This window comes from Solea solea, chromosome 2 (genome assembly GCF_958295425.1).
Source record: "Solea solea chromosome 2, fSolSol10.1, whole genome shotgun sequence".
Lineage (NCBI taxonomy): Eukaryota > Metazoa > Chordata > Actinopteri > Pleuronectiformes > Soleidae > Solea > Solea solea.
The window spans coordinates 32,293,211-32,365,299 of NC_081135.1; the positions used below are offsets into that span (position 1 = coordinate 32,293,211).

A 72,089-nucleotide genomic window follows, 5' to 3' on the forward strand; every position below is an offset into this window, starting at 1 on the left:
CCCTCGCCTTATGCACATATACATTTTAAAGCGATTATACGGTTGTACAAATACACTTATGTGTAAATAAACCCTCCTAAATGTGACACGCTAGACCTTTAAAATGTCTGTACCTCCCACACAGCTTTTTTTTAACCATCACTGACGATGTTGAGCTAGATTTAATAACCTAATTATACACGGACAGTGAGCTATAATGACAGCTCTAACAGCAGCTGCACTGTCCCGCACACTGTATATTTATGCATTAGCATTTCCCAAACCTGCTGATAAGTGAAACCAGAATGAATTACATTGACATTATAGGGGGGAGAAATAAACAAAAAAAAACATCGGGGAACAAAGATTGGAGATCTTTTACAGAGTTTATTTTCTTCTCACAGTGGAGAGAATGCACAAACAGGCAAACAGCATGGATGTCACATTTTACAGTTTATATCCAGATCACTAAACAAATGAACATACAACAAAAGCAAATATGCAAACAACCACAGACTTTCATTTTTTATTTTTTTTTACGGACAGCTTGTTTCCCATTAAACTGTGAAGACACTTTGTTTTTTTTTTGGGGGGGGCATAGAATCTCGCTGGGTGTCAATCCTTCGTGACAGTTTAGTAACAAAGTAATCATGAACAATGTGAATTGTCTTAATGATTCACATGTGAATTCACAGAGTGAATTTACATTCAGGCCCGGTTTAAAAAAAGAAAAAAGGTTTTGTAGTAAAAACGACAAAATTAGGTCAACGTCTGTCAATGATAAAGAAGAGTCTGGTGATGATATGTGATATACGGTGCTTACCAATGAGCTTGTGTTTTTCATAGCTGTATGTTTGACATACAGTTTACCTTCTGAACATGCCAAAAATAACAGAATTTCAAATATGCCTCTGTACGTACATAACTAAATGCCGGGACTGTTCGGAAGCTGCTCCGTCTGGTTGGTCCTGCAAGTATGAACGGATTTAGGGGAACTGAAAAGCTAGAGTCTGAAACGTGTACAGGATGTGTTGCGTTTGTCAAAAAACATCAACAATGTCTGTTTTGCCATTTCCAAATGGACTATTTTTCCTCCGCCTGTACTCTGTACTTGGCACGTTCAGAACTTCCCACGTGATAAACACGAGTTCAAGAGTCCCATTTTCGAGGCACCGATATTCTGCCACCTTCACATTTACTATTTTTTTCCCAAAGAAAGTTTCCCAACGTGATTGACACACGCTATGGCCCAAAGAACACACCGCAATCTTCACACACAGACTTCATTTAAAAGTAACAAAGGTTGTCAATAAAGGAAGAAAAGAAAAAAACTCGAGACAATAATGTCTGTACCCTTCCACTCATGCTTCATGCATGATTCAGTCAGATCCATGAAACCTCAGAATCACTGACAATGATTTACAGCCAGTTAAAGACATAAGACGACGGATGTCACACAGTGACAGCATAAATGAAGACACGCGTTTCCCAGCTTAGGCTAGGCTGGCTAGCTTAGCATGTGAGCCGCACCACAGCCAATGGAATGTCAGGGATGTGGGGAGGAGAAGGGGAGGGGCTTAGTGTCAAGCGCTGACACGGTTTACACGAGGAATACTCGGGGAAAAAAACAAAACAAAAAAAAAATTTAAAATTAAATGTGGTTTGACATTTCAAGTGCGGGGACATGCTGAGGCGAAAGCACACAGTGTATTTTTCTGATCCGCTGTCGGGAAGTTTGACGATTGTTTGACAGAAGAACTTCCAGAGCCGCTAAGCTACTGACACGATAAAGATCTCACGTATTTACAGTACTTCCTGATACCTGTATCGGGTGTGACAACTCCGCCTTCTACGGTTACCGTACTACACGTACTGCTGTACTATTCGGACCGTCCAAATGCAGAGCACCTTTCAGGAAGAGGCGATCCTGAATAATAATCTAGTAAACTACAACACTTCCTGATGAACATAAGAAATACATCTAGTCCTTCACATTTTTTTTGAAGCTGCTGTGATTCTCAAAACAAGAGAGAAAGTAATAACGGATGTGTCGTACTTGGCTACAGATTGTCAACCATTAAATTTTTTTTTTTTTTTACAGACATTTGATGTCTGGGAAGAAAAAAAAAAGGTCATGTAAAGGCTAGTAAATGCTTTGGCAGCTGTTAGTTATGACTATGAACTAGGTTTTAATATAATAAGTCTATTTAGACAAACAACTGAAAAGTAATACATTGGGGGAAAGTTGCAGCATTAAAGAAATAACACTGAGCCATGTGGGAAATTCAGAGGAACACTCTCCCGGTTTAGCTAAAGTTTGTATTCCAGATGTGTTGGCAAGCAGACGCTAGGTCTGCGTCTCTTTGTCGACACTGCGATGGCATGCAGTGCAGCTGTGGCACACGCACACACACACACACACACACACGCGCCACATGTCTGGGACGCAGCGCGGTGACGTCAAACAAGACAGAGACAAGTGACGTACACAGATGTGTGAAGACGTGGACGACAGCACGGCACGGATAAGATGGACGGCTACGACGACGACATGCGACAGGTGGTGACGATGATGATGATGGACAGGTGGTGAGACGCCGGGTCCAGCACCACCTGACTGTCCAGAGCTCTTTATTTATTTTTTTTTTTTCCAAAGTTTGCATTTTTAAGAGCAGAGGTGGCTGCTTTTGTGTGGTTGGGGGTGGAGCCTCGCTCCTAAAAGCAACACAGAGACTGGAAGTGACGGAGGAGACAAGATGGCGAGTGTAAACATCACTAAGCAGAGTCATGGGATATGCATAAACCACCGTTTGAAATGGGAGGCACGGTTCATGATCAAGACTCACATCGCATGCATGACTGGGCCCCGTTACATTGCAAACAAAGCGTGTTAGTTAAGGCGAAAGAGGAGCGGCGGCAAAACATCCGGCCAGTTTTCCGCCCTCGCTCCCCTCTGTTAAAAGCCAAAGTCGAAAACGATTTGGTCCTCGAAGATGGCGATGAGCAGCATGATGCTGAACCCGGTCAGCATGCCCAGGTTCTGCAGGACAAAGTGTCCCAGCTGACAGCGCTTGTGGTCCTCGCTGTCCCCGTGGAGCATTTCTGGCAGCTACGGGGGAGACAAAACGTTTAGCAGCTGACAGACTTTGTGGAATTAGCATAAAAAATCAGGACGCAGAGAAGAGGACTGAGTGCCTGTGTGTGAGGAAGGTTAAAGGTACATTATGTAAGAAATGTGCTGCATCAGATCAGAGACTGAGGAAACGTACAAATCTTAATTCTGGCTTGGTGCAGTCACAATTTATATTTTAATTCTCAGCCTGCTCATGTATTGAGTTGTACCGCCCACCCAATATCGTGGCTTGCAAGAATTCGACACCCAGGTTGCCAGAGGAGTACGTCAAACAATGTGGGTTGTAGCAATGGGTGAGAAAAGCCGAGAAATGGCGCTTTACCATTGTACAGTTCGACTACACTCGGTTTGGTATCAGGCACGTAGTTTTGATGGTACCTCCTCAACCCAACACAAAGTCATTAGAATCAGATTAGTTCCTGCATGACTGGAGCTCAGACTCAGACTATAGTCCTGAGAAACTGACCTAAAATACGGCTGAACGGGTTGCGATTTGGCTCACGATTGGCGGCTTTCGGCAGTGCTGTCGCTAAATACACCAGACAGCAATTTTGTTGGCAGATCATGTACTTAAAAAAAAGCACCAGATACCAGGTACTATCGCTAATGGAAAAGCCAAAAAAAAAAAATATTAGAGTTGAGTGTAGTCGTGCTATAACTGTATAAAGTTTCAGCTGCAATTTCAGCCAAGGTTAGCTAATCCACTCTGTTGTACTATATAGTTGCCACATCATGTGATAATTCTCCCTTTCTGTGACTCGGAGCAGACACACTGTCACTTAGTGTCAGTTATGGTATGTGAATGTGAACAAACTCAGCGCTAACACTCACCTTTCTGAAACTCTGGCAACCCACAGAAGCCACAAGTGTTGGGAGGGTGACACTCTAAGATATTTATGAATTTAGATCGTAATGTAGAATCCAATTTGATTGCTACAGGCCACAGTTTCACACATTTTACATGTTGCCCCCTTTTAAACCGACGTTGTCGGGGGGGGGGGGGAATCGCCCCCACCGCGCCAACTTACCATGTCCACCAGAGCCACATACAGAAACATGCCGGCTGTGATGGCGAAGATCCAGTTGGTGACATTGTGTGTGTACTGTCCCACAGCTGTGCCAATCAGCATTCCAACATAGGCCATGAGGGCGGACAGCAGATTGTAGACGATTGCCTGCTTCACCGACATCCCGGCTTTCAGCAGCACCGCAAAGTCACCTGTCGCACACGAGACACAAACACACACTTATTCAAACACCATTAGAGCAATTTCAGTGTATCCATCTATTATTTTGACACCGTCTGGAAACTGGATCCCAACATACTATGCTCACGTCTGCAGCTTCTCTCTCTCTCTCTCTCTTTTTTATATTTTTACTAAAGGTAAAAGTCACAGAGTGCATTGCTGCAGCGCTGACAGCTCTGTGTCCAATTTCTGTTTACAGTTTGCAAAGTGACATGCACTTTGCTGCACATCATAAAGTCCTTGGTGAGAGGCTTTGGCACATGTCACACTGTGTGTGTTTTAGTCACTTCTGACTCTTCTGCCTTTCGTGATGAGGAGAACCTGTACAAAACAAACTCTGCTCCACACGTCTGCCGCCACTATCTATCTTCAAGAAGGTGGAGACAAAAAAAAAAGGGAAAAGTTCTTTCTAAGAAATATGCCTGAAAGTCGCCCCTGATACACTAATGATTACATATGCACGCCATCGCCTCTATACCCTCTTCAATCATTGCCAGGCCAAATGCGGGAAGAGGCCCAAGTCTCAGCGGAAACGCCCTCGATTTGGAAAACAGAGATGAATAGAGAGAAGGGGTGGCCTACATTTCCTGCACCTTGTAACAAGTGGCCTCTTTTCCTTGCTAATTACCTCGATGAATATTTTAACCGCTTCACTCTCATCCATCAATCAAAGCAACGGGAAAAAAAAGGGAGGGGGGGTGAAGTTAAAGACAGACAGTCTGCACACAACTCACGTCAACGGTTTTTTTTAAATTCCTCAACACACTGTGACGTTTCCCTGCCTCCCCACTTCCAGCCCGTCAGATATGCCTGCCACCGCCTCATCTACCGCAATTAACACACACATCACTGCCAATTAACTTCACTCCGGGTGGTTAAAGAAGCCTCATAATCATCATCTTTGGCATCCAGCTGCCAGTCGGGTGAAGGCTTTTGTGTTCAGGAGGAGCCGAGAGGTGCACTTGTCAAACTGCTGGGCTCGTCTGACGAGTGGCCCGACAGGGATGAAGGCACAGTAGCGAGTGCTACTCGAGGGGGGGGGGAGAAAGGGCCGCCGAATCAGCAGGATGTGTGAAATTACACACAGCGTCTTGAAAATCAGTTTACCATCTGGAAACTCCAACAGCACAAGAAAGTGAAGATAAGGATTAAGAACAAAAATGTTCAAATCAAAGCCCAAAGCAAATATCATTTTTATATGATCACGGACAGGGCCGACCCAAGCCTTTTTCGGGCCCTAAGCAGAATTTGATTTTCCCACCACTTTTGCATAAATTATAGTTGTGTTTTTTAACCTTAGAAGGCAGTAAAATCACAAACGTGCCCTAGTATTCATTTGCACTCATTGTGGTGATACTGCATTTGATTTAAACAAGTAAACACTGCATTGTGCAAATTCACTTAATGTTAATGGTTTGAATGTTGATATTTAAAAGTTACGTACTGCAGTTTAAAAGCCAAGGGAGGCAGAATAATTAAGGCCTTACTGAATATAATACCCTTTTTTTAGCATAACATAAATCAAGTAATCTGAGAGAGAACTGAACTTCAACAAGGCTCATTTTCCAGGTTTGGAGAAATCTGGCTGGTTCTACTACACTGATAACTGTCTACGCTGCAGGGCAAGAGTCTAAAAGAGAGTTGGCAGATTAATGAAATAAAACTCATCAGCATCAGTGAAGTGTGTTACAGAGATGGAGAGATTGCCTCGAGTCATCCATTACATATGGACTGGGTGTGTCTGTCCATGTTCATCTGGTGGGAGGAGCCCAGGACAGAGAGCCTTGATCCACAAAATTACTATTTTATTGTCCCGAGGATAAGACTCAGCAATCTAACACTGAACATCGCTTTCGCCCCCCTTTCCTCGCATATTTCACCTCAACCAGTAACAGCAGAATGTGATGCTGCCACTTAACACAGGGGGGGACAGACGTACTCCAGACAAGCAACACTATTCTATGGATAGGGAACGTCTTCAGCACGCACACACACCCACCACTCATTCCTCACACTAAAAAAAGAAAAGACACACACAGAGCAGAGGACTGCAGAGTTGTTGTTCAGAACAAAACTATTCACAGTTGTCGCTGAATCAAACTGAATCGAAATGATCCACAGAGAGAGAGAGAGAGCGAGCGCATGTTGGAATGCAAATGAACGCAGCAGCAGCTGTAGCACTCTTTGACTCTGACTGTGTAGAACAAAGCGTGCCAGGTGTGGTGCATCATCTTCACTGACAGACACGATGACAGGCCATTTCACTGCCGTCACACAAAAGCCAATAATTCTGGCATAAAAATGGGAGGCACACTTTTCAGGAGTGAAGAGAAGAATGACGATTATTGACACCACTCCGTCTCTTAACGGCTTTCAGGGGACAGATGATGGTGTGACGCTGACTGATTAAAGCTCCGTCTCAAGAGAGTAAAGTGGGGCAGTTATGCAGAACCAGTTGTTTAGACTCTGACTGTCAACATTATTAGGAGACTGACAACCTTAAAGGGCTTTGTTCGTGTCGAAATAAATGCAGACGTTTATTCAAAAACAAACAAAGCTGCAGTGTGTCAGTAAGTAAATGACTTGCATTGTTTGGTTTATTTTCTCTTGGTGCACTTCACTTACCAAGTTCATGAGGTAATTCGTGACAGAAAACAGCCACTGATGTGCTGATGCCTCCTGTCATGTTTGCACTGAACGCTGCACCTAAAGAGGAAAAGAAACGGTTTAACAACTGTTTTTTTCAACCAGTCATCATGAAGTAAACCTGTGCAGAAATTTACCTATAGCCAGGCCATCACTGAAGTTATGCATGCCATCACCCATGATGACCATCCAGGCAATGCTCGCTATACCAGCGTCCTTCATCTCCTGGTCCGAGTGGCAGTTCCCGCCATGAGAGTGGCCGTGCGAGTGTCTATGACTGTGTTTCTTGGCCTTATGTTGGTTGTCCTTGCTGGGCGACTGTTGGTCGTGCTGAGGCTGCGCAGGCGTCAGTGGCGTCTTGTTGGTGGGAGAGTCGGGTGGCTGGAGATCCGAGAGCTGTGTGTCGTTGTAGCCGTTGTCACAGGAGACGGCACTGCTGTCGGGGTCTGGAAGAGAGGGGAGATGTTCCAGTCAGACACACGTGGACCTTATATAAAAAAGTGGACATCTTGAGTCTAACCAGGAAGTAATCATTTACTGAACAGCCACCAGAGGGCGATTCTGCTGGATCAGTCAGCATTTTTCTGAGGAGATAATGGTTTCAAACACTTTCAGATCTTTGTCAGCGGAACATGATATTTATTGTGTTTCCATGTAGAGGAACATAGAAGATAAAGCATGTCACATCTGTGTGATTGACAGCTTGTACCGTCCCACAGCTGCCTGTTTGCAGGTGCCATCTGTGAACTTCAAGAATTCAAAATGGGAATTTCTTTTGCAACCGGACGACTACTTCCACTCGAGGGCATGACTGAACACTTCTCACCTTCATTGAGCGGCTTCAGGTGCAGCCACTCTGCGTCTGAGCGACGATTTAACTTGTGATCCGACAGCTTCCTGCCAATCGCTCCCTCCTCGCTCGCCTTCTTCGCGCTCTGCGAGCACACGCGGAAAACAGTATCAACTGTGAGTATCAACGGTTCTCAGCTACGAGGTGCAGCGTCATCAAATGTCGACAGCAAGGTCACGTTTCTCTCTTACCCTTTGGTCTTTGTAGTGCTTAAACATGCCGATACAGTGTTCGATGATGAAGAGGAGGTAGATGCCGGCCAACGCTGTAAGTCCCTTCCAAACGCCGTCAAATTCTGTTAGCAGATCAGTGTCCTGGTTTGTGTGAGGATTGCTGTGGTTGTGCTGCCCTTGAGACTGAAACCACAGAGGGGGGGGGGACAAGTTTATCATTTTATTTTAGTTTGAAAGTTTTGTCACATGCCGTTAAACATAACTGCATGGGCGTTAACTACTCGCTGTGCCGGTAAAGACGAGAAAACAAGAAACAGAACTAAACAACACACACGAGGCGGTCGTTGGTGCCGACGCGACTTTAGTCCAAGCTTCAGGCTGGGTTTAGATACCATCTTGTACTTTTAGGATTTGTTTTTATAGCGAGTACACAGCCTGCAATGAAGTTATGCCTGTAATTAAAAAAAGGAAGGCAGATGGCAAAAGATTGTGTGCGTACGAAAAACCTTTGGTTAAAAAACAGAAAACGAGTGTCAGATGCACTTATAATAGACTATTACTGTTATATTCTGAGATATTTAACATTAATATGAATGTTGGACTTATCAATTGATTAACAAGAGACTCATTAACTCATGATTGGCTGCTGTAAGTCTGGTTGTTCTTTACATCTTGTTTTGGTCATAATCAGTGTTTCAGGAGACATTGTGATGTGAACATTTGAACATAGCCGGGTCCTAAAATAGACCCCTACTGATCACTGATCAATTAAATTTAGGAGGAGTTTGAAGCATTGAAACCCTTCTTCATATCTTGAAACTTGGCTCAGATGAAACAGTAAATAATGAACTCACTCATAATTATTTTTAATGAAGCAGTGAAATGTAGTAATCCCAGTTAAGTTTTGGAGAAAGTGTTTTTGTTTTAAGAAACATGCGCTTTAAACTTTATATAGGACATTTAAGAGGACATTAGCAGAGGAGTATCATATAGAAATGGTGATGTCTTTCTTGATTTATTCTTATGCTTTATATAAAGCATGCTGCGTACTGATATACTAACGTACTGATACTGACCATAACTGTCAGGGTAGGAAAAAAAGAAGATGAGGATCATTTTTGGATCAAATGTATGATGCGTTGTCTTAATGATGACAAGTTGTTGTGATGTGGTATCATCTCCAATATTGGCTGATTCAGAGTAGCATTATTTTTTTTTTAATTAAGGAATAATTTGATCATTTAGAATCTGTAAGGCCACAAGTTTCATCAAATGAAAAGACAACAACTGCTCTAATAAGTATTTTTACACACTAGTCATGTGCTGGTGTACTCACATGAGGCAGCAGGTGAAGGAGGGCGTCGCCGCTGAGCGTGCCCACTGCCAGCGCCACCAGGAAGGTGAGCAGGAACTTGAAACAGCCCTGGTTGAGAATGGGCACGAGGACCACGCCCAGCAGGGAAAGCAGGCTGATGACCGTGATGGACACAAAGCCCGCGACCCAAATCCACACTGAAGAAGACAGAGAAAGGGTTGAAAGATAAGTATTTATTTTACTTTACTTTACAACCAAATAGAATTGGCAAGAATCTGAAATCGTGTTCTGAAGCCTCCGGAATCACAATTTGGCCAACGCCATGTTCAAGTTAACCCTAACCCTGTAATTGACATCTTGCCCCATTAAAGATCTGGAACGTTATACATTATAACCTTATCATGGAAATGTTTACTGACAGTGTGAATCAAGTAAGAAATAGGACCATTTCTCCATGGACTTCCATTCAAAGTCACCTCTTTTTGCAACCAGTGGCGTCGCCCCATGTAGACTCCATCCATTTTTATTCCACATAGTTCAAGTTTGCAACAAACATCATTGCTTTTGTCACCATCTTGTTCCCCTATCGTTATTTACTATCATTATTTTATTTTTCCGATCTTGGTCACATGTGAAGGAAGCTACGCTCCAAATGTTTTCAATCTGTGTGTGTCCTTGTGATGACACGACGCCTACAGCAAGAGGTGTGATGTGACATTTCAGCAGAATCCCGCTCGCCTCATTTTTCATTCAAGGCTGCGGGCATGAGACGTGAAGCAGAAAAGAGAAGAAATCAGAAAAGTACACTATCATTTAAACTGTCAGTTTGGCTGTCAGGTCCGGGACGTGTTTCAAAACAACACAAGAGAGAGAGAGAGAAAGTTTGGGATTCTTCACAGAGAACAAAATGTTTAATGTAGTATGAAATTCAGTGTAACTACAAAGCTACTGGTGTGCTTGCTAAAGTGATACTGGCTCCTTTGCTGCTGACATTCAGCTACACTATCGGACACCCATCGAGTAAAACACAGCGTGCATGCAATTCACATCTTACAGACAATTGACTTCTATTTCGGAGGCATATCACAACACACTCAGCTGCTCCTCTGTAAATGTAGCACTCGACACAATGTCAAATACACAGGTTTAGCAGTTTCCTGGGTTTGATATCTGTGGACTTTAGTTGCTCTGTTTGGAAATGGTTGTCTTGCAGCAAAAAGCATGGAGTTTGCATGTTCTCCTCGTGTGTGCATTGGTTTTCTCCACGTTCTCCAGTTTCCACCCACAGTCCAAAAACATGCAGAGGTTAATTTGGCACTCTAAATTGCCCGTAGGTGTGAATGCGTGAGTGAGAGAGTGGTTGTTTGTCTCTGTGTGTTGGCCCTGCGATGGACTGCCTTTCTTCCCTGTGCAATATTATATTTTTCTGCCATTGAGTTGAGATGTATGTTGTGATATGCAGGGACTTTCTGCAGATTAACTTGACTAGCTCCATTCTGAACGAATGAATCACTCTAGAATGATTGATGTGATTTTGATGGGGAGTATGTCTGTATGGAAAATAATTGTTAACAAAAAAAACTTGGATAATGATTGTAAACTATCTTTTTTTTTTTTACGTAGAGGGGGTGGCAGAGCATTAAATTAAACAGGCTTCATTATCACATTAGGGAATTAACATAAGTGCCAGAAATGTTTTACATTGCCATTAAACTTTTTTTTCCATGGATGTATTATATCCATTTTTTTCTGTTTCTCACACAATTTCAAGTTTCCTTTCTAAAGAGTTAAGAATGTTAAAGTAGAAATAATTAGGTAGGGATGTGACTGAATGTGATTACAAATGAAACAATATATCGTGCCGCCATACTTACCGAGTTTAGTTCACATAAACAAAAATGACAAAAGCCAGCATTTAGCCAAAGAGAAAAACAAACTGACAGACACACTTTCTCTCTCTCCTCATCTGAATGACTCCAGGTGCTCGTGAAGAGATAATATGAAACATGTCTAATGCCCAAATGAGCAGCCTTTAAACAGACGGAATCAAGCTGTTGCTGTCCCATCATCCAGCTGTTACAGTCACTAATGCCTGCCCCACAATCGAGGATTTTCAAACCTGACTCAATTTCTAAAAAAACATGGGAGACCACCGCTACAACGAAACTTTGAAGCCGATTTGTTTGATGTTTTAATCATGAGATTAAAACATCAAACTAGAAGACTAGACGATCCAGTTAAGATGCAGGGCGACACACTTGGCTTTTACCTGAACCATTTCAGGGAGGAGTTTCCAGGGATTTCCCCAGGGATCTTTGCTGAAACTCGTGATTTAACGTGACTTCAGAATACAGACGAACAGGGAGGCGGGCCGTCGGCATTGTTAGTTAATAGCTGGTTTGCATGCAATGTTTTGTGATGAGAAACGCAAAAAAACTGAGGATGAAAGAAGATGGAATCAACTCGGCATGTACAAGTTACACTTCCTTCAAAAGGACACAACATCCATTTCCCGGTCAACTCGCTCTCGTTTTTTTGGGGGGGGGGAATGAATCTGTTCATTCCAGCCTCATACTCCCCCATGATTGTTGGACGGGCCATATTGGGGAACCACAGGGAAACGTATGCAGAACACTTGTAGTTATGTAATTGGTCAGTTTATATTTTCCAAAGGCTGAAAACAGAGTGTAGATGAGGTGTAAGAATCCAGCTTCATCTCAGATTACTTGATTTACATTTTACAGGAATTTTATAATAGAATATTAGATCAATAATGCCGAACAATATCCTGCCTAATGAGCCTTTAAATACCTTATTTTAAGGCACTACAGACCATAATAGAACCTAATGAGCTGATTGACGTTCTCTAATTGCACTTATTAAGGCCATCAAACCTGGTTTTGTATTTGCAAAACTATGTGACATTTGTTATATGTAAATTTTGTTTTAACTTTGAAGCTCTGTTGGTTTATTGTTTAATGTTAATATTTCATAAACGCCAGTGCTTTGTTTTTGGTCTCAAATTGTTGTCACATCATCATTGGCCCATACAGTACAGTGTAAGTGTTCTATGAGAGCAGAAATATGCTCTCAGCTTTATATGCCCTCACCATCTCCTTTTACAGCTACAGCCATTTTCACTGTGCCACTCAAAAGTAAAGATGCTACAGTTGACTGCTTTCTTATTTGCTGCATCATGTGGAACACAGTGCAACCCTGAGAGGCAACTGTATCACTCAGACAGTGCATCAGGTCCTTCACACTCACGTAAGCTCATCTACTTCTCTGTCTCATTACCTTTATGCAGTTGAGGTTCCGCAAGTGTGTAGATGTGAAGGTGGGCATCGCGTTACGGTGGCGAGATAGAGGGCAGTTATAAGGCAACAGAATAAAGGGGAAGGGAACCCACTGGTCTGTGTCGTCCCTCCAATTACCCATCTCCTTTGAGCTGTGGCTCTCGGAGAAAAAAAGGGGGCCCTGGGTGTCGCTTAGGCTCTTCTAATTGGCGGAGCACATAAAAGAGGAAGTGTGAGGACCAGAAAGAAAACAACTCCAAATATTCTGAACTCCCTCATCGATGCCGGCAGGATTCAAATTAGAGGCAGCTCCGCCACATGTGGTGATGCCTGTGGATGAGTCTTGGTGTAACAACGCGGAGAATCTAGAGCCTCTGGTTTTCCACTAATGAGGAGTCGTTCCTGCCCTCTTGACTTGTTCCTGATGTCTTCCTCGTGGTCATTACCATTTTTATGACTGTTTCAGTGGCTGCACGCTGCTGCCCGAGGCTCATTGATACAGGTGCCTCCAGAGAGTCATGAGTGTTCAATGATTAAAGATTTAAGAGAGTGTACATTTAGGGAAATCCTCCAATATTACAGTTGAACTACTGCCTTCTGTTTCGACAGTCCTATTCCATTCAAACTAGAGTGCAACGCTGCAGTCGAGACATATTTTCGTCATAGGAAAAACACAATCTACTTCTAATTAAAATAAAATCAGTTTGTGCGGAACATCTAATGACCCCACACTTGCCATGTTGTTCATTGTTTACACCGACAGCTCCACAGATTCTTACCCACTTTGCATAACTTAAATGGAAACTAAAATCCAATTACACTACAGGCGTAATAACAATTTAACAACGTAGCAAATGCCGCATGGTCAGATGGATTATTTTACAGGCTCGCCATGAATTTGGGCTCCAGGTGTGGGCTGGCTCCCACACATACTCTAAGGCGCAAAGATTTGCAGCTTTTTCCATGGTTGTGTGGGTACAAGGTGTGATAACTGGTTGTGGTTTGATTTGTGGCGAGCTCTTTATGGCTTCACAAGCTCTATTTCATGACCTGTAACTCATTAACTGCAAAACACTGTGATTGTATAATTTGCATGTCATAAACCTAAAAACACAGTGGGGTCCCAGAGCAGCATTTAACACCAACCTTGATTCTTTATAGCTCATATCTAGCTGCCTTTTTTTTTTTTTTCATTTCTGGCTTTTCTTTTTGGACTCTAATGGTGATTCAGAGACTTGGAAAATTAAACGAAAAAGAGATCATTGGCAAAGAAAAGAAAAATCTCTTTTCACCTTTTCTCCCCTCTTTTCAAGTGAGTTGCTTCCATAAAAGTGACACAAAAATTTAATTTTCCAATATGAAAATGGTCATTATGGGACTATTATGGGACTGCTGGAGCTAATGAAATTATTTGATACAAAGGACACACAGTCCTGAATGATTCATAGAAGGAGTCATTCTTATTCACCGTGTCTTTCACATGACATACTGTAATACCATCCAGCTGGTTGTGACATGCAAATTTGCCTGCTATTCATTCACATATCACCTTTCTCTTTTGGTGAACATGGCAAAGAAAAAAAAACCTCTCTCTCTGTGTGTCATGTGTCTCTTGTGCCGAGTGACACATGACACATTCACATCAGTTGTGTAGTAACACCCGGAAACATACAAGTGTAAAGCAAAAGATTCAGATGTGTCTTTTTAAGAGACTGTTGAAGACCTTGTTCGATATCAAGATCAAAGAGCACGGTTCATGACAGCAGTAAAAAGTGAACACGTGTTCACACTTTTGTGTGACTCAAACTCCAGAGGTAATCCTGGTTTGAAGCGTCCCTGCTCTGGTTCACCTCCCCGTGTTTACCCTTTGTCCCCACTTTGTGTTTTAACTGCATCATTTACAAGCGGGACTTAAATCTTCACTTCTCTCTCTTTGTGGAAGCTCTAGCTTCACTGCTGTTTGCTGTCTCTCAGTGTTTTCACCTCACCGGGCAGAGTCCACACCTATGATTAAATGTAAAACCTGTTGCAGCCTCAGAAAACTATCTTTACTGCAGCACTGTGTCACTTTTGTTGGATGTGCTGTTGCTGTAGCAAACATGCTACAAATAAAGCAGTTGTTCAGTTCTTCACTTCTTAAACTAAACTCAATTCAGCATTAGTATTACTCATACTCTATTCTGGCAGTGTTTTTTTTTTACAAATAGCATGCACAACCACAAAATAATAATAATAATCACAGTTCTTGTTTCACCTTGGTTATTATCATCACTACAAAAAAATATGGCTTGATTAGTTCAAATAAACGGGCTATTATGCATGTCTGCCACTCATCTTAATAGCATCTTTTTGTGAACCCAGTGATGAATGTTAATATCCCTGTGGTTTCCTGCTTATCACGACAGCTGTGCCCTCTGGTCGATGGTGTCAGATAAAGACAATGACTTATAGTTTAGTTTTTTTTTTTTTACGACAAACTTCACAGTTACTTATTCAAGCATATCAGTGGCAAGACATTTCACAGGTGTTCTTTTCTGACTAGGTTGTGTCTACTGAACCTCTACAACTACAGACACTGATATGAATGAACATGTGAAATTTTTCAGCAGTGCTCGTAATATGGCGTGGTGTACTTCACGTCAGAAACTACAACCTCCCTCTGTACATCATCTTCTCATACACACACAAAACAACAACCTAACAGACACTTTTTGTTTTTTTCTGTCTGCAGGCTACAGCCTGATCTGGGACAGGACCCTGCATGAGGTCTCAGGTGCTAAAGACTGGGCTCTAAACAAATATGGTTTGACACTAGCTTAAATGAATTGTTCATTATGGTTCTTCATTGCGTTTCAGTCAAGGGTCAACACGATACTCAGCTCTTACCAGTATCGATAGACTCCAAGGCTTCCTGCTCGACCACCTTGTGGTAATGGCGGATGCAAACACGACTATCTATCTGGTAGAGCAGGGCCGGACACAGGTAGGTGAACTGGCTGGGAGAGATGAGCGAGTGAGGACTCAGGCCGTAGTAGTCGAGGAGCTGAGTCAGGTTCAAACACTGGAGAAGGAAATGAGAGGAAAGTATGAAGGGAACACACCAATAACTGTAGGAAAGTGGGATTATAGTGCATCAAAATCTTTGAATATTGAGCAAGAAAATCTGTTGTAAGATTTTTATCACTTTAAAGATGCAATACATGTACATACATATGTGCATATAGTCAACCAGTCTTTCTCAAATGGTGGTTCATGACCCTGGCAAAACTGTTTTACCAGTTTAGTCTGATGTTACATTCAACAGCTCTGCTCTGATCTCCAGAGACAGTATACTGCAGGACACACTCCAGTCAACAAGGGTTTTGACTGCGAGGTGCCACCTTTATAATATTTCATGCCACCTCTGGCTTTTTACAAAATTCCAGTAAAATAAACTCTGAGGATTTTACATTTGTTACTCATTGTGACTATAGCTGAATGGACTGAGTAACAGAGAGGGTTTAAAATACCTATATTATATAACACATTGAACAGAGAGAGTGAGTGCAGATAGTGAACAAAGAGCAGTGAATCAAAGACACTAAGTTTGAATACTGAACATTTAGCACAATTTGCATAAAATACCAATATAATTTGTATATTGCCACTCAGCCTATAACTGAATTTTGGGCCATGTTGCCCAGCCCGAGGATGAAAGACTTGTGTACTGCTGCATTTTTTTGGGGTTAATGGCGTGGGATAAAAGTGGGTCCCGAGGCTGGATCATTTGAGAACCACGGCAGTAAACACAGCTGGTGCTTTGACCAAGGCCGCAGATCTAACGGTGTTTTAGAGCTGATGCCCACATGAATTGGTCAAAATGAGTCAAGTGATAACAAAAAATGAAAACACTAATTCCTTGCAAACCTAAAGCAAGAGTAGGACACTAAACTAAAATATATTTACTATCAATATTCCTATTGATTTGCTCTTAGACACAGTGTCCTGATGTCAGACAACAACCAATGGGAAGTGTAAACAAATCCTACCTCCTCATGCTGGTGTAAATATCCACTTGGATGTCCTGGAACGATGGGGACTGGCAACGTGGGGGTGTCAAGCTCTCCTGGAGCTTCTCTCTTATCTTTATGAGAATGACTGTGACCGTGACCGTGTCCGTGTCCATGTCCATGTCCATGTCCATGTTCATGTTCGTGGTTATGATTGTCAGATGGAGGTATGAGAGTAGAAGTGGTTTTGTTTCGTCCTCGCTGTCCTCTGACCCGTGATGGATTTCTGGGCTTCTTGGTTCGACTCTCTGTCGGAGTAGAAGACTCCTGAGGGTCTTGGGACGGCCACGAGGTTAGAGGTGGCAGCTGTTCTTGGGTTATGGGAGGAATGTCTGTGCTGGTCTGTACTTGATTAACGTGATTGTGTTCCTGGTCATGGTCCTGATGACCATGGTCATGATCACTGTGGTCATGATCATCATGAGGTTGAGAAGTTAGGTCCTTATGGACAGACTGTACCTGCTCATGCTTGTGCTCTTTGTCATGTGCATTCTTCACATGTCCGTCTGAATGTTTATGGTGTCTACCTTTTACCTTGGTGTGATCATGGTCATGATGCGTTGCGTCATGTTTATGGCCATCCCCTATGGGTGCACCAGCAGTGGGACCAGCAGCAGTCGTCTGCTGACTGCTCGTTGTGGGTTCCTGTTCTGTGGGCAGATGGCGGGAGCCAGGCTTGTGGTGTGGATGATGATGACCGTGTGTGTGACCATGATCATGGCCTCCGTTGGTAGATGTGTGTGAGTGAAGCCCTTCCTGCAAATCTAGCACGTCGAGATGGGCTACATGGTCATGACCCAGATCCTCATGATCCATATCGACCACCTTCAACTCACCCAGACCCAAGCTAAAGAGCAGACTCTGAAATCCCTGGAAATCTAGCCGGTCCTTCTGACCGTAGCGCCTGAAGAGCTGCTGGATGTAGTAGCGTTGCTCCTCCTCTAGAGTGTCTCCTTTGGGAGTCTTGGACTGTGGCGATGTAGTGGGTCCCTTCGTGTATGGAGCCTCAGAAATCTGCAGGTCGCTGTGGGCATGGTTGTGGTCGTTATGGTGATGCCCACTGTGCTGATGGCTGTGATCTTCTGCGTGGCAGTGGTTGCACTGGTGGAAGAGGAAGGTGAGCACACAGAGGAAACAGAACTTGGTGTGCACGTGGACTCGCATTGTCTCCTCGCTTTTGGCCCCCTGTCAGAGAAAAGTAAAGTGGCAACAATCACTTGATGATGATGAAGACATATGGCCTTGTGAGAATGAATGGAGAGAATCCAACGTCACAATATACGACAGCTTAAACAACCAATTACACAACATTTTACTGCGAAGTTCAAGTTTCCGACTGGTATGCCAAAAGAAGACCTCATAAGGCACTGTTAAATGTATTTTAAAACAGAACCAGAAGCTCCACACCAGGGGAGATAAATGTGACTTTTAAAACTACAAAAGCCAAGTCTTTTTTACTCAAATAGTGTACAATCACTGGATTATATGAACGGTTGTTTCTCATAGCCCCAAATTAGCCTTTTACAGTACATGTATATAAGGAGCCAGCTAAATGAAGGCTACATAGATTCTCCTACAACACACTTGGAAGGAAAGAGTGAGGTGAGAGTTATCTAGCTACAACATGCAACTTTACCAATAAATGCTATAAAATTTAACACACTGTACTTTCAAGGTAAATTATGTGTGAAATAGCTCTCATGTCTGACCACTTTCACTGACCTTGAGTGTTTGCTCAGCGACACTGTTCTTACAGTATCATGGTCTGACAGTAAATCTAGGAGAAACCTTTCCACTGCCCTACAACATTTTATCTAATCAGAAGCCAGAATTCAGCAAAGTAGCAGCACAACACTTTCACTGCTTTCTTTTTTGTAAATCCTTTTCAATATGAACTGATAAGTACCAAATGTATTCTCTTTATAGCCTCCGTTGGGAGTCATTTACAGCTTTAAAGATAAATTACTACATTTATTATGGCCTATTTTATTATACAATTACTTAAATATACAAATTAAATGAAAGAAAGGCTGAAGAACTATGACAAATCAATTTGTAGCTTGTAGCTTTTACTCAGACTCAGTGTGTGAGCACTGAACTACTGGTATCAGATTAATCAATCTTGATGTCATTAGTCAATGATCAATGCTAAAATACTTAATCAGAGTTTATCATTGACTCCTTAGAGCGTGAAAGCATCGGCATGGGTTTACTTATAGTTATAAAGAAACATAGTGTGAAGTAGGATGAAAAAGCTGCACATTCAAACACAACATTTGAACCCCCTAAGCAAAAGTGAGTGAGAATTGTAAAACAAATTGCCCCCACACACACAACTCTAAAAAGCCTGAAGCTGCAATACCATTCCAGTCAAATGATCCTCATGAGGTCTCTTGTGAAGCCTGTGGGTGGTTAATGCTTGATGGGAGGGGGTGGACAGGGAGAGGAGTAACAGAGGTTAGATGAGGAATACTACCAAATAACGGATATGGAGCGTGTCAGAAACCACGCACACAAACTTGTTTTTATATCTTCCTGAGGACACATCATTGACATAATGCATTCCCTCAACCTAACCCGAACCTTAACCTTTCTGTCAACCTTTCAAGAGTTGACAGAATACGAGGACCAGCCGAAATGCCCCCAAAATGTCCTCACTCCCTATGGTTTATAAGCTTTTTGGTCCCCACAAAGGAAGATCCTCCCTCTGCGGTGTCATGGCTGAACAACAGATTGCACACTGTAAGCTTGTGACAGCAACGACGACAAAAACAAAAAGAAGAGCAATACAAGTACATTGATTTTTGTCTAGATATCAACAAGAGACATAAATCTAAAAAATATATTGTATTTGATAAAGCATGAAAAGCGACATTCTATAAATCTACAATGATCTCTCAAACAAAACTAAAGCATTTAATCTCATTATTTACCATCAACTGAAAGCGCTGATCAATGACTCTACGATAGCACTAGCAAAAAGAAGTCCTGCACAAGCTTGTGTAGAGGCTGATCATCAGTACTTAAAGGCAGTTTTTTGTCAAACAAAAAGTACAGGCAGTGCAGACATGTAACTGTGGTTGTTTAACACCTTAACAGACTGACTTCAGCAAATACAATTAAGACAGCCACAATAATGCTATAATCAGGGATACACCATGTGCAGCAATTCATCACTTCCAAACAATGACTTCCTTCACATTTTAAAATATTTCTAGAAACTTGCAGCAAGGACACTTACCGATGCGTGTCTTTGACTGAGCCCCGTGTGAAATTAAGATTAGCCACAGAGTGAATGATGGTGTTCCAACTCCCTGCTGCAGCAATTCATGCGGTTTACAAGTCTACTTCATGGCTGTTGACAAAACTGTTTATAAACACGAGACAGCAGTGACCTATGAACCCTCAGGACAGATAGGTTGGGGCAAGAGGGGCACACCCTCCAAGAAGCAACAGAGCTTGCTGTGTTTTCCCTGATATGAATCTTTCCTGTACTTTGCTTTTAAGAGAAACAAGAAAATCTCTATTATTATTATGAAATCATACTGCTTTTATATTCATGGAGAAAACAGTGTATTATCTCAGCTAACTTCCCTAAGTTGTCTGTGATATAATCACAGTTAGACAAAACCTCTCACCAACAATCAGTCCCATTTTGCTCAAAACTTGCTTTTTCACAGATTGAGCCAGAATAATGGCTCACTGATTAATCATTTTCAAATTAAAATTGCAATTTGCTACAATTGCAAATCACAAAGGCTGCAATTGAATCCTTTCCCATTTTAGATTGTCCAATTGTCTATGCCAATTAGTAATGTAATGCATGCTAAGAACAGTCAACATCTTAAAGTTACTGTAAAAAACGTACTGTAAAATAGTAGCTAATATTTAGGTGGCATCGTGTCAGAATGCTCCATCCTGTTTTAAATCAATGTCACAGTAAATATTTAACTGAAGCTTGACTTGAAAATGGATATTGCAGATCGAATCATAGTCGCAATATGTCGTAAAAATTTAAGTTTAAGTTGAATTTAAATTTCAATTCTATTCTATTTGTATAATTTATTAGCCAGCATACACACACATTCTTTTTCTTTTTTGTATGTATTTTTTGGGCATTGTTATGCCTTTATTGAACAACAACAACAGAACAGGGTCCGATACCCTCTACAGTAGAAATACTTATTTAGATCCCCAGATTATGGATAAACCCTGATATTTTCCTCTGTATTATTTCGTAGAAAATCCACATAAAACATAAAAACAAGCTCCTTATCTCATATATGTTAAAAGAAAGAAAAGAAATCATGTATGCACACAGTTAGATCTGATCAATTCTAAAAGTTAATGGGTTTTTCCTTGGCTCACAACCAACGGCTCCACAGAATTAAATAGACATTGGTTCAGTACCTTTCGTGTAATCCTGCTACAGTTCAGTCAGTCACATAGAAAGACAAAGGACACTGAACCTCTTTGGCAGATGTAATAAATAATCATTACAGTGCGAAATTTAATAACTTGGTAACTCACTGTAATATGCTTCCTCCTGCTTGGCCCCCCAGTCCAGGTGCTACTGTGTGAGTGGGTTTTTGAACTCATCTGAAACATGCACTGTGGACAAATAATAGAGAGAAGTGATTTGACAGATTACTCATTTGCAAAGTCTTCAGTCTGGCTTCATCTAGCACAAAAGCATGGATGTGCTACATCCCCAAGATGAAAAGCAGCAAAACATTATATAAAGATTTGGAACTATGAAAAATGTAATCAGTGCTGAAGCTTTGTTCAAATTACTCTTCACCTTGGAAACATGTTCTTTCTTTTCCCATGTTGCTGATAACAGGAATCTTGTTACTGCTCAAGGGGTCAAGTCTTTGACAATAAGCTGCTTCATATGATTCTCAAACGAGCGTACACATCCGTCTCTGTATTAAGCCAGATTCTGTAGGGAAATGGTGTGAGCAAAAATGCAGCAGCGTCTATTTTTGTCAGAACCACATTTAGTATAATGTTTCACAAGTTTTAAGTGGATAGTGTGTAGCGATATTATCACGATATTGCGATATACTCACACAACAGCTCTAGTGAGCGTGAGCACTTGGCACCATCTAGTGGACTGAAACATTGATTGTTTTCTTTTGTGCAAATCCGCAAAACGTTAAATAAAAATCTATAGTGCTACCAACAAATCAATTCTTGGTGTCTCAAAAGCTATATAATACTGCCATGCAGAATATCGCAATATTTCATTCAAAAATTTTTTTCACAACATTACACAATAATACTCAGGGGATCAATTTTATCATTTAAAGAATGTACAACTGTCAAACTTTATTTTAAAAGACATCTTTGAGATGACATAAGTGTAACTTTTTACAATTGGCATAAATTATAATTTCATATTGATTGCAGACTCCTGAATTGTGCAGATTTATTGAAATCAGCACTGTCCTAATAATATTATAATATCTTATTGTGGTAAAACTTGCACATTTCACATGAACCGTGTTCATTTTCTTTCACATCAAGTATTTTACTACACCTTTAACGACTCCATTTAAAATGTGCATGCAGTTTCATTAGCACCTCTTGAAACATGACAGATTTTCCAGCAGTTTCCCAGCCTGACCCTGCTGACTGTTACATCAGATACTTTAAGCTTCCACTTTATCATCCATACTCTTAATAAGCCATAGAACTGTATCACCAAAAATCTGCACTAAGTGTGGCGTAATTTTGTTCTTGAGACAGTCAAATAAAAAAGCATGTATGAGTGGAGTTTTTCCTCTTCTTTTTTATAGTAAGGCCTGAAGCATTCATGCAGATGGACACAGTTCACAGCACATGGTAGCAGAATCCAACCAGACAATAATCTGCTGTCGTAGCACGAGACTCAAGAATGTATAAAAGAGGAGACACCTGAGTTTAATTATATCTGATATTGAATTAACAAATATATTTTGACCCTTGATTAATTGATTTGAGTGTTTTTGTATTAATAAAAAGAAGTTCTGTTTCAGCTTCTTAAATGTGAATGATGTTCTGGTCTCTTTGCTTCTATATTGGGGATGGCATGATACCAATTCATCATGTGTGATATCAATATCACAGCCTTGAATGTCTACCAATATCAATATCAGTCTGATACAGCCTCCTAACAAAGATACATTCTCTTTTTGCTTTTCCCGTCCACATAGAGACTTCCTGTACATGTGACACCTACTGTCCGTCCTGCGAGAGGAATCCCTTCCTGAGGTATCTCTTCTCTTTTACAAGCCTGTGAGTAACAAACAATTTGCATGACATTTAGGATGTTTGTATTGTATGGATTGTATGTGGTTCTTAAAAACAACACATTTTTAAGAACATCGTTTCTTTGAGGTTTGGGAAAAAACAGTTAACATTTTTCACCATTTTCTGACCTTATATCGACCAACACTGTAAAACACTCACTGATTGAAAAAAACAATGATCAAGGCTGTCAGTTTGACAGGTTAAACTACTAACTCTTTGATCAAGAGCTGACATTCAGTGTAATCTGTCATGAGCTGTGTGGTAGTTCTCCCCAAATCTCCTTACTCAAGCAGCATAGTCACACGAATAACAAAGCTTTTATCTTTAAACAGTCTGTCTGACCATCATTAACATTATCAACTCAGATCTGATAATAAAGGAAGACAAATTAAGTAGATAATATAAGTAGATCCCAACACAGCAATTGTCAACGGCATAAAAAGACAAATCAATGGACAAACAATGTCATACCAAGTCTACAGAAGTCATGCAAATGTCCAGCTTCAATCAAGAGCTCTTACTGTCCATGTGATATATGTGAGTGAAACTAATTTACTGAGAAAACAAAGCTGACAAGCTCTCCACAGTGTTCCACAAATAACGTACACCACTCTATGATTATAGGCTACCATGACACATGCAGGTGCAAATACAAGCAGGCAGCAACTTCCGTGAACTTCCCATACATCATCAAATAAAAGTCTCTTACACAACAAGTAATACCACACCAGGTTCAGGTTTTGTAGGCTGACACCACTGAGTCATGTTGTCAGTGTTGCTGATGGAAGATGCCATATTTAGTCCTGTATTCCTCAGCCCGGGCGGAATATGCAGCACAAAAGCAGCACATGATCACAGCAGTGAGACACAGCTGTATGACTGATGCTCTGTGGCCTGGAAGCATGTTCATCACAGTAATCACTAGTAAACAGCAGGATCTGCTGAGTTGTAAGTCACACAAATACAACTACGCCTTGGCAAAAACACAAGAGTGATGCTTACCTCAACATAGAAATCAGCCAACAACAACAACAGTTCACACACCCACCACACCAATACAAATGGTCGGGTCAGCACTAAGGAGGTGATGTTTTGAGGATTTTTCTGAGTCCACTGACTAATTTGTACAAGGAGGGTGGAGGCCACAGTATGTTTGTGTGTTTAAGCACTCGGGGAGCTAAGTCTAGGATAAACCACCTGACCAGATACCCATTGTGTGTGTGTGTGGTTATGTGGGCAGTACAGGTCTGCATTTTTTCCCCACATCTTTTTTGTCCATTTGTCAATTTTGCCTTAGTCTGAGTCTAAAACAGTACTGGAATTTATACTTTTAAATTGATGCCTGTTAAAGACACTTCTCAACCAATTATCTATTGATATTATACTCTGGAGCTGGACAATTTGTAATAATACACTAAGGCAGGCAACACAACCCCAACAAAAACCACAAAGTGCTACTTTACTAGTTGTTGGTTGGTTCTACTCAGACATGCAACATCAAGGGAATACCAACATTAAAGTCATTCATAGTGCATTTATTTGACGACTTAACCTCATACGCAAGACAGACCCCTTAATGGTAAGAAACAGCCTTACAGTGCTGTTCAAAATGCCATGTCTGCACAAACAGCTGTAGTGTGGGAAAAGTGTTGCATGTGCAACAGATTGTGGACACTGTGAGCACTAAAACAAATACATCATGTTTGCAAAATTATTCAAAGAAACTTGCAGCTGCAAGCTACAGTGAATTTCACGGGGGATTTGCACTGTAAGGTTCAAAGTAGGGATAATCGGCCCAACTGATTAATTGGTCTATCTCAAGACAAATCTAACATAAATTGTGTCATATCGTAAAAGGCCCTAAATAATATTCTGCCATACACAAGAAACCAACAAAATGGTAGATAGTGTTTGTTTGATCAGATCAGTATAAATTTTAGATTTTAGACTTGATCTCAGCATGGGTGTTGTATAAAATATCATTATTTTGTAGCTTTGTTGACTTGAAACAACTGACAAATCAAAGAACTGCCAACTCCTATTTTTAGCAATAACTTTGCATCAGCCAGGACATGCCTGATGCAACTCTGTGTTCTGTTACAGTCATACATGCCAGTGTGATCTATACATATATATCAGTCTATTTAATCAACAATGCCAAGATCAAAACACAATGTCAGTGACATCATTCAGGACATGAGTATGTGATATTAAAGACAAAGTAAAGCAAGTTGTATGATATCTGATAAGGTAGTTCACGTTTAATTTGATTAACCCTAACCCTAACCCTTTGATTGACTAAACAAACGGTAAACATTTCTGAAAAGATAAACAGTAGTAATGCAATAAAATGATCAACAACGTCCAAAAACAAGTTACCCATGAAAAGAGGAACAGGGCGCAACAAATGCTTGGGACACTTTATGGCTTAGGGTTGGACACATGCTGTGTGCACTCAACGAATATTACCCATTTTAACACCGGAATTTTAACCACGTTAACCATGCTGGAGAGCAGTGGAGCCACGCCACATTATTGATGAAGCTGAACTCAGTGCTGCACGTGGTGTTCAGAATGCAACGATGCACGATGCGCGAGCCTGCCCCTCGCGACAAAACCGCAGCGTCCAAACTCGTCACGCCGCTTCATAAAACGGCACATAACTCGTCGCCGGTGTTCACAGCTGGTACCGGTGAGCTGTCCGTCACGAAAGTTCAAAGCGAACCAACCCCTTTCTTTTGTTTGTGTCGCCCCTATCGGACATGCTAACGCTAGCATGCAAACGGGGGCAACAGTTCCAGCAGCTAACGTTAGCTTGCGGACGACACAGGAAATTAGCTCTAGAGCCGACAAAAAAAGCAACCCGAGCTTATGCGAACTCATTTCCCGCAGTCAACGTTCACAACGATGGTTAGTGACATACACACGTTGTAGCGAGCGCTACCCGTGTCCATGTTGTGGGAGTGAATGAAAACAAATGGGGTTTTTTATATAGTTACCTCACTCGAGTGCCGTGTGCATCTCCTCTCCGCTCGGTACTACACCGTCTGGTTACGTCAATTTAGGAAAGGCAGTCATTCACTAACGCCGGCTACGCATACTACGTAGTACCCGTCAGAGGTGGGACAATAGTCTGCTCCATCTGCGCATCGTGGACGCTGAGAATAAAGCTCTGACGTTTGGTTTCCGCCAGGTTGTCTAAACTGTCATTAGTCACTGGTCATATGACGTGTTAAGGACATTGAAAAGCAGAAATTCAGAAACAAGTCTCACCCACTTAACAAATCCTCTGTCTGTGAACCATGCTCTGTGGGAAGACACTCCAGCTCAATGAGGTCATAACCTTTTATTAGAAACTATAATTATTACCATATATGGTTGGGTTTTATGTCACAATCTACATGTAAAGAAGCTTTCAAAGGCTATTGCGCCATGCCAATCTATATTATTTATTTATTTGACCACAACACTGTAGATTGGTCTTCTTTTTCCCTCCAGACTCCAAATAGGCACATAGCACTTCAATTAGACCAGTGATTCTCAACCGTTTTATAGAAAGTACCACCAGAGAAAAAAAAAATAAACAAAATAAAAATCAAGATTATTATTATTTAAGTTATTTGTTTGATTTTCTGTGCACAAAATTCCTCAGCTCCAATCCAATCACATGCCCTGGTATATACAGTATAAAAGTAGTTCTGATTTTCCTCCAGAGGAGTACCACCAGAGGAAGCTTGTGTACAACACATGGCACATGTACCACAGATTGGGAACCATGGAATTAGACCAAAGAAATAAAATAATATTTCACTGAATTATTATTATTATTATTAATAATAATAATAATAATAATAATAATAATAATAATATTATTATTATTATTATTATTATTATTAGTCAGGTTGTGCAGTGGCAAAAGTACAGAATAACAGAATGAACACAAAAATAAAATGTTATCGCAAGGGGAATTCATGAGGCGGTATTGATTGATCGATTGATTGAAGTATTGTGTGGTGATGCTTCTCATTCTGGACTGAAGTCATTTATAAGAAAATTGAATTAAACACACATTTGTTAATATTATCTATCTTTTCAAACATTTCATATAGCAGTATGTTTGGACACAGCCTGGGTAAGGACATTCGAATTTGTAACTATAGTCTTTTTTTAACAAAACTGTACAAAAACATCATATTATGCTCAAATAGGAATGGAAAGTATTTATTTATGGTTCACTACATGAGTGTGTGTGTGTGTGTAAGTGTGAGGCGTGGTGGTGGTGGTGTGAGGACATGCGGATAATGTCTGTCAACCGTGCACCAGCTGGGCCCACTTACTGGTTCCTGTGGTTTCACCTCTAACGCCGGCTCCTCATCTCATAAAGATTAATATCAAGTGATCGGCAGCCATGTTCTCACTTAGCACTGCAGTCATGATGTTGTGGGGTTTCCACGAGTCGTAAAGCAAGGGTGGGTACTCATTTAGCCAGTGCCCAGCCCCGGCAGAGCAGACAGAGGATGAAAAGTGCCAATGGCCAAATTGAATTATGAGCCCGACTCAGCCCTGGCCATATATACACCCCAGCACGGGGAGCCATTTCCTGCTGAAATGCTTCTTGCTGCAGATTACTGAGGTAATATTTCCTGCCCTGCGACTAGAGTAGTAATGGTCCACTGCCAATCTACCTGACACAGCTTTTGCCCACGATGCGCCGACTGCCATGAAAGACGAGGCAGTGACTCGTGCTGGAATTACCCCTTTTATCACACAGTGGTTAAAAAGGTGAGGGGGTATTTAATGAGGACAACACATATCATTTCCTCACTCCAGCACGAGACCATAAGGACATTAACAACTACCATGTGCACAATTACAGACACAAGTTGAATAGTTCATTTGGGTCACATACCCTCCTATAAACCTATATTATCAGAGTCAAATTAAGGCTGTCAATGTTGAATGTGTCCCTCCACTTGATGGTAATTGCCACAGCGGATATGCAGTCTGGATCATGTGTATGTGTGTGTGTGTTGTCCTGGCTGACATTTCGCTGATACAGAGCAATACTGGCACCCAAGCAGACTCGCGGGTGCTCCGTCCTGGAGGGCAGCCAAACTCAGACAGGAAAAGAGAGGAAAAAAAGGGCAAAGAGGGAAAAAGAGCTACACGATAAGTGACAAGTTTTAAATATCAGCTCATTAGCCAACTGTAAACCCATCTAATGATTTTTTCCCATTGCTTTTAATTGGATTGAGGTTGCAAAAAAGGTGTGGACACTTGCTTGCTTCACCCTTAGCTTTGGTTTGGCCGGATTGCATCCCATTTTGGGCTTTTTCTGTGTGGAGTTTGAATTTTCTTTAGTTTCCTCCAACAAATCCAAAAACATTGGACACTCTCAAATGACCATAGGTGTGAGTAATGTGAGTGAATTGTTGTACGTTTCTGTATACTCCACAATTCGCCTTTTTAGCCAGCTGGGATTGGCTCCAGCTTCTGACCCTCATGTGCAGGATAAAGTGGTTGACAATTGCTTGTTTCTCTCGTGAGATCTGGCAACACTGTTTCCAAGCAGACCCTCTGTGTGTGTATCGACCCTGCACTATGAGGTGCTACACCTGCAGTCTTGTGTCGTCTAAACCGTTGTGAGGAAAAATCTTTCTTTGCAAGGAAATGAAAACGTGTCTGCGGGCAGAAGTCTCTATTTCATTATTTACCAACAACAAGCAAGAGATAATTCCCACAACACCGTCCCGCAGCTCCTTCATAGTCCTGGAGCGGTTGGGGGTCCGGTTTTCTTTGATATGCAGTCATAACTCAAAGGGTTATTGATCTTCAACATCTTGTCACGATGTCCACAGTTCTCTCCCTGATAGACTTCTCTGCTTTGTAGCATCAGTTAGCTTCACTTTCAGATGCTCCCTTAGTTGTGTGGACGACCTAACAGTTCCAGTGTCACTGCACAGGTTTGAAGATAATTAGTTATCAACTAATGACTCCTAATGACCTGTCTTATGTCTACTAATGAGCCATGTAACATTTAATTAGTTAATTTAGTTTTGTTGTCCAAGAAGGAGTTCATGAAATGAAAAACTCAATGCTTTAACATTGGGGGAAAACTTAAAACTATTGTCCATAATTTGTTTTGAAAAAATGTTTTTCCTTCATGTCATGTTATGCACCGATGAATTAAGTTGTCTGTTTGTTCAGATCAGTCTGAGTGGTTACGAACAGAGCCTGTGTTTATGCCTGAGTGAACTTTTGTCAGTTTTCTGACCCTACCTGTTGCCCGACATTTTTTATCGTCGGTCTGCTTAGCTGCGATGCCTTGCACTGACTGCTGCATTCCCTCCAGTCGAGATTGTCTTAACAGCCTCAACTTTGTCTGAAACCTTATTCACAGCCTCTTTACATCAAGTAAGAGCAGAGATTTTCACGAGAAAAGAGCATTATTCTTTCAAGCCAAGGTCTTTTTTCCCACGCTCAGAGGTGCGTGTTTATTTCCTGACAGCCCTGACATTTCCTTAAATCCAGCTACGGCTCATCCTGTCTGTCAATACCAGCTCTGTTGCAATCTTTATGTTTTTTTTCCCTGAGATTACGGGAAAGGAAACCGGTGTGTTGTGCAGAGACATAATTTCACGTTCTTATAGTTTCCATGTTGATAGCCAATGACAGTAATACATGCTTCATTTGCTTTTTAATAACTTGACAAGGATGAAGGGACGTACATGACATTGTAGTCTATCAGAGGAGTCTGTTCTGTTTTTGTCATTCAAAATTATTATATGATATGGAACTGATTTAAGAAAGAAGAAATTATGAACATGAATTGTTGGAAATTAGTTGAGTTGCTTGTTGCAGGGGTCTGGATCAACTGATAGCTGGTTTGAGCTGAAGTCAGCAAGCCATAAGCGGTTTGGGCAATGACACATTTTAGGACCGTGAGCTTGAAATAAGTTAAATTATTAAAACTATATTAACATGCCAATTTATAGAATGACTTTGACGTTTTTTCCCAATTTAAAATTCATGGTGCCAACTGCCAAGCAATGAAACTTTGTACATTAAATGCTTGCCGTACATGTGGTAAAATAGCAAGATAAATTGAAACAAATTTAATATGTTATAATAAAAACATGGCCCTGAGATGACAAAAACAAATGTTAAAAGAGAACGAAGGGAATATTATGGCCCTAGAGTCGTCCATTCAGAAAACTGTAGTGACAAAAATCACACACTGGAGCCTTGAACATCAGTGGGCTCCTCCATTTTGAAACATGAATTCAGAGCTCTTAGAAACTCTTAAATAATACAACATTCAAATAGAATCATCTTGTAAACACAGTAAACCAGTTTGAAGGCACGATTAATATGTCTAATGTTTTTTTTTTCTTCCCCTCCCAGTCTCCACTCCACCTCCTTCCATTGTCTCACCCTTCCTTTTTCTTCACATGCAGCAGCTCAGGCCTGGTTTCTCGGGTGATCACAAAGCAAAATTTATAAGCCCCGTCACTCACATGAAGCACGTATTAGGGCCCTCTCTCTTTAGTCTTTATTCATTTGTTATCTTTCTTTCGTTATTTCTTTTCACGCTTGCTTCCTTTTCTCATCCTTTTCCTTCCTCTTCATCTCCAGCATGCCACCAGACAAAAGACGTAGACACACACACACACACACACACAGTCAACATATCCATACCCGCCCTTTTTGGCTGTCATATCTTCCAGGTATGTCATCACGAGGACGTTTTTATTTCACTTGTGTATGAACTCTTTTTAATTCATAGATTCCTTTTCCTCTCCATATACAGTGCATATTTTCTGGAGTCTTCTTCTCAGATAGCCCCGCACTGCGGCACGGCCATACAAAAGGTGATTTGATATATACAGATTTTATTACACCATCCAATGATTATCATAATTTTATGAGTTTCCCATCACATCTGCTACGGAAATGCGAGCGTGATGGTCATGCCTTACCTCTACCCTGACACCCCAAATCTGTTTTGCCACGTGCTGTCACAATCCATCAGTTAAATTTGAAAGCTCACAAGCGTGCCTCGCCACGAGCGTCATCGCTGTTATTCAATAAGAAAGCCTCGTTTCATTCTTCATCTGCCATGGAGCTGGGGAGGAAAGTGCAAAAGGAATGCATTTTCTTCTTCATCCCGCATGGCTAACCCATGACATCTGTGGATATGAGGTCACTTGATAAAAGAAAAAAACCCACAATGATTTTCTCAACGTCAAAAGGTCAACATCATAAAAATCACTCGGCCATGTTTCATGATATATTTTTTCATTTTTTTTGTTATCTTTCAACAATGTGAATAGATCCACCTTTTCATATTTTCTATATGATTATTTGTATTTTCTAATGAATTATTCAGTTGTAAGTGCTGCGAGGATGAACCAGAAAGCAGAACTATATATGTTTTCGCCCACCCATTCACCCTTGTGTGCACATCTTCAGCTCACAGCATGGCATCATCTCAACATCAACTTTCAACGCCCTAAAACACTGACCTATACCCTGGTTTTGCTCGTATACTGTTTTAACTAGTGTCCTGTTTTGAACCGTCAAGTTTTGTGATTTGACCAGCTGCCATGTCAGTTTCATAGACGTCACGATACCAGTTGTCAGTCACACAGGTGTCCGTGCCGTGAGTTAACGTCTATTTCCCTCTAAATGTGAACATAATTTACAAAATCAACATCATGTTCCATTGAAGAAGACCTGGAACTAGTGATCGAGACTGCAGGAGTTTACTGACATTATAAATCAAGTGAGAAGTTGATTCTTTTTTTCTAAAGATTTCCATTCACATTCATTTATTTTTGATTCCAGCAGTAGCGCCCCCCTGGTGGTTATTTGATAAAGTGTAACTTCCTGCTTAGACTCTGAAAACTGAGGGACGTTTGACAGTACAATACAACACAGCTTAAAGAGATGGTTCAGGGTTTTTAAAGTGTGGTTGTATGAGGTATTGACACATTTTTAGTACTTACTCAGACATCCATTATCATCTGGAAACTGAAATTTAAGTAAGTAGCAGCTCCTGTTTCCCCGTGAGCTCACATTATGCCAAACCCACAAGCAGTGGTGAATAATGTCCATATTATATCTGCTACATATTCATTACAAAAAAAGAAACCACCTTATTATTCCCAATGCTGTATTTTCTCACGCCTCACAATGGAATTTCCCACTTTTCACAGTTCACAAAACAATGAGTAACAGAAATGACATGTGGCTGCTGGAAAAACAACAACTAGTAAGTGCCATAATCTTGACAATCAGCAAATTAAGTCATTAACCGCAATATAACCTTAATTTGAGAAAGAAGAGCTTTGCTGTTTTGTTTTATTTCAACTTTAAGCACCAGCAGCAGCAGGGAAATGACCTGCCGTGGATTTCCTGTGTACACATCTTAACAATGGATGTAATTAAAATTATTAAACAGGTTGCTCTTGCCAGTACCATTGATGCTCACTGGTCCTTGTGAACCAAATAACCCATTTGTCTCCACACACAGTATCAATCTAAACCGTGCAGCCTTTTAATTCAAGTTTCATTTAAGCCTTCATTTACTCCTGGAGTTATTCTAATCTTCCTTCAGGAAATTAGTGCAGTTCATTTAACACTACGTTAAAAACTCTCTTTTAAAGCTTGGCTGTGTAATTTGTTTAAAAAAAAAAGTTTAATTGTACCCAAATAAATAAAGCTATGTGAAAGGCAACCGTAGTGTCTCTGTCGGTAGCTTTAAAACATATTTGATATCTTTTCTTGTGGCTGAAAAGACGCATATGTTTTATGGGGCATCACTATCAAAAAAACCATGGTAGCCTATAGTCAATATCTCATTTCAGACATCCATCATACAGACATCCATGTGTTACAGTAACATTATTCTATGGAACCTCCTTTTTTTTGCTCCTAAAAAAAGGAACATTATGGAGCTGTTTGATCCTCAATCGCTTTTATTCCAGTGCCTAGAAATATTTATTGATCCTCAGTCTCACATTTACATGTCTTTCTTCTCCAACGGTATATGGCGCACAAATACAATTGATTTTTACAATGTATGCAGCAAAATAGAGCCTATGATACCGCAAGTCCAGATTGGAGAGGTCTTTATCAATGGTGACATTTATAAAAACATGTACCACAGCAACTTTTACCATTTAAAAGGGCCTACTGCAATCCAATTTCAAAACATTGCATGAGGGCAAGATTTGGCCAAAACGCAGAAATATCCCACCATCTGTTTCATTTTTATAACATTAAACCAATTTGCTGAACTCTCACTTGCTTCATTATTCACAAGCCCACAGAGTTGCACAATTCTAATTCTAACCAAAGTATTTTCCTGATTGTGTCCTTTTTTTTTTTCCACCTGTGTCTTCCTCCTCTATATTTAAGTGTTTGGGGGATTCATTGTACAAAAACAGGGGGACCGACCTGTGGCTGTGGTTCAGTAGTAGAAGGTCAGGATTACTATCCCAGGCTCCTCTTGTGTACATATGATCTGTCCCTGGGCCCTTAACCCAAATTGCTCCTGATGGCTGTGCTGGCAGCACATGAATGGATGTGATAAATGGGAGATATAAAAATAGCATGCTTATTATGCAGTATGAATGTGTGAATGGGGGAATGTGCAAAACTATTATGGAACGCATGTTTAATGGTCGTGAAGAGTAGAAAAGTGCAGTATGAATACAGACTATTTTTGCCCTTATCCTCAGTTTCTGGTTGGTGTTAGATCTTCATAGTGTATTAAAAATGGTCAGAGATGTGATATTGAATCACTTGACACCTCTCACCCTCAGTGTTGAGCATTTTGGCTGTGTGACAGGAGGGAGGAGATCACCAAACGACTTTCGTACTTGTCATCACAGTAGTTAAACAGGGAATCGGTGTCTACAGTTTTGGGGAAGTGGTTGGTCTTTTGCTACATCGTTTCAGTGGTTTGGGATTTTTATGGCTTAGTTTCAGTAAATATTGTAAGAACTATGAACTGGTTTTAAAGACAACATTATTTTTTACAGTCTATGTGGCTGAAAAGTTAAATAAGATAAAGTGAGTTTACTTTGTAATTTATATGCATACACCGTGTTTATGCCTCGGGCCGACTTTATCTGCGTTTTTGGATAGAAAAGTCTGCTTCATTCCAACCAGGAAAAAAGGAGAAAGGAGACAAAAGCTTCTTTTAGAAGTCTTGAAGCGTGGAGTTTCCCCCCCTGTTTTTCATGATGTCCTATGACATTTCAGCGAGGGCAAAGGGCTCTGTGTTTGAGTTCATTAATCACCGTCTAAAACGTAAAATGACGGCAGATAACTTGGAGTTATTCCCTATAAAGGTCAAGTGGATCTCATGCAATTATGAGCCAAATCTAGTGCTGGCACTCACACTGATATAGAGCCTGAAAGAGGTAAAGTATAAACCAAGTTCTAGCTGGTTGACAGAAATCACACTTGTTAATTATGTTTCTGCACAGAGTTCAAAAGTACGCGTATTATCATTTTAGTCTTACATTTAAAGCCATCTATAATACAATATGTATGATTATTTTAAAGAGCACACAGATCACTGCAATACTGAAATTCAGTTTTATGCTCGATGGGTTCTCAGTCACAGTGTGTGTAGCTGTTTTATCCTATATACGGTATATAAACAATCAAAGATTACACTGAATAATGCCCAGAGAAAGTATTCAGCCAAACAGACTTTTTGTGGCTATAAGAGGACATTTCACCAGGTTGATTTGTAATAATCTTGCTGCTGCTGCCTTGACTTTTCCTTTAGCACTGCTGTCAGGTAATTATAACATTTATGACCAAATCCTAGATGTAGAATCAGTTGTATTTTTTTGTATATTAAAAATGTTTGACCAAATATGTTAACAAGTCACTTGTTGCACAATTTACCAAAGCGTAGATTCAATTGTAGGTGGAAAAACTTCTGTTATTGCACAACAGTCCACACTCACTGACCCACGATGACAAAGTAAGAACCACCCACCACCCCGTCTCTGACACACACACACACATCTGCCTGCCCTCGACAGCCACAGCTCACCATTGCCTGTGGCAATCATCCTGTTTTTTCAAAGACTCATCTCCCCTGTACATGTCTTGTTTGTCCCTCTGCCCTCAGGAAAGCACCGTCAAAACATGCGCCACAAGATGAATGAACAGTTTCTGCCTCAAGGCCACAGCTACATTGAACTCTGCGCTGAGGAAAAAATAAATAACCACAGCCTCCTATAGACAATATTTATACTGTGCAGCAACTAAACCTCTCCAATATCATATTTCAGGAATATTACGCAGTAATTATTTGGAATTCATGGGTGCATTTGTATGCATAATGTGTAGAAGTATGTGTGTAAGGTCATTTTTTCTTGTCTTGTTTTTATTTCTACTTCTTTATATTTACACTGCTCAGATTCTGTGTCTGAAATACTTTGTTACAGTACAAAATTCATGTATCTGTACTTTATTATTTATATTTCTCGCAACTTTCACTTCTACTCCACTACATTTCATCTTTGTTATTCGTTACTACCAAATGAATAAAATCAGAGGCTTTTTTTGTTTTAGGCCCAAGAACAGGCTCTCTTTGGGAATGAATCTGGTGTTCACTGTTGAGTTCAAGCAGAGCTTGTGACTCAACACAACATACCGCACACATCATGTTCCAATATCCGATAACATTTAATACCTCACAATGAGGACATTCTCTTGTATCTATCTTTACTCTTTTTGTTCCTGGTTGTGCACTAAACAAAATGGTTCCTCAATAACTGCGTATTTCAGAGCCACGAGGGAGTGTTGGCTGACTGACCAAACTTAGTTGAGAGATAGGAGAAGCTGCTGGAAGGATGACAATCTCTGCAGCTAAATTGACTAGGCTTTTATACTAGAGTGGCAAGAAGGAAGTCGCTGAGTAAAAGGCATATAACAGCCTGTGTGGTACATGCCAAATGGCAAAGTGCTCTGAAAGCACAAGAAAAATTATATTCCGGTCTGAGGAGACATAAATTGAACTCTTTGGGCTTGACTCCAGACACTACATCTGGCAAACACCAGGCACTGCTCACCACCTGGCTAATACCACCCCTAAAAGTGAGGCATGGCGCTGGCCGCATGACAATGCGGGGGTGCTCCTCCGTGGCAGGAAGAGGAAGATTGGTTTAAACTGAAAGAATTGATAAATGGAGCCAAACACAGAGAAGTCCTTGAAGAAAGCCTGCAAAGTGCACACAGCCACATTGTAATTGTGATTGTCCTTGAGTGGCCCGGGCCATGCCAAGACTTAAACCTCATGAAACATCTGTGGAGAGACAAGGATGGCAGTTCACATACACTTCCCATCCAAGTTAATGGAGCCTGAGAAATGCTGCCACGTGCAGTGGCATTAACTGCCCGAACCCAGGTGTGCAAAGCTTTTAGAAACTCATCCAAAGAGACGTCAAGATGCAAGCACTGCCAAAGGTATTTTTTTTTCAGAAAGTAGTGTCCGACTACTTGTGTGAATGGGAGCCTTCAATTTTTGAAGGTTTTAATATAACGCTTCCTTTATTTACAGCCTTACAAAGTATTGTATTGTGAAGTATTAGGTGCTAGAATCAGCTTTTCCTTGTGTCCTTGTTTGCAGCGATGTTTTGAGTGAAAGTGAGAAAGCCAGTGCTGACCCTGTGTTTCCATTATAGTACAGTTTGGTTTGGTACAAGTATAGTACGGCTTGGAATGGTAAAGCCCTCGGTCAGGTTTGAGTTTCAACAAAGAACAGTAGTTGGGGTGTGCACTGCGTTCAATGGGCGCGTCAACAAGACGCATAGCATGACATTGCAGCGGTGTGATGACAATGAAAAAAGAATGTGACACAACAGACAACAACATATGATACAATAGGTAGTTGTGAGCAAGTAATTTGATTGCATCAGAGGCATTCATGAGTGCTGATTTAAAGTATAACAGCACTGGAGACTTTTCAGTGTAGTACCACTCTGCTTCACAGGTTTTCATAATAAATATTAATTACACTATCAGCCTCCACTATGATGCCTGGTTCACCCTGGATGTTTTTAATTTTGGCGCCCATGTTAACAGGTTATTGTGTTCACACATGAGTGTTTTCCAAGTCCCAGAAAAAAACAGATCTGTCGATAATGACATTGTCATTCGACCATGAATATTATATGAACCCGACACCTGTCACAATAGTTTGTGACAATATTAAAATATTATATTTAAAAACTATTGCAGCAGCTGCGATAATTATATCAGGTGAAGGGCAGATTCACTTTCTCCGCGTCCGCCTGAGTAAACAAATGTTTTCTGTTAGGAATAAAGCAAGAAATGAAAGTCACATATGAATTGATGGTGTGGGGAGACAAGCGTGTGAGACGCAGCGTTACTGGCGACCATCTAATGAGAAAATGGGAAACGACGGAGCTCCATCAAGCTGTTAATGTGCCAGATTAAAAGGAAAAGCAACTCTGAACAGACACTTATTTCTGCCGTTGCACAATGAATTAAAACATACAATTAAATGTACTTAAATCAAAGGAGTGGACATAACCTATGTGATATGCTCATTGTTTGTGTTGATAGGCAATATAACTACTTTTGTTGATGGAGGCATATTTAACTGCTGAAATCAGTTATATGCCTCCTTTATACCAAGTACCACCTGCTACATGAGCTTCCCATAAATAATTATGACCTTTACATGAATCATCATCATCATGGCTATTATAGAGAAAAATAAAAAGTTTTAGGTTCCAAAAATGTTCTTTTTGGATAAATTTAAATGCTTGTGTACTATGTAAACTATAAACATTTACTGTGCACTGTATATTCACTGGCATAACTGTTTTAAAAGTCAGAAGAAATCTTATTTTAAAGTGGTTTGCTGAACTATTGTACAACATTCATAACCACCGGAGCTCTTTATGTGGCAGAGAGTGAAACTGGTGGCTCCAAATGGATAAATGGTAATTGCTGATAGAGATACTCTCAATTTGTCATGTGTTTGGCAAAAGAATAACTCCAGCATGTCTCTGCTGAAAAGAGAAAAGAGAAAAGGGAAAAAAGGAGAAGGCTTTTACCAACCTACAATACAATATGTTTTGCCCCTTTGGGAATAAACTGTCTTCTGTGTAGAATGTAAGTCAAGGAAGCGTTTTGGGCCAGAGTGAATAAGTAATGACACACAGAGTAAAGCAAGAACAAGCTGGATAAATATTTCATCTGCTGTTCTTGGTTATTTCAGCTGTGACCCAAAATTTGCCTAAAATTTGAAAAAGTAGAACGCCAAAAGTCACGCAGGCAAGTTTCAGCCATCAGGCCAGTCTGCAGATGTGTTCTTTACTTTCTAATCGACATTTTTCAGACACCCTGGCGTCGAGACTGTCAGCTCAGGAGGATGTTTTGTGCCGTGCATTTTCACAGCTAAACTTTAGGTCAAGAAGTTAACCTCAGTTCTGGCAACAACATAACACCACTGTCTTGTTTTTTTCTGATGGAGTTAAAGTGGAACAAAGGCCAAAGATGTGTTTACTCTGCCCTCTGTTGGACTGTGCAGTACTTACAGGTGTGTTTACAGTTTAAAACAAGGATCAAAATGCAAGGAAATGTGGCCGAGGGCCAATTGTTTCGTAAGAAATTGAATATTGGGCCAAAACATCGTATCTTCAACGTGTTCAGTCACCACATTTGCTGCCTTAAGGCTAACAATAATGTGGACGCTGTCTTTAATAAGCAGCTTGTTACGAGGACAAATGCGTGTGAGATACGTACTTGTACTGTTAGTATTTATTGTGCATTGTTCTTCTTTGATCCAAACAGTTAAAGGTTAACTGTCAACTAAGTTCACATTTTTTCGACTGATGATGATCCTAGAAGTTCCCTATCAAAACACCTGACTTTAAGCTGTAAATAAATGTGATTCCGACCAACTCACCAAACACAGCCAGCCCCATGGACAGAGAGATCCAGACGGCCAACGAGTGACTGACGTTGGAGACGGCAAAATGGACACACAGACAAAGTGACAGAGACGGCCAGACAGACAAAGGAGTACACAAAAGACAAGCAGCAGGAAACAGATTAGGAGATAAAACAATTCAGAGGACAGATGGAATGGAGACAAAGGCCCAGTATAGAGTCGTTAAGAGACAAATTGTGCAATAGACAGATGTTGGGGGAGATCCTGGTTTTAAAAAGGAATCTCATCCAAGTACAGAATGACTGTACTAAGTTTGTTTTTTGGATAGTAAATAAGACCACTGGTTTAAAACATACAGTTTTTTGGGGTTTGAGTTTAAAATGAACCCTATCCAGTTCGAATGGAAATCTGAATTCCGGATAAAATGTCAGTCAGGTCAGTGTGACAGTGAAAATATTTGGGGGGGGGGGGTTTAACAATCTGTTGATTTAAATTTAAATGAAATGTATGTACTTTAATTTCAGTAAAATAATCATACTGATCACCTGTATCTTCTGTAGTTCAGGCAATTTTTATTTCACCCCCAAAGTTCCAGCAGCTGAATAAATATTGTTAACATTTATAACTGCGTCTTGACCATATAAACTGGATAAACTGGATAAAACAGTGCAAACATTTGGAGGATTTAAAGTTAAATTTAATTCAAATGCATGAAAGGCACAGATACTTGTAGCCTTTTGATATTTTGTGTTTATACTGGAAAGGTTTTAATCGGTATTTTGATTTCGATTGATATAATCACCTTGATGAGTTGTATTATTTATTTATTTATTTATTATAACAATACTTAATTACACTTGAAACAGAGTGTCATTCTTAAAGTTTTCTAGCATAAAGTTTGAACGGCTGAATAACCATTGTTAACATTTATAACTGCATGCCACTATTTTGGCCATATAAACCATAAACCATATAAAGTAATGAGTGCGTGGCCAATCGACTGATTAGCAGCTGTATATCAGCTGTGCACCTGCAGCCTCCGTCGTGTCACTCCTCCTCCGTGAACGCGTTCGTTTGGTGCCGTCAGCTCGTCGAGCAGAAGAAGAAGAAAGAGCCCAAAGCTTACAAACAGAAACCTGCACTGCATTTAAACATTATTTCAGGCACCAAACGTTTCTGTAGGAGGAAGGTTTAGCTTTTTAAAACTCGCGCGCTCAACACAGAACGGCGTGTGACGTCACACAACTCACAGTCGCCATTAACTAAGTGTTGTCGCGTGCCGCAGCAGGGTTTGTATTTGATTAAATAATTGTATTTAATTATTTAATCACGCGCTGGATTTAAAATGGAGGCTGAAGATCACAGACGGCGTGTCGACCTGGTCCAGACTCATGATAGATCCAGAAAGGTCAGTGACTCTATGTTGTTCAATATTGTGTTTTTAGTAGGTTTCCCTGTTTTTAAATAAGTTTAAATTTTAACAGGAAGAGCTACAATTTATTAACATACATGCACAAACTTTATTTTTTTTTTCCATGTACAGACTTGCTTCTTCGGAGACCAGGTCGAGCTCATCTGTCTACACAAACACCTGGAACTCAACTGAACAGGTGAGTGAAATGAGACTATTTCAGATTAGAGTAGCAGACAATGGAACCAGTCGCATGATATTGTAGTTGTTGGGTAATCAATTAGTGTTTTTGCTAGAAATGTATTTGGTTATTTTTGTATTTGTAGAGCACACTGCACTTTACTTTATTTTGGAATGTGCAGCATAATTATGAACTCTTTTTAAGTATTTTTTTGTTTGTTTTTCCCAGGTTGATCTGCATGAAAATCATCCAAAAGTAAGGGTCATTATTTTTGTTCTTGGTGGCCACTGTGCCGCCACCACTTTGTCTCGGCCGCCGTGCCGCCACTGCTGTGTCTGTATGTATCATGGCCGCCGTGCCATCCTCTGACTTGTCTTTCTTTCCACATATCAATCCGTGTGGCCCAATCCAGTAGTAGCTTTGCAGAATTGCATTATATTTTAGCCATTGGCAGGTAGCATATCTGGAACCTGTAAGAAGAAATGGTGTTTAGTGGACATGAGTTCTATGCTCATTGATTGTGGATGCTATGGAGAAGTATTTAGTCATTTAAGTTCATATGGATTAACATTCTGATTCTGGTCCATTATGTCTTTGGAACTGCTTGGCTATTGGTCACAAAGAGTGAGGTGCGGACTTGGAGCTGCATCGATGTGTTGGCAGCTTGTTTAAAAACAGGGTACAATTGGTAATTTAATGAATTCATGAATTGGAATTTGAGGCGTTTTTTGTGCTGATTTTGGAACTGCAGTAAAGTCCCCTGAATTTGAGCTCAGCTGTTTCTGTAGTATATTTAGTGTTTTTTTTTGTAGTTTGGTTTGTTAAGATACGTAGTATGATTCAAAATGGCTGCCATGTAAATACATAAATACATATATTTTTGCTCAAGCTTAAAATTCAAACCAATTTCAAATCAAACCCGCAAAAATAAGTCAAAAGGTTTTATAATCAAACAATGCTTGAACCTAGACTTTATAAAACTTTGATCAGTGGACCTGAACTTTACTTTCCTGCATTTCTCATTTTCTGGAGCCACATTTTCGTTCAAACATGAAGGCCAATGGAGGTGATGTGGTGGACCACGAAGAATCAGAAATTGGTTCAGGGCTTGTCAGATAGTTTGTTGGCACAGTTGTCCGCTTGTCTACATTATGTAAACAAGGTATTTAAGTTGTATAAAATGTAATCAGTCTGTAGTGAAGGTAACTTGTTTTTTCTTGCTTTCAAGAAAACCTGGGCCTTGGTTTCTATCTGTAGCTCTGTCCAAGATGGTTGCCATGTTGATGCTTCATCTTGGCCGCCGTGCTTTTTCTGTCATGTCCACTGGGTGGACAGAACAAATGTGATTTTACTGCTCCCAAAACATAGACATTCCCAGTTTTTTGATCAGTAAAGTGTGTCCAATTATGCTAAACATGTCATTTCACTTCTGTAGTATCTATATAAAGTCATACCATAACTGCATTGCTGTTTAAGGTCATCCATTCAAGATGACTGTACATTTCATCCCAATATCCGTAACCAAAATAGGGTTGTCTAATTTTTTTCATCAACAAATGAATTTACGTTTTTGCTTGACCGATTTACAATTTCTCTACTTCATAACAGCTGCTGTGCACGCCGTATTCTGCACTGAAAGTACGGTCTTGTCCTGCCATGTCGTAAGATGTTTCACAACTTGGTATAACAGGATCACTATGTCAACTATGCTTGATCAAGGCAGGTGTACCTGCTGTTGGTATCTAGGTCTTATCTAATGTCCTTTCCTGGTCACATCATACAAGGACGATCTCTGTGCCTGACTAACTTGAAACTTTAAATAGCTAAGTTACAGTGCCCATATCAAATATGCCGAACTGCGTTCTTCCAACTGAAATATTTGCCAGAATCTGCCGTCTAATCTATTGCTGAAATCTAATGTTTTATAATCTTTTTTTCAAATAAAATGTATTACACCCCCCAAAAATAATTTATCATAAGAATTAATGAAGTCAATATATTGTCTTGTGTCTGTTTTGACAATCAACATTTTGCAGGCATTACTTCACAAACTTTTTCCCCCACAAATAAATTAATAATAAATAACAATAATAAAACAAACTTAAATCCTAATTTGACTGTAGTTGGATGAGATTCTGCCTTTTTAAAACCAGGATCTCTCCCAACCTTCAATCCTCTATCTGTTGCACAATTTCTCTCTTAACCACTCTATACTGTGCCTTTGTCTCCACATTCCATTCCATCTGTCCTCTGAATTGTTTTATCTCCTAATCTTTTTTCTGCTGCTTGTCTTTTGTGTACTCCTTTGTCTGTCTGGCCGTATCTGTCACTTTGTCTGTGTCCATTTTGCTGTCTCTGTCAGTCACTTGTTGGCCATCTCTCTGTCCATGGCTTTGGTGAGTTGGTCAGAATCACATTTACAGCCTAAAGTCAGGTGTTTTGATAGGGAGCTTTGGACTCGATTATGAGATTGGTTAATTTTAACTGGGTTTTGCTTGTTAAGCTCTTGGATCATGTGTATCAAATGGTAGCGGCATTTACTCAGGCTTGACAAAGTCTGATTTCAAATTTTCTGCATTCCTTATCTGTCTTAGGTTAAATTTTTAGTAATCACCACCCACATTTTTAACTTTAAGTAGAGTTTAAATGTACACATTTTGAGTACAATGTTGAGGTTGGCTTGTCTTGCTCTGCCAAGTTAATTCGCCGGGACTCTAGAACTTCAGTTTCGTGCGTAAAGTTTTGCATCTAGGGAGGCCTCCCTGCAGGGGAATTTTTTTAATCCTGCAAAAATATTGTCACTCGGGTATCATCACTTGTCCGTACTTGATAGGCCAGGTACAAGGTAGAAGTGCGTTTATGTTCTCTGGGAACTTAAGTTGGCAGAGTGAGACAACTACAAATCCAAATTGTAAGACACACAGACAACCAGTTTTGGTGTATTAGTGCAATGCCAATACCATTCAAGTTGCCTGCCATTAAGAAATTAGTGTTGGACATGCTCTTGACTTGTGCAAGTGTGCAGGTTATGCAAACTGCATAGAGATTTGAAGAAGTAGTGTAATGATATTAATGCATAGACAAAACCAGCATAGAAACAACTGTTGATATAATGGCTGATGGCAGTTTCTCATGCAAACAGCCCAAAAGTTGGAATAAGCATGGTCCCAAAAGTCCTCGCTTGCTTTATATTTATAGTTTTTTTCTGTTCAGCCTAAAGGAAGAGTGACCTCAGCTCACCAAGCCCTGCATCCTGCCTTGACCTCCAGACCTTGACATTGAATGACTACTTTGTGTCCACAAACCAATGCTGTTGTACCAGTTTTCCATGAACTGTTCTTCCCAAAGCCAAAGACCTGTCCCCCCCAGTACCTTCTACTTCAATTTACTCACAACTACACACCACCTAGAAATCACTACCAACAGAACAAAGACATTTTAAATACAATTTAAATATTTCATCTTGTTTGGCCCAAATGGTCCAGACTTGACATTTACAAATTTAAGTTTCAACATGACTTAAAAGTATGCTTTTAAGATAATTTAAGTTATATAGTTGGAAATATTAGTTAGAAATCAGTTGGGATTTAATGACTTGGGTCTCCTTAACACTACAGAGAATGAGGTCAACTGAGTCGACTCATTGGATGGCAAGGCTTTTCTCCTTCCCCCTTTTCTCTGTGTGTGAGGGAAATCTGACCATGTATCCTTACTGGATTGTGTGTCTTGGTTGTGCAGTTTCCAAAATTAGACAAGGATCCATCTAGTTTTGTGAATCTGCTCACCATGGTATGCAGTTATTCCTCTAAGCTGGGAGAAGCTTACAAATCATGTGATCATCATGGGCATTTAGAACAAAATGTCGACTTGTAATCAAAGTGGGTCTGAAGCAACTGGGCCGTTCAGGGTCAAACATTTCAAATTGCCTGCTTTGGTAATAGTCTCCTGTTGTCATCATAGTGAACAGGACAAACTCCAATGACATCCACAACCTCGCCCCTCTGTATCTCCTTCTCCACCTCTTCCCGCTTCCTCAGATCCTCCTCCTCCGTCCACCTCACTGTAACCTCCGCCCGCCTCAGCACCATAGGGAACAGAGTTGTCAGCCGCTCTGCTCCCCATCTCTGGAATTCACTCCCACCATACAACTCTGACTCTCTTCCCCTCTTAAATCCATACTCAAAACCCACCTGTTCAAAATAGCTTATTCTCTGTAATCACACTCCATTTTTTGTTTACTGTTGTGCTGTTTCTGTTTTTTATTGTTGTTTTGTCAAGTGTCCTTGAATGTTGAAAAGGCGCTTGAAAATAAAATGCATTATTATTAATATGATGGTTCCCTCCACTACTTCTATATGATGCACTACATCATAGTCACTCACTAAGATAACTGTTATGTTCAATGATGTGCAGTTCCATGACAGAATAGAAAAATGACAGCATGCATGATACAATACGAACTGACTTAAGCAAATTTCTCTTAGTGCTTGTTCATTTCCTTCACCGTTGAATAGAGTTCTTGGTCTTTGTCAGTGGTCAGACATAATTTGCATTTACTCTTTTTTTTTTGGAGAATGGTGTCCTTGTGTGACTTGATTAACTTCAATTAAATTATGTGGATTATATGACCCATACATGATTATGAAACTTGACGAGTTACTCCTGTATCAGAAGTGGCAAAGACCTGATCTGAACTCCAGATGATTTAAATGTCACGATGATTTTTTCTTTTTTTAACCCATACTTGTTTTTCCTGCTTTACTGATGGGTGGATTTAAATATACCAGATTATGCAGTCTGCACATATTGTTTTCTCACTTGTCCCTGTGCTCTCTGGCACCATCACAATTTAAAAAGAAAATGCAACGCCTAATCCTCTGTGCTGCAGTTTTCTACCCTCCTCATAATGGTCTTGCCCAGATGTAAGCAATTCATTATACTGTAAACAATTAGACAACATTGCATGCTATCCAATTCAGGGCACTTGAAATGTTTTTAATGCAGGGTGTGATTTTGTTCCAATGCTGCATTTACTGTTTGAAGGGTTTGTAAAAAAACAAATGTTTAAGAATTATATTCTAGGCTTTTTTGTACTTTACTGTAAGGAAGCTAAGTTTACCGAGGTATGCATATTGGGGAAAACAAGCTTTATTTTACATTTAACAGGACTGTCCTCAACTGCAAAATTAATTTTTAATGGTACAATTTAGAGCTTTTCACTGGAATTATGTTCAAACTTGCGTACTAATAAAAATTGGAAGAATATTTTGTGCAGAGTTTTCCTTTGAAGTTTACAAAATTCTAATCACTACAGAGAGAACTTCTTTCTGACCATGCAACTGCTGTAGCAATACAAATTTTATCTTGCGCTCAATATTTTTTTTTTTTCTGGCTCCAAACAAATCCCCCTTGCATTGTTTGCAAATGTAATTGAGTCGTAGTTGCATCTGCCTGCTTACCACATGGCATAGTGTAATCGGTTGCTGTTTGTCACAACTAAAACTGCAGTTTTAATCAAATTTTTGGATCTGGTATATAATTCAGGCTGGGACAAATTAGACAAGCTGAATTTCCATTTTCAGTGCTAAGGGATAAGAAATTGGTTACATTGCCACTGAAACGTTAAAACTTGTGTGTGGGATGCTTTTTTATGCAGCTGTGAACCCATCAGACATGGCAAGTGAATGAGATGGAATTGTGGCTTTTGTTTTGTGGCATACATGGGGGGTACGTCTTACACATTTTGTACAAATGTGGAGCTGTCAAACTTCAAACATTCCACGTTGTTTGCATACGGGCATAGTTGGCTTCAGAGTGACACTTTACTCGACTGGATGTATATGTGAGGTGCACTAACTCTATCTGAATGAAACCTCAGTGTTCAGACAGACATGCTGTCAATAAAAGGATAAACGGCAAATGCAATCAAAATTTAAAATCAACCCGACCAATCAAAAATCTTGTTTCTGGAACACACCAAACGATTACATGTGTAGGTGACGCAAACCATGTGTGAGAAAGACAATGGCTTTAAAAAGGTAATCAAAGAAAGATGAGCACACGCTCAGTAGTCATCACATTGTGGTGCAACAACAGGCATGTTTAATGAGCAGAGCACAAAGTAAATTATAGGTATTTGAAAAACTAACAGTCGAGTCTTAATTTACAAGTGTGGTTATGTAATTGGAGGAAAGACACATTTCAGCTTTTCAGCATTTTGCGGCGCAAGATGTGAACTGTCCATAGAAGGTTAAGTAATAAGTGATCAAAGTCTTAAATCGTTTTTCTCTTCCACTGCCAACACTCCACTTATGCTTCCGTAGTTGATAGGATAAAAAAAAAGCTAAACTTATTTTTAATAATTTGTCATTTGTAGTTTGTTATTTGAGTTTGGCTGAGATTATATTTTTGGGCCATGATGCCCAGCCCTTCTGTTTCAATAAGGTCCTCAACTGAAAATGGACTGCAAGACATTTTACACAAGTAGTTTCCTGTCAATTTACTATCCATTAAAAGACTTTAGTGCCTGTAAAGCTTAGGAAAATCAAATGTTGGGACTATTTTTTCTTTTCTTTTTTTTCATTTTGGCTTCTCCCTCTCTATGGATCACCACAGGGGATGATCCACATATCGATTTTGGCCGAGATTTTTACACCGGATGCCCTTCCTGATGCAACCCTCCCATTTATCCGGCCATGGGACCGGCACTAGGCGTACACTGTAGTCCCCTGTGGCTGGTGTCAATTTTATTCATTCATTCATCTTCTACCACTTTATTCTCCACATGAGGGTCGTGGGGGTGCTGGTGTCAATTTAGAGTGTCCAATTAACAAGCAATGTGGGATTAGGTACCTTGCTCAGGGGTACAAGTCACGTTCCCTTTCCGTTTGGCTATGGACTGCCCCATTCATAACAATATCTAAAAATATTTTTTTCCACTTTGTATAAACTTGATACTTTGAGCTTTCCCTCCAACAGTACCACTAAGTAAATTGCATAAGCAGATCTTTTTTTTATTGAATTGTTTTGGTCACAAACAAGTCCAATCAGTTTGAAGTCTTGAAAATAATTTTTCATGAGCTCCTCTAGTGTTTAGAATTTATTAAAAGAGGTCCCTTAATGCATCTTAATTACTTAGGCCAATGCAGGAAAAGAACAAAGGTAACACCATGTGACCGTGACTCACAGGTTTTTGTTTACAGCTACAGGGACCATTGTGATGTTTATTCATGCCTGCTGCAGAGGAACTTTTTTTTTTTTTTTTACACAGGTCACCCCTTTCTTGATGGCAAATATGAGATGCCTCAAAATTGGCACTGAAGGGGGGGAGCAGTTGATTCACAACCCTCATTAATAGTTGGAAGCAGTGGCTCCATCTAATTATGAAGCTCATCTATCAACTGTAACAAGGCTTGTCATTGATATTTAGTTGGGCATAAAAGCCAGCACGCTCTGCTTTATATGCTAAGCGAGATGCCACAAAGAATTTGCAAGTTCCCAATCTTGACACTAATGGTGATCCTTAATTTAATGAATGATGAATTAAACAGAGGTGAGAACCTTGGAGAATTGAAGGAATAAGCTGAGAGACAAAAAGAAAAGTCATTGCTTTTAATTTACTCTGGAAATTTGGCCTATTAGAGGTAGGAAGGGAGGCAGCACACGTCCCCTCACCACCTCTGCTTGTGCTGAGAAGAGACCCTGGTGCTACTGTGTGTTTTTCCTGTGGCGTGTTGTCATGAAAATGCAAACGCCAGATCACTTTCTTGATAATTAACGCATCTTAATTATGAGTTGACCGATCACACATGCATATCGGTGGGAAGTTGTGATGGATAACACTTGAAGTTATCAGTTAATTATTCTATGCAGATAAACCAGATAATATGATTTATATACACATTGCAAAGGATGCATTTTGAATAATGGGATTGATCCTCTCTCAGTCGAGCGGGGGTCATTATTTGAAGCAGATGCTCTTTAACATTGATTTCAGCAACATGCACATTCCCGTTTGCTATGAAGAGAGCCTACGCCTTTTGTATGTTACTATGGGCTGCTTTTTTTTCTCTTGGGTGGTGAGGTAAGATGTGCACACTAAAACTCCTTTTTAGAGGACTGCAATTTTTTTCTCTAATGAAGCCATTACTTTGCCTGTATTGAATTTGGTAGTGTGAGGTTAATGGCTTCATTAGGCAACAAATCGCCACCCAGGGCCAGTGTAATGCACTTTTCCTGTTATGTCTTGGCTATATTTCATCATTTGCCATCTATGAAAGTATTAAGTTACAGGGAAACAGATTAGCCTAGGCTAAAAATCATGTAATGCCTCTATGGCGGAATGAAATCCAGAGCCACAATTTATAATAACAACAGGGTTCATGTTGGAGATTTAGCACCCTGTGGGCAGGGTGCCAGTATTGATGTGTCTGACATCAGAGAGAGGGAGAGAGACAAATGAAAAAAATGAGGATGAAAGAAAAACAGTGTCCTCCAGACTGGTCTTTCTAACAAGTCCTCCAAAGTGAATGCCAGTTGGCTGTAGTTCATTCGTCCTCACCCTCTGATATAACCCAGAAGAGTGTGTGATGAAATGGCACCCTAATAATGTTCATTCACATTGCTTTATTAATAAACATGCCGTGTGTGTTAGTGGTGGCAAAGCAGATCTTTGTCATCATGAAAAATGATGGATGAAAAATAATTGTGTGAGATTTAGAGGTAGTTTGTTGACCCATCTAGAGAGGAAATAATAACTAATGACTAAATCCAGAAGTAAGTCTTTTTCATGGACTTTGTCACTAAACCTCTTTCCTTTTTGAGTAATTACCAAAACAATTACTGCAGCCATTGGGGATCAACTTACCATAAAATTTAAATTTACTGCACATTGTAATGAGCTGCTTGTGTAGACAACCTACGGGCTTCTGTTGAGAGAATAACACTTGCACGAAGACCACACATGCTTGATGAAAGGCCTTCAAAAACGCCCTCTTTTGAAGGATTTTTAGGGTAAAAATAACTTGGTGCTAATCATCAGACAAGTAGGCATGTGTCACTAAAGAAATCACTAAGCATTAGCACTGATCATTGGGGTATACAGCCCTGAATATTTTAACATTAAATAGTTTCACCCCCAAAATATTTTTCCCCTGGAAAAAGATGCAGCATCCAGTCGTGTCATGGTCATTTTTTACTAGTAAAACTAAGCTACATGGTTGAATGTGGGTATTAGATTAATCATTTCATGTCAAAAACACCCATCACTGACATGATTTATAGATTGTATTATACCTATGGTGATCTAAACAAGTCCGCCTTCATGTTGTTTTCATTCATTCATGCTGATTGTGTGTTTTATGCAGCTGATGACTGCATAGTGAAAGAGTACTTCCTTCAATAAACCACTGGAATGCAAGACATAAGCGTAAGATGGATATGCTGTGCAAGGAACGTTAAAGAGTCAGCCTCTATGAGAAATGTCCAAAGGTCAGGTTTACTGCTATATGTTCATAAGCTATATTCGGTACAATGCTGCACTTGCAGGGCTACACCAGAGGCAACAGAGTTTTTTTTTTTTAAACTTTGAAGAGTGCAGATTGCTTCCTCAGGTTTTTCTTTGGGGCCATAGAGAGGAGTGAACCTGTCCAGCTACTCAAGACAAAATGGGCTTGTCAGCTAAATTCAGTGAAGGCTCTGAAACCTGTGATGCTCTCTTGAGGTGCCTGGAAGGCAGTTGGACTTCACTCCAAACCTTCAAGGATTTTAAGTGTCCACATGATGATGGTGATGCTCAGGATTATATTGTCCTATATAGATGGGCCTTACAAAGAGCAACTCCCCCAGTATGTGTTGGAGACATTTAAATTAATTAGGTGATGAAATGTCAGAAGAAAACAAGTCCAATAATATTCAGAGACTGCATGATTAAAAATCTTAACCAGATTTGATGGCGTAAAGATGATCTAAATCGTATTGTATCACATTACACTGTAAAATCAACATAATTTGCCAAAACAAGCATAACATACAAAATGATTAGCCCAGACATTACCACATTTTGGAGCTATCATACAATTTATCTTAACACCTTTTAGATCTATGTATCATTCGACATAGAGTAAAGTTGTGAACCATCAGTCAGCACACAGCAGCCACAGCATTAACAGCAGTTTGGCACTACTTTGAACTGCCTCAGCTCTATCCAGAGCCATAAAGGAAGGATAAGGGCAAAAAGGACATTTGGAGGACAGTAACAAAGGGAAGATATGGAATCCTTAAAAAGAAAATGAGTGAATCAAGTAAAAAGGCTATTTCAGTGTAGGGAGAAAATAGGATGAAGGTCAAGTCCAGAGGTGGGGTCATGTTATTATCAGGATTGGTGCAAAAGCTGTGTGTGTGTGTGTGTGTGTGTGTGTTTGTTTGAGAGAGAATAAAGATGAAGGTAATTGCTAACGACAGACTTGAGTGCACACTTGAAAGAGACTTGAGGTAAACTGCGAAGCATTTAACAATAACGGTGAGAAGTAAGGAAACCAATGTTATACATGATAGCTTTTAAATCATTTATTTAATGATTTATCCTAAAGTTATATACAACATTACAAAAAAGTCCACGGGCAAACCTAACAAGATTATGAATCTCTGAAGTTTGATGATCACTGAATTAGTTCACACTGTCCTGCTTAATTCATCTGCTGGTAAGAATTGATTAGTGCAGTTTTACAGCTCTTACATCTTGATTTTTTTTATAATTTAATGAAAATGCAGGCTTCATTTAAAGAAAGAAAAAATCTGATTAAGTACAATGTACAAAAACATGACGGATGACAAAACACTTAATATCTTAAATAACAGTTAAAGTCCTACTCTGAATAGCTTAAATATGTAAGTATAAGTATTACCTATTCATGGTTATCAATAATATTGAGATCCGAGACTATTTTTCTCACATGAACTGTTGTGTAATCTTGACAAGAAAAAACAAGCACCATACCAATGTGTACATACAGTATATGTTGTTTACCATTATAGACACTGTGCTGATTGTAGCCTCAGCACATTATTTATGAACTGCAAGGTGTCAGGCTGGCACTGTGTGTGATTATTTTACTGTTTTAAAAACAGTTATGATGCACTTTTTGAAATATGGCCTGAGATCTGTCTCTTTGTAAATGTGGGCATCCATGCACACAAAATACATGGCTAGGCAGGGGACACCTCACAGCTGTGATGTTTAATTCATACCTCTACCTCTGTCTCTCTGTGTGTGTGTGTGTATTTGTGTTTGTGTGTGTATTTGTGTTTGATTTCGTTCCGGGTGAATCTGTGACAATTGCTGTCACTAATAATGGTGGAGCTGGAGGGGGTTTCCGTGGCAATAAAAATGATAATCAAGTGACAGTCAGAGGCCACATCGTGCAAATACCTGTTAAGATGGTGGAATGAGTCAGGTGTGAAAGAGCTGCCTCAGGAATAAAGCCATCTTGAAGTTGTGATTGGAAAAAATGGGAATTGGAGATAAATAAATCCATGATAAATGCCATCTTAAGTGAACCATGCTTGACAGTTTTTTTCTTCATGAATCCTTTATCTATTAAATCTGTTAGTCAAATCTATTTTGGTGCCACAATGATTTACACTTGACAAAATATACCATAAGTATTTTGCATGTCACTACTCTAAAGCAGTGTTGCATCAAGAAAGAGTTAAAAATGGAAGTAAAAGCCCTAAGAATTTGTATTGAAGCCTCCGACCATTAGATGGCAGCAGGCTTTCAACCACCCGACTCTATCCCCCCCTCTTCCCACTTCTCTAACTAGACAAGGAAAAATGGATGTTTATTCATATGTACTGTTATTTTTAATCTAAGTTTTTTTTTTTTAGTAAAGTAGACAATTGTGCCCTTGTTAACTTGGGCATCGACCGATTTGGCAAAGGTCTTATTTTGGATGATCTTCCTGATGCAAAACCTCCACATTCATCCGGGCTTTGGGTTGGCACTATGGAGCACGCTGGATGTCTCATTCAGTGCATTTTGTACTTTATAATCTGTTCATTTTGACTTTTTACACCCATGCTCTGTTGTTGACCATTAATTACATGCCTGTAATATGCGCTCATAAGCACACAATTTACCATCCAGGTTGAAACAATCCTTTTGATACCTTTTGTGACAATAGCCAGTTATATTATGTCAAAACTACCCATCATCTGTGAAATTACAGTCACACAAAAGAGGGACTATAAATCGAAGGTTTGAGGCTGTAACCCTTGGGAACATGGAAATGTATGATGTAGGGAAAAAAAATTCCTATGCTTCATGGAAATGTATCATTAAAACATGGATTTCTTATTAACTACAAAGAAAATACAGTGGAAAAAAAAATGAAGTAAACCAAAGAAAAACAAAACAGTGACAGACATGGAACTAATATAAAAAATCCCCAAAGCCCCCAAACGGTTAGAGAGAAGTGCAGAGAAAAGTATTTCTTTTTTTTGTCAAATCCCTTAGGGTGAAATTGTAGCTAAAATTGGATTTAATCGTCCTTGTATCTGAAGGATATTTTATTACATGTGTTCGGAGATTTAAGAAATTCAAGCCCAGCTGTATTAAAAAAGGAACGTAAATGATTGATTCACTATGTAGGGGGTGTGGAAACGGCTTATCGCCAAAATAAGGTTTGAGTTGTGTTTATCTCTCCCTCTCTGCGTATCAAGAATAAACACATTTTCTTATATATTTGGTATAAACAGAGTAGGCTTGCAAAGTAAATGAATGAACTTGAAAAACAAATATTTAAGTTCTTCAAAACCACAACATAACTTGCTGACAAGAAAAACAGATGGTAAAACACTTCTTTTAAAACCCTAATATGACAAAACATGCAGTAATGCACTTTGAATCACCATTGGTTTCTATGTACTGTATGTATCTATGTATATATATCATATAGTGTTATGTAATACATACTGTAGTGCACATTTATAAGATTCATGAGGGCATTAGTGGCAAAGCATGATAAGAAAAAAATAAGTTTGACAACAAAGCCTTACTTTTGGCATGCAGTTGTCATGTTTAGTTTGGTTTGAAGGTATGAACACAATTGGAGCATAAAATGAAGGCTCTTCACAATAATACAGGCCATGACACCCTTTGATCACAATAATGGCAGAGCTTATCCTGCTCTGCACATGTTAGCCAGCTATTTTCTGCCACCTGCTGAATAAATTACTCTACACTTTTTAAATATTTAATGCATCAAAATTCCTGTAAACACATTTTCAGAGGAATGTATTTATTTATTTTTGGCCAGTGTGCACCAAAGGCTGAAATATGAATTCCTGAGGCATACGAGGAAAGAGCGCACAGTAGTAGATCCTGTAGTGAGGTTGAGATGAGCAAAAATTTGCAACTTTAGTTTAAGTTCCTACATCTTTAACAACATCAAGATATGAAAGTCTTTATAGTTTGTGGTTGTTGGTTTTTCAAGAAAACATTTGATGTATCAACATATGGCACAAAAGAAGTACATGAAACAAAGACAGAGCTGTAGAAATGTGAGTATACAACCATGAATAAAACGTATGGTTAAAAATATTGCCATATAAGTTGTTTTCATGAAAAAACTCAGTGCAGGTTAATAATCAGTCCACTACTTGACTTTATTTCTGAACTTTTAACACATGGGTGTGTTTTTTACAGCTGGGCTCCATGTAATATTTGAAAGGTTTTCGCTTCACAGCAAAGTACTCACTCTCAAAGTGCGTAATTATCCATCAACACAAAAAACTATTTACAAAAATTTAAATTGACAAATTGGCTTTGAGTGCAAATACTGAAATGTTAATGCCTTTACAGTATGCTGACCGGCCGACACTGGATACTTACACATAAAGTTACACAATATTAAATCCAGCATCAACAATGAGAAGCTGGTCTATCCCCTGAAGGCAATTTGGTGGTCAAAGGTCAAGGTTACTGTGACCTCACATAACATACTGTATCTGAGCCAAATATATTAATTTAAAAAATATAATAAATAGCATTAAATGTCCAGTTTGCACTGGTGACTATTGCACCCCAGAAATCTATGGTACAATCTTTATTCCCCTCATGTACAGTTTAAACTGACATCCACTACATCACAAGTCTATTTTCCTTATAACTTTTTACCAATGTCCCTGACAAATTGAGGAGAATTCCTTTGTGAAACACCAGTAGCAGAAAAAAAATGACAATACAATTCTTTAAACACATTTGCTGTCTTTGCAGAAGAGAAAATGACTGCTCCCTTATGTGTGTTGTTCCTCAAAGCCCATTTAGGTAGGTGTACAGGTGAATGATTAATGAGAGAGCTTCTTTTACTATTTAGAACCAATTTTATCACATTTCGCTCTTTTCCTTAGCCTAAGTTGCTACACTACTCTTATAAGTCCTGTCCCTGGCTCACAATAATGATCTCCTTTGGGGCCATAATATGACTAGAGATGAGTGACTCGGGAGAAAAAGCTCAAATCGATGGATAATGAACACCGATCAATCACTGCTAGTGAAGGTGGGAGTATGTGACAACACAGAGAGCGTTCCTGGACTCTGGCATCTCTTTGATGAATGCCTTGTCTGGCAGTGCGTGGTGACCGGGACTCCCATAATGCATTGCCAACCAATGTCTGGAGACTTAATTTTCCTCAATCCCCCAAACCTTCTCCATCCTCTTGTAGCTTTACGAGATGATGCCTCCCAGCTGAGTGAGGCAGTAATGCGACCATTAATAGTGTTGCCATAGTGATTAATCACAAACCCTGACTGAATCAAAGCTTGCCGTGCCGTCTGAAACAATAGATTTTTGGAGCAGTTTTTCATTACCATGGATTTGGCCCTGTACAAAGCCACTTTAAAACCAGTCAAATACAAATCAATAAGTCCACATTATTTAGGACAAAATAAACCTGCCAGTTTACATTTTAGAGACGCTTATCTTCTATACTGTTGCCGTATAGTGTGCTTGTGCCTTGTGTTCCTTTAACTGTGGAGATGTCACACTGGTCTAACGAGTGAGGTGAAGTGTGAAACTACAGACAAGACAAAACTTAATTTGAGCTCTATGGAGAATTAGACCACTGCACTGCCGCTGCAGCACTAATAGGATTCAGCAAAGTAAATAATGAAAGTGCATGAGTGAATGCAAAAAAAAAACCAATCAAAAAACAACGAAAATAATTTAAAAAATAGATGCCAACCATTAAATACATTAGAAATGTTCTTATAATGTATAATGGTTGTGATTAAGAGGGTAATTTGATGCAGGGGAAAGAAAATGTACTTTATTCTGTATGTTCACTGCTGTTTAACGCAGTTTATTTTCTGTCACATCATTAGCCCTCTTGTATTTGTCTGAAGTGCAGTAAATTGCTGAACTTTAGATAGCCTACTTTGCTGTCACGGCGAACTGAACACTGGAAAAAACACATCAGCTATTAAATTTGCTGTCTTCAGCATTATCATATTCTGAAATGGTTCACAAATTAGGCTGCATTATACCAAGACTGCTAGAGCACAATATGCACAAGCAGAAGAAAAGCTCACCTTTTTTTTTTTTTTTACACTTGAGTTGTGATGAATAACAAACTCGTAGCATCCTCACTTGGAAATTCACCCAATTCGCCCTTTTATGTTCACATTTGAGGTTATGCCAGTTTACCTCAAGTCTTATTCTTGAAATGGTAAAATTGCTGATTTTATATACTTGCTATATCAGTTTGTTCTTTTTATCAATAATATTGGGCGAACATTGCCTGTGTCATCTCTACACTGTACTCACTGAACGTAATTGCACACTCCAAACAAACTGTCCAGGGTGTACCCTGCCTATCGCCCTATGTCAGCTGAGATTGACACACTGCCCCTCGCAACCTTCATGTGGAGGATAAAGCGGTAGGAGATGGATGGATGAAAAGCTCTGAAAGGCCTCACTTCATGTTAATTATCAGATCTCTTATTGCCTTCAGTTTTAGAGGTTTGTCTTATGGAAGAAGTGGGCTGGTTAGTAGGGTAATAATAATAATTATAACAGATTTTACTGTATCCAGACAAAATCTGTAGGAGGTGGGGACAGAAGGACCACAACATCTAATATAATGAAAACAATTACATACAGTAAATATAAATAAACACTTTGCTTTTTGGTTTCATCTCACTGACAAATATCTGTGACACTTGGCCCTTTAAGGAAACACATTTGTGGTAGTTTGGTTGTTAATCCCTGTTTTCTTTTCCCTCATTAAGATATCAAAGGACAAACATTTAAAATGTTAGCATCTTTAGGTCACTCCACAAAAGCAGACTCAATAATGCCAGAGTCTTACTGTCAAAACAAGCTCATGCCCTGATTCCCCGGGTTGAATTGGAAATTTGTTTTTGAAGTATCTTTTGAGGAAAAATTAGGTTTCAGCCTTGATCACTGAGGCCAAATATAAAATTATTGTAATTGTAGGCATAGATCTCTGCGAGTAATCTTTATTGCTTTCCTTCTGCTCTTAAGAGGCAACAACAAGTGCACACAAGCAAAGCCTGGATTAGTGGGTAATGGCTGGCATCAATATGACTATAATGTCATTTCGTGATGCATCCCAGTCGTTACCGGCCCGGCAAAGAGTGGTCCTCAGCTCACAGTAATGACTGGGATGTCAAGAAAACAAACGTTATTACGCAGCAGTATTAAATATAGCTGTTATCTCTGTGGCAGAAGTGGAAGAAGAGAGCAGTCAGCTGATTTCTAATGTTTCCTTCAGTCAGATGAAAACACATCGCTTACTGTGTGTGTCCTCAGCAGCACATAAATATTTCACTTGTGCAAAGAAACGGTTGCTTTCTTTGGATTTTACTGAAGCCAGATTGATTTATTGTAGCTGTCACAATGAAAGCATAAAGATATGATTCTTGTTGATAGGTTGAGAAAAACTTCTTTTGGAATGTCTTCCAAATGTTTGAAAACACTTAAAAAAAAAAGTTAAAGAATGGTGTAGTGTGTCTTTAAATGAGCTATACTGTATATATAATAATGACGTCATCAGAAATCAAGGAAACATATTGAATTGAAATACTGGCTTTACTGATGGCAAGGGTGTAGTATATTTTCATTTGCTGGCTGTACTCCGTTTATGTTTTTGTTTGGTGTTTTGTTGTGTTGCACCTGAAAAGCCTCAGTACCTCTTGCAAAAATGTCTCGACCATAGGATAAGCAAAGCAAGGGTCTGCTGTGGAGCAGGGGTAGGAATCACAGGGTCCATCGTGATGTGATACGCGATACATGGTCCACGATACCTATAATGTCACGATACAGCGATTCTGTGATTATCAATATATTGTGAGACAGTCAAATAGTGATACATCACGAGCCGTGAAAAGTGCAGGATTTCTCTGTTTATTCACCACTTACAGAACAAAGTGCATAGAGTCTATGTATTGAACGTGGACAGAACTCTGTCCTTGTATTGTTTAAGACAAATACGTTACAAAAATCTCCCAGTGAATAGCACATTTAACAGATTATAGAAGTCATGAAAAGATGAGATAATTATTAGGGAGAAAAAATGCTCCATAAAGTTGAAGTTTTTTTTATATCAGTGATTTTATATCCTTGTGTTATAGTTATTTAACACAAGGGACACTGGAAGTACATTAAAAAAGTGTATAAAAGTTGTGAATGTGTTCTAGTTATCGCACACAGAGGGTTTACGGGTGTAAAGGCAAGACGAGAGTTTGGACCCACTGTGACCATGTGCACTGCCATCTTTAATCACTGTCGCGAGATCTGCCTGTATTTGGTGTTAATTAGTCACCAGGGTGTAATATTTTATAAATGATCTTTTTTTTTACCTCAGTTCTCACTGTCTACATTATTGTTTTATAGTTAAATAATTATAGTTTTATCTGATGCCTTCTCTGTTAAAAAGAATTTTAAAAAAATTATACCGCATTGGGATCTCTGAAAATAGTTGTCATATGGCCTGAAGCATTTAATGAGAATGGTTTTTATTACCAGCACGTGCCGAGATATGCAAAAAACAACGCCAAGGTAGACACAAATGAAAAGACATTTTGGATGGACAGAAATGTGTATGTGTACAATAGGAAGTTGATTAACATAGTCACTGACACGGGAGTGCATTGTAACACATATGCAGCACTGCAGGAGAACCAGGGAGAATGGTGACAGGAGAGAAGAAAAAAAAACCCAAGCTGCATCCAAAGAAAATAATGAGACGGCAGGGGATTGTTGATTGTTGAGAAGTCGGTGGCCTACTGTGGTCTGTATCCTGCCTTCATTTCATCATGTGCGGCAAAGACTCTGGGTTATTGCATCTTTCTCTTGAATGGATTTCGTCTTTGATAGACAACATATACTGTACAGAACTTAACCCCAATGTTTGTGGTCTTAAAAACAGCCAAGTGTGTTTGTATTTGAGGGGAAGCATTTTTGTTACTTCTTGAGTAACTTTATTAGTAATTAGGTATTAGATTATACTACATTTTACTTTGTATGGTCAAGATTTGTCCCTAGTTGTTCTCGGTTGGAAAAACACTCAAGAGACTTGGTAAGGTCACTCTACACAGCTGTCCATGTACCATGTTATTATACTGTAGGTGTGTTGCTTTCACTGCCTTTTGAAAATGTACTCACATTTTTGAGGACTTCGCAGTAAAGCAACGCTAGAAATTTGCTTTGGACGTAACACTTTATGTCAATGTCATCGATGATACAGTTGAAAATGAGTGATTTTCTTCCATGAACAAGGTTGCAGTCTTTGCTTCAGTCCCGACGTCAAACTGCTGGAGGCATAATATCTTTGACTCTTAACTCCTACTATAGTTACTACGCAGTATTGGGGCCAAACTGAGAGAGAGAAAAAATCTTTCTAGAATGAAGTTTATTTTTTATCATTATCTAATATTACAACTTTACTCTTGAAAGATTACAACTTTATCCTCATAATATTAAGACTTTATTCTCATAATATTACTACTTTTTCCTCATAATATTACAACTTTATCCTCACAATATTAACATTTTATCCTCATAATATTACAACTTTATCCTCACAATATTAACATTTTATCCTCAAATATTAAGACTTTATTCTCATAATATTACGACTTTATCCTCACAATATTAAGACCTTATTCTCATAATATTACGACTTTATCCTCATAATATTACTTTATCCTCATAATATTAAGACTTTATTCTCATAATATTACGACTTTATCCTCATAATATTGCAACGTTATTCTCATAATATTACGACTTTATCCTCATAATATTACAACTTTATTCTCATAATAATTGAGATTTTATTCCCATAATAACAACTTTATTCTCATAATATTATGACTTTATTCTCGAAAGATTAAAAACAAAATGTCTCAAGTTTGGCCCTAATACTATAGCAAATTTCCAGGTAAGAGTGTTTCATAGCACCTGTACATGTTTGCATCCTTACAATGTCGTGTCAGTGAGTGTAACTGATGCCTGGTGCTGGAGGAGGTTTACGGAATTTACCAGAGCAGTGGTTTTCATGGCTGACTTTAAAACAAGAGTTGAAAAGCAACAATGACATGGTTTCCACTGTTGTTGAATGCACTTTGTCCTAAAAAATGCTGCCAATGGGTAGAGTGGTCTTGTTAAGGGGCTCCATTTGGACAATGTGCTGTTTGAGCGTGGTTTGATTGGCTAGTGTTAGTGATTTAACAGGCTGTCGCTTGACAAGCTGATAACAGTGTTGCCAACTTAGCGACTTTGTGGCTTGATTTAAAGCCTGACGTCGCTGTGACCTTACAAAATGTGTGTGATGAAAAGGTTGAGAGATACAAACATGATGACAGTAATTTTCACTCAAATCCAATAAATGTTTAACAGCCAGTCTGAGAGGTTCTCCCTTTTGACCTTCTTTTGACCTGTGAGAAACTGTGTTTATTTTGTGTCTGTTTTGTTTCTCTTCACATGTCTACCCTTTCCTCCTGTTCTTGTGCTCATAAAAAGACTGAGATCAGGACATGGCACCACAATTATCACAAACATATCCACTTTACTTTATATTAGTTTATATAAAGGCAATAACGAATATCAGTTGATACAAAGTGGACGACTATTGCTATTTTTACTTTTACTATTGTTTCTTATCATGTAGGGATCAATGGTCATTATTCACATGAGCTGACAAAAAACAAATTTATGACTTACTACAGTATAGTCAGTGGATTCTATACCGTGATAACATCCATCTTCCAAAACATCATCTAACCTCATGCACAGTCTGAGCTCTTATTGACCCTTCATTGTTTCTCTCTGACAAAAAAAGATCCATAAAACATTCAGGGCTATCACCTCTGATGGTGGAAACATAGAGCTCTGAGAGTCTGATTTAAATCCATTAAAGGTGCCGTGAACATGGTGTTTGACCAGTTTCACTTGTAGTTCAAATGATTCTGCAAATCATATGGGTCTTTATCAGCTTCCAAGTGAACATTTCTTATTCTTTTTGGCAGCAAAGCACATTCCTGCATCATCTCCAGCACAATATCAAGACATGCATTCAATTAGTCATGAATGTTTGTGGCCAATCTTACTTTTTACAACTCTGTGCTTTGTTCAGATCAACTGACTGAGTGAATGCCTCATCTGGTCAGGAGGGGGCTGGTCCAGCATGAAGGAACTGCAACAGTTTGGGAAAAAATATCTGTTCAGTGATTTGAAATTAAAAATATTCCAATATTGATAATGCACACCAAGTAAAAGTGTTTGTTTTGATTTATTGTTCACAAAAAGAAAATATTTATGATGCAAAATTAAATAAAATTGTATTGGAAAAGTAAATTAAATCACGAGACAAGCTTGTATATAATTTAATGCTGTATTTAACCCATTTAATAATGGGATAAATATAACCTAATGTGTAGTTTTTATGATAAAAATATTGTTTCCTGTTTTCATTATAATTTTAATAATTTTAGGCGATTAAGTGTGGGGCCACAGGACATCGAGTGGGGTTACAAAGATACAAAATAGCAATCACTGTAACGTTGTCGCTGAACTCCATGTTGTTGTTGTTTTGTTTCTGGTTCAGCAGATCCACCACTGGCAGTGGGAATGGTTTGGAAATTGCCCCATTTAAGTGGTTCCATGCAAAATCCTGGGTGTACCTGAAAGAGGCTTAACTGAGTGGGGAAACAAGCTAAATCATTCATAAGCCATTTAGACAAAAACAAATAAATAAAAAAAAATATATAATTTTTTTGTCACAGTGAAACGTGATACAACTACTATTTGACTAAACCTTCATGTTCAACAATTTGTATTTTACTGAAAACAAGCGGCTGTGTTATTTACCAGATTTCATACCAGAGCCGTTCCACTTGATGACCCTCAAGTGAGAGCAAGCATTAGCCTATGTCTGTTATTTTTATTTTTTCTCTCTCTCACGTTTCCTCATTATCACGCAGCCTCTGCAGGCAACACTAACTACATGTCATCAAAGCACCAGGCCAAAGTTTTCCTTTAAAACGACCTGCCTCCCCATTTACACACGATCAACGCTCATTAATCATCGTGAAACACAAATATCCCCCCACCGTTTCTCACCTCTCTGAAGCAATCTACACTCATTTGTTTCCTCTCTTTTTAACAAAGACACTAAGCAGGAAGTATTTCATATCGTGACATTTAAATACTAGTTTCTGTTAATCTGGATGGAGGATTTTTTTTCTCACCTCAACGCGATGCATCTGCACGGCTACACTAAGAGGGAGAAAAGAAGGGCAAAAGATGCATCATTAGGGCTTCCTTATGATGTCCTTGCTGCTAATTACGTACAGTAAGAAAACCTCGATGGAGTATGGGGTGTTGCTTCATGTCAAACACACACACTCACTCTCTCTCTCCCTCTCAATCTTTGTTGCTGGTGTAGATAATGAGCCACCTGTCTTTCCGGAGTCCTGTAATATTTCACTCAGTGTGTCATCTGCTTGAGCTCAGGAAATAAGATGCTCACTGTGCTATGAAAAGAAGGCAAAGATTCTTGGCTGAGTTGCTTAATTAACCTGTACAGAGCACTTAATTTTATTTTGGCAGATTTTTTGTATTATTATTTTTAGTCTCCAAACTTTCCAAGGGAGCAGAGGAGAAACAAAAGTAAATATGATAGTAATGAAGTAAATATGGAGAATAATTTGACGTTGGCTGGTGATAACGTGTCAGGATATTGCCACGATAAACTCATGATTATTTATGGTTATTATTTGGATGGTGTCTGTGATGAGTGTGTAGGTGCAAAGCTCAGCTTCAGCCTGCCACTTTTCATTCAATTCATTTTAATTAATGTTATTATTAATGTGATTAGTGTTTCATTGATTTGCCACTTGTATTTTTTTCGACAGTTTTTTTTTCTTTTTGGCTGTTTTAATCCGACTGCTTTTGTTATCTGGTTGGTTCATGACATTCTCACTGCATCAGAACGACACAGTGGTAAAACTAGTAAGCGAGCATCATGAAGGATGTTCCATACAGCTTACTTGTGGTAATCAGCCAGTGGCTTAAGTAAATATTCACAATTTAATTGAAATATTATACCACAGTGTATTGCAGTAAGATTATCCTTTATCCGAATGATGAATACAAATTTTGTACATTTATTTTGTACACGCCTGTCTCAGAAAAGCTGTGCTGACTGAAGAAGGGAGGAGGCCTGTTCCATACAAAATGCAAATGTGAACTTTTCAGAGACCAGACTTGATGCCCGGGTCTCCTTGGTTAGCTGAGAAAGAACAAAAGGAACCAGTTGATCTTTCTCCAGGTCGGATGAGGTGCCTGTTTGTGGTTTCAGTGGGTGGATAACAAGAGTGCTTTGTTCACAGTACCTGCAGATCACACAAAGGTGGAAATGTTAACTCTGTGGGTCACTGTGTAGGGATGACACATGGGCACACACACACATATTACATTACATTACATGTCATTTAGCAGACGCTTTTATCCAAAGCGACTTACAATGGAATTGAGTACAATCAGTCAGGGGTGGGAGCGAACTTGCGACCATGAAGTCTTTCGCATACCGGGTACCGGTCTTAACCACTGAGCCACTCCACCCCCTTACACATACACACACAGGAAACTTCTTCACTGAAATGTGGATATTTTTAAGATCTTAAAGTCATATGAGCATCACAGTGTTCCTCTGTCAGCCATTTCAGCAAACACAATACTTAGCAGCTTTACTAATGCAATGTTGCTATTGCAGTGCAGAATATGTCACCAGGCAACACAAGCTCTAAACATGTGGAACTAATAGACGTAATCAGCTTTTTGTAACCTATGATTTTCAGGGTTCTAGTTAGCTCATGGTAGTGTATCGGTATTTACTTAATAATAATATACTTGACTGTAATAATGCCAGATCAAATGTGAAAATTGTTATTTTGGGATGGAATCGGGATGGCCAAAATACAATGGTATGTGCAGGCCGGGAAAATCAGGGACTTTAAATCATGGAGGCGCTATCTCTGTGTCAAGGTCCTTTGTGAAGGTCACACACTGCCAAGATACAAAGGTATAAAAACAAGCCATCAAGAATATATGGTGTAAAAAGAACAATGTTCCCCTTTGGGTACCCTTAGAATGGCCAATTTTCACCTTAAATTTTCAAAAGCTCTGCACCAACCCCCCCGCTTGGTTGCTGCGCTCTCTCGCCAGTACCATCCATCCATCTTCTACCGCTTTATTCTCCACAGGAGGGTCGCGGGGGAGCTGTGCCAGTCTCAGCTGACATAGGGCGATAGGTGGGGTCCACAATGGACAGTTCGCCAGTCCATCACCCTGATTTTAATGTAATGGACATTTGTTTACATTTAAAAGTTAGGCACTACAGTTCTAAGGTCAAATGTGGTAGGTCACAATGAAACTTAGGGCTGCTGCTGGACATTGAGGCCTAATGGCTGATATCATTAGCGGGTACACAATATTTGAAAAGCACGAGCAATACTGCAAACTGTAAGCACAAAACATAACACATTTTATTGGTTAAACAAAATGAAAGAAAAAAAGTTCACACACAAAATGAGAGCAGGAACATGGAGGGATGCAACACACACGCACACACACACACACACACGCAGAGCAGTACTGCTTATACTTTCAAATCAAAGCAAGACAGTGTGCATATATGGTATATATTGTATATGCATACTACATATATAATCCCGGTGTGAATCCAAAAGATAAATCACCACTCTGAGTCTCAGTAAAAGTAAGATAAGCTCATCTGTTATCCCTGAAAGATGTAATGCACAAAATTGACCTGGTTTCAAAGCAGATTCATTAAGCGGAGTTCATCCTCATTGATTACCATGGCTGTGTTGTAACAGATGGTTCAATAACCACCATTGCATGCTCTCATGTTTATTGCCTCATCTTGCCATCCATCTTCATTGTGTGACACCAGTGTGTTGTGTATTTGCATGATGGAACGATGGGACACGTTTTTACAGTGTCACTCATTTTCTTCTTTCAAATCAAAGGGCATGTCCCTTTGATTTGAAAGAAGAAAATGAGGATCAGTGATGCGACGCGTGTCATCAAAACAATGGAACAAACGGTGGATGAGTCACACGTGTTCACAGAACGTTTGACTTTCACGTCTGATGAGGGCATCGTTTTTGGCAAGTTTCAATTTTTGAACGCTGGTACTGCTGGGTGTTGGCCTTTGTACTCACCAATTTAGATCTAATTTCTTTGATTAGTGATCATTTCAAACATAGTAGGGAGTGTTCCGTCTTCCAGATTCACACAATTAATGATGCACAATTTAATTTATCTCCACTGTCACTACTTGGTTGATGAGTGAATAGAATAACACCCTCTTTCTATACTCTTTGTGCGTCATATGCAGTATGCATTAGTTATTAATTAATAGGATAATTGTTTGTGGTAACTTTTGGTTGATAATGTGTTTTTTTTGCTTCATGCAACACTGACAAACCATTTAGTCATTTTGAATGAGCTCATGGAAGTTCTGTGGACCCAGAGCAGTTGCTCTCTCTGCCCAGTTGACAATTCCATCTGGGATTAATGACATCTGATGTAGTAAACTCTCAGATGCTGGTAATCCAGGAGCTTTTTCATGAAAAAGATCCACAATGTAGTTGGCGTCCCATTGGCGTCCCATTTTCAGCCACTACTGATTGCTAATTGGTAGATTGTTCAGACGTGTAACTCTGAGAAACTGATACCAAAACTTATACTTTAACTCAAAATGCATTTATTTGCAATCTGTCAACACTCTGTTGCCTCGTTACTTTCAATAGATTTTCCATACAAAGTCAAAATACAAATGAATATATGGCTCATACAGTAGTGTTTGTGGTGTTTTATTTTCACAAGGCTGCAAAAGATCGAAATGGCTTTCCTCTCCCAATGAACACTGTCGCTGACATTCTGACTTGCCATTGTAGGCATAGCGATGCATTTAATAATGACAAAAGCAATGATTCTACTTATGTGTGACTGTGAGACGGAGCGACACTGAGCCACAATGCACAAAACCCTGACACTGAAACTGAAGAAGCTAAACTGAACTCAGCAGTGCAGCTTTTCCTTCTCTGACATGTCATAAAGTCAACAGTAAAAACTGACAAACATATAAAAGACATACGTACTGTTGCTTCCTACCATGATGACTGCTTTGCCATGTGCCATATAACAGAAAAAAAACATCTATATATGGAAACTAACCAGGCTCAGTTTTGATATGTGTTGACAAAATGCATTTAGAGTAAATGCAATTGAAAGCGGCGACACAGCTTGTTGTTTCGAAAAAAGATCCCAAGAAATAAATGGAAAATTTGTTTACAATCCCTTCAAGGAAATCTAAGAGAAAATGGAACACACCTCTTATTCCCATCTCTCAGAATGTCTGTCAATTTAAGACATGGCTCTCTGAGCTTGTTAGATATCTGCTCCTTTGTAATTGATCAAACTGCGTCTTTATCCTCTCATTCCCTCAGCGTCCTCAGTTACTCTTTCTGAAACCACTGCTTTCTGTTTGCATGCTTGACTTTTTCTGAGTGCCATTTTTGCCTGCCTCAAGGTTGCTGCTGCCTTTTCAATTTCAGTTTACCCCCCCCCCCCCCCCAACAGTTGGCTGTGTAAAAACAAATATCATAGAAAATATGAATCACCTGTTTTGCACCTACACCTTACACTTTTTAATGAGTAGAGAGAGCTGCCTTTAAGCCACAGCACCCCAAACACAGGATAGTAGTTTTGCTTGAATGATCTACTGCTGATACAATTTAGGCAGGGTGCAAAGGGAGGAGGTACACCACACCAACACTGCAGTCATTCTATGCTGATGCTTCTACAGTATTTTGGAAGATAGATCATCACAATACAAAAAACGTGTTATTGTTTTTTTTTTTTTTAATGAAACATAAACATCTTCTAAAGTGATGTTCTCAAAATACTCAACATGTTTCATAACCAAAATGACATTACTTATTTATGTCTACAGAAAGAGCAGGTAATAGTGTTTTAACAGCATGACTCTTAAATGGAAAGATTGGGCTGACAATAACAAGTTCCTAGATATAAATGTGGCTAAGTTTAAGCACAGAAATGTACCATGGATCTTCCTAATAATGTCAACATTTCTTTAAAAACACCCTGGGTGTTTTTATCCACAACACATTTCCTGCTGCTTGACAAATATCTAATTTTGTTATACACCTTCTTCTCCGGATGTGATTTTGCCTCAAATATTTGACACAATGGGGATAGGGTTATATATAATATGGCATTATTGAACAATTATTTGGTAGAAATCAAATGGTAATAATATAATAACTAGACTTGACGGAGCAGAATATTCAAGAAAATAGATATTCACACAAAATAATTTTGTATGAATATTATATAATAAGTGTATTACTCACTGAAGGATGTCAGTGTTTTGAAGCAATGAATACCACTGAAGAGTTTCTTGAAACACTTGGAATTTGCTGCACATGGCTTTAAACGTGAAATTTTGAAACTAACAAATTAAACTTTGAAACTAGCTAATTAAACCTTAACTAATTATTGTTTATTACATTGCATGCATGTCATTTTGCAGACACTTTTAACCAAAGCGACTTACAATAAGCGCATTTCAACATTTGGTATACATTTCGAAACTAAAGTGGCAATCCTCACTAATAAGCATCAACATGTGAGAGGTTCTTATTCATTCATTCAACTGGGCTCAGTACATTAGTACATTAATATATTATTCCAAAATAAATATTCAGCCAAACCCTTGCTGTTAAGACATTAATAATCCAGCTGCTGCAATCTGCTCTTTTGTCAGAATTTCCTCCAGAGCAGAAATCCTTGTCCTTGAACTTTTAACAATATCACTGTTGTTTTTGTTTGGCTAAACAGAAAAAAGAAGTCATTTTTTACAAGATTGTTTTTCACAGCAAGTTACAGAAAGAAAAGTTATTTTTGCTATAACTTACTTCAGAGAAGTGTGTTGAAGTTTGTTGCATTCTGCATTGTTTTTCCCTCCTGATGGAGTAGGAAAGTGTTTGCCCACTGCTGTTTAAACCATGTGAAGGCGTGAAGGCAATCATGTTGCTGAATGCTGCACAGTGTGAAGTCAATGAACTAATTAAGTATAGTACTGTAACAGTCATCATCAGTCAAAGTCATTTTAAAACCAGTTGAACGTTGGACAGATAAGAAAAATGAAAGGGATAAAAGATTTATTTCCCTTCATTTCTTCCCCATTCGTCAGCTCTGTATGGGGCAGCGCACCACTTGGAGGAAAAAAATCATTACCTTGCACTTTGAGGTTTCTACTCCTTGTCTTTGTGCAGGAAACTTAAGGCTTGGTGCTAACTTCCACTGCTGTGGACCCTGCGTTCATGCATGTGTTGGAAATAAAGGAAAATGGACTGTGCAGTCATATTGCCTTGTGCCTCTAGCGTATTTTGAAAGCTCCCTACTGGGCGCTCGATCCCTTTTGTCATGCTTACATGAAACAATATGCTAAACTGTTCCATGGAAGAAAATAATGTACAGACCATAGTTGTGTGTGTGTGTATATGAGAGAAGGAGAGAGGAATACAAATGTGTGATTAATGACAAGTTTATTACATAGTATGTGTGCAATGCCACCCTCTGTGGATTTGTGTGTGTGCCTCCTGCAGTTTACATGACATATTTGGATTTTTTTTTGTGCCAATGAGAGTAAAGACATCTTGAGACATTTAGAACAAGTGCTCAAGTGCTCAGGTTTGCAATCAGTGGCAGTGTTTTCCAAATGAATGTGGAAAAATGTGTCAGTTGGGTCACAGTTTCTGCCGTGTGTTGATTCAACATGGGATTTGTGTGCCATCACATGAAATAACAGGATCTTCATTGTCATTTTTTTGCAAATACTTTAATTTCTTCTGATTTGTGTTTTCTGAAGTGGATATGACATGTCAGCCATGAGCAGCTAGCAGCCCTGAACCGGATTAATTAGCATTACACAACCTTTAGACGATACACTGCATTAATATGCATTGTCCCTTTCCTTCAATAAATAATAATAAAAAAATAAAATAAAATCCATGAGCCTGCAATTCCACAATCTTCAAAGTTCTAAACCTTCAAAGTTTACAATCTTCAAATTTCAGGACCATCAAAAGTTACGGAACCTACAAAGTTCATGACCTTTGAAGTATGCAACCTTTGAAGTATGTGTACTTTGAAGTCTACAGCCTTTGAAGTATGTGACCTTTGAAGTATTGAAGTACGCTACCTTCAAAAGTTCACAACCTTACCTCATTAACTTAAGATGTAATAAACAAAATGTCAATAAGTTCTGGACTAGACTGAATAGGTTGTTTTCTGGACAGTTTTAGATTCTTTTCATGTAAAATGTCCCATATTTGCACTTTTTAAGCAAAAAACAAAATTTTTTTAAATAGATATTGTCATTATATTACTTATGATGATCACAGCTGCTGTGACTGAGCACGCTGTCACAATGGAGCAACCTGACCAAATGTGTCTTACATTCATACATGTTTTCATGGTGGGAGGAAACCCATGCAGTCACGTCGAGAGTATTAATCTTTTTCTACATGTCAGACATGGATGTCTTATGTAGCTCTCTGCTAAGACGGTTATGTTTTAAGGGCTGTCTCTCTTTGTTTGTCTGACAACGGGATTAATCAAAAACTACTGAATCGATTTTTCTGTGAAATTTTGGGGGCGGGTCATTGCTCAAGGAAGAACTCATTCAATTTCGGGGATCTGACTGAGGAGGGTGGATACAGAGAGCTGAACTGCTCTCCAGCTGTGACAATCAGCCATACTTTAACAGCAGCTCAAGTCAAAATAAAATGTTGCTGAAAGGCTGCACTTATATGGGGGGCGACTATAGCTCAGTGGTTGAGCGAGTTGTCTTTCAACTTGAAGGTTGCAGGTTCGACTTTAAGGTTCTAGCTTATGCTTGTGCAAGACACTTATGCACAAGTATCTTCTGATGACGTGATGTGGGAATGGGTATGAAAGATGTGTGATAGAAAACGTGCACATAGATGCACTGTCTGAATGTGTGCGTGAATGGGAAATGGTAAAACCTGTAGTGTTGAGTGGTAATTTACCAGATGCACATGTGTGCACTCTTTTCTTTGAAGAGATGTAAACACAACCACTGCAGCAAACCTACATTAACACAAGCCATTCTCTTGTGTTCTGTTGTGGCTTTTGATCAATTGTGATTAGAGTCAACGTCTTACTATATCAGTGCATTATTTTTTCCATCCCCAATACTTAATGAGTGATAACACATGACAAAGAACCTGTGTTGAGGTTGCGGTTGGAGTTTTGATCTGAAGACTCTTCCATGTAGACCTTGTTTGTGCACCAACACATGTAAAGTGCGGTAGAAACCTATAGGGTGTTTTTTTTTATATGAAAACCACACCTACAAGGAACAATTGCACAAAAAAGCAGCTCTGCAGCTCAACCTCCCCATGTTTACAGTCAAGGGACAGTTCTGCATTGCTTGTTTGCTCCGCAGATGTGCATTTACAGTATATCTCAAAGTGCACTTTGTTTTTAATATCTTGTCATGTCTTCCACAGTCAATGAAGTCGCTATAGGATCACATGTTGCCATCATACGTTTCCGCAAACCACAGATCTGAGTGCATCTGCATGTTATTTATGTACATGCGCACAGATGTGCCTGTGGTGGCGCTTTTAGCTGATGTCAAAAAATCTCCTCGTTAGGGCTTGAAAAAGATCATAAATGCTTCTCATAGTGTCAACATTGTTTCCATTGAAACACAATCAACTGTAGTACAGTGTTCAAACTAACCAGCATCATGTCCTTATAAGACCAAAATCAATATAAACAAATTGTGTTGCAGGGGGCGGCTGAAACACACTGGCATCATTAAAGCCTTGGTGCGTAACTTCTGTTCACCCCCTTAAGGAACTGTATAATTATCAGTACTAATTACCATCACTGTCTGTGCCTTTACATGACGTATGCTTAGGTGATCCTGCACCAGCCCCCACGCCTCTTGTCCCAGTTGCAATAAGCATTTTTTCCGCCTTGGCTCGATCAGTCGTGACGTAAAAAAAAAGTATCACCTCCTGTGTGCAGCAAGGGAATGATGCTGGGGGACTTGGAATAGAATATATTATAACTTTATTGTCCACCCAGGTGGAAATTTGCCTTTGTCTCACCAGCATAATATCATAAAAGGAGACATGCAGAAAGCTATAAAAACAACACAACAGTTAAAATAAGATAATAAATAGAAATAAGAGATAATTGTAGAAGACATGAGAAAGAGAAGAACATTTTTATAAACAATTTAATAAATAAACAATTTAATAAAACGGACACAGTTAAATGGCATTAAAAACTGCTCTTTACTGTGGATGTGGCATAAAATATTTGCGAATAATACTTATTGCAGTTGAAAACAAATCACAGCTGTGCTGCAAAACTAAGAGAGCTGATACGCTTAATAAGGATTGTTTTAACTCATTTTGGCAATACACACCATAATTACTGCAGGTGTGCTCTTGACATAACTGGTCTTAAACTGTCTCACATAACAACATCACTCTTTTGATTTAAAAGGTAAAACAACAAGAAGCCAGGCTGCCACAGTTGCTTATATCTGCCATTTCTCATTGTCACTTTGGTCTGTATACAGTTCAAGATGAAAGTGCTCTGATGCATTTGTATAGGCTCCCCTGCTTTGTAGCACCAGTTAGCTTCATTTTCATATTCCCTGTCAATGGTTTGATGTTACCACAAGGTTTGAGAAGTGAAATAATTAATGTCTTTTGAGTTATTGAGTTCACCAAAGGATATGTGCTTAATTATATTGAAGAAAGGCATAGAAAAAGCAAGAGTGTGAGTCTGCGTGTGTGGGATAAATACAGATTAATAATTTCACACCTGATACAGCATAGATACAAAAATGCAATCCATTGTGGATTAGTGCAAAGCA

At 39.3% G+C, this 72,089-nt stretch overlaps 1 protein-coding gene across 4 annotated transcripts; it reads right to left on the reverse strand.

Annotated features, from left to right (window-relative positions):
• Positions 1-346: 346 nt before the first annotated feature.
• Positions 347-26,141, reverse strand: slc39a10 (solute carrier family 39 member 10). 4 transcript variants are annotated; one of them, XM_058619887.1, is made up of 11 exons: positions 25,982-26,137; positions 21,219-21,299; positions 16,668-17,873; positions 15,526-15,700; positions 9,365-9,540; positions 8,047-8,211; positions 7,832-7,940; positions 7,143-7,451; positions 6,985-7,065; positions 4,141-4,331; positions 347-3,088 (listed from the first exon to the last, which is right to left on the reverse strand). In XM_058619887.1, exons 2-11 carry the CDS (start codon positions 21,294-21,296, stop codon positions 2,936-2,938), a joined length of 2,643 nt encoding a protein of 880 aa, XP_058475870.1. In that variant the 5' UTR covers positions 21,297-21,299; positions 25,982-26,137; the 3' UTR covers positions 347-2,935. The 4 variants fall into 4 exon arrangements, with proteins under 4 accessions (XP_058475870.1, XP_058475879.1, XP_058475893.1 ...); XM_058619896.1 differs by lacking the exon at positions 25,982-26,137 and adding an exon at positions 23,985-24,120; XM_058619910.1 differs by lacking the exon at positions 21,219-21,299 and having other exon boundaries at positions 25,982-26,141.
• Between the last annotated feature and the right edge of the window lie 45,948 nt (positions 26,142-72,089).

Coding starts and splice junctions, on each gene's coding strand:
- slc39a10 (XM_058619887.1), bottom strand. CDS start 21,296: ATGTTTCAGATGAGTTCAAAAACCCACTCACACAGTAGCACCTGGACT. Junction 7,066..7,142: donor CAGTGATGGCCTGGCTATAG/GTAAATTTCTGC, acceptor TTTCCTCTTTAG/GTGCAGCGTTCAGTGCAAAC. Junction 4,332..6,984: donor CGAATTACCTCATGAACTTG/GTAAGTGAAGTG, acceptor CGTGTGCGACAG/GTGACTTTGCGGTGCTGCTG.